The 56,278-nt window shown below is 35.0% G+C and overlaps 4 protein-coding genes across 4 annotated transcripts; 2 read left to right on the top strand and 2 right to left on the bottom strand.

The window, feature by feature from the left end:
* The first annotated feature begins 495 nt into the window (after positions 1-495).
* Positions 496-2,608, top strand: LOC144449623 (centromere protein V-like). The gene is made up of 5 exons (XM_078140195.1): positions 496-548; positions 1,104-1,217; positions 1,398-1,467; positions 1,804-1,918; positions 2,207-2,608. The coding sequence occupies exons 1-5, from the start codon at positions 502-504 to the stop codon at positions 2,329-2,331; spliced, it is 471 nt and encodes a 156-aa protein (XP_077996321.1). The 5' UTR covers positions 496-501; the 3' UTR covers positions 2,332-2,608.
* A 407-nt stretch (positions 2,609-3,015) lies between these two features.
* LOC144449583 (N-acetylglucosaminyl-phosphatidylinositol de-N-acetylase-like) lies at positions 3,016-6,880 on the bottom strand. The gene is made up of 7 exons (XM_078140143.1): positions 6,683-6,880; positions 6,155-6,254; positions 5,843-5,933; positions 5,090-5,157; positions 4,719-4,750; positions 4,374-4,507; positions 3,016-3,351 (listed from the first exon to the last, which is right to left on the bottom strand). Exons 1-7 carry the CDS (start codon positions 6,870-6,872, stop codon positions 3,247-3,249), a joined length of 720 nt encoding a protein of 239 aa, XP_077996269.1. The 5' UTR covers positions 6,873-6,880; the 3' UTR covers positions 3,016-3,246.
* A 3,242-nt stretch (positions 6,881-10,122) lies between these two features.
* LOC144449634 (uncharacterized) lies at positions 10,123-19,263 on the bottom strand. The gene is made up of 10 exons (XM_078140208.1): positions 19,159-19,263; positions 18,489-18,539; positions 17,244-17,484; positions 16,078-16,310; positions 15,425-15,556; positions 14,564-14,733; positions 13,896-13,969; positions 13,470-13,627; positions 11,173-11,259; positions 10,123-10,549 (listed from the first exon to the last, which is right to left on the bottom strand). Exons 1-10 carry the CDS (start codon positions 19,261-19,263, stop codon positions 10,454-10,456), a joined length of 1,347 nt encoding a protein of 448 aa, XP_077996334.1. The 3' UTR covers positions 10,123-10,453.
* A 493-nt stretch (positions 19,264-19,756) lies between these two features.
* On the top strand, positions 19,757-55,430 carry LOC144449635 (palmitoyltransferase ZDHHC5-like). Its single transcript, XM_078140209.1, has 8 exons — positions 19,757-19,860; positions 47,656-47,777; positions 50,127-50,284; positions 50,957-51,129; positions 51,860-51,962; positions 52,293-52,384; positions 52,800-52,941; positions 54,885-55,430. Exons 1-8 carry the CDS (start codon positions 19,757-19,759, stop codon positions 55,428-55,430), a joined length of 1,440 nt encoding a protein of 479 aa, XP_077996335.1.
* The last annotated feature ends 848 nt before the right edge of the window (positions 55,431-56,278 follow it).

Consider the following 56,278-nt stretch of genomic DNA (forward strand, 5'->3'; position numbering starts at 1 on the left):
CCAACGTGAGCAAATAAAAGTGTCATTCATCCGATGTGTGCACTTTACTACACACCTTTCCAACCGTTAGATAATGTTATATGGTGGTTAAAACTATGATAAAGTTCACTTACTGCTCTGTAACAGACATGACAGGGGTTGTATATTTGGACGACTTTGACAAGGAGATCTATTCAAATTCACCGCCATTTTGTAAATACGCTCGTCCTAATACTTCCGGTTAACCCCGGGGTGTGTACTCTACGGTAGGCCCAGAGTAGGCTTTTATAAGATGTAACTCAATCATCCACTCAGTGCCTTTTATTTTTTTAATCATTGAATCTTGAGTAAACATTCTCATGTGGGATATGTATTACATATGTATATGACACATGTATTTCACCAAATGCTGAGAAAGAGTGTCGGAAAGAAAAGAGAAACTAAAGTAAAAACTCTTTGAAAATAATTAGGCGTATTACCCCTGAAAGGTCATGCCAGGGCAAAAAAAGTTCTCTGCTCTGCATGCAAGCACAGAAACTTGTCTGTATTCAAACACACCGCAATCATAGGTAGGTTTTGGAGGCAAATTGTTTCTTGAACTAATAATAGTTACATTGAGTCGTGATAGAATGTATAGCACACGAACGCAGATTTGTCTTTTTCGGAACAAACGTAACTTTCTACGATGGCTCGAGAACTGGGCCACGAACGTATTGCAATATGTGTATCTGCATATTGCAATCTTGATTTCGCAACCAAGTTATTATTTCCTAGTTGTTTAATGCATATACCTCTGCCAGGTGACCTCCGAGTCCACGACGGCAACTTCAATTTCGACATGGGCTATGTATAACAGCTGTGAACACTCAGTGTACAGGACATATCAAGTCACTATGTTCATTCATTGGGTGACACTGAAGATCTATTTTCACATGCATCTTACATGTAATCCTAGATGGATAAATGTACCAGTCTCATTCATAGCTTGTGTAGATATGCTTTCTGACTGTTGGTTCTTCATCACAGACACACAGATGTCTATATCTATGGGACTATTAGTATTATGTAGATCGAGGAATTGCAGAGATCAAATTGTAACTAGGAAAATGTACTTTCTCTTTCAGATTGAAGCAATATAAGATGAGTGGTGATTTAGTGAAACATACTGGTGGCTGTCACTGTGGTGCCGTCAGATTTGAAGTCTTAGCACCTGCATCTCTGGAAGTTGCTGACTGCAAGTAAGTCAATATACAAGTATGTTGTCTGACACTTACCTGTAACTATGGAAGTCTATACAAGTATATACATAATAGTGAACAAATCACAACAAACAACACGTATCATCTCCATTCTAACGGTAAATATCTGGTAACTATAAACAAATATTTATAACGCTATACTCTGTCTTTTTACAACAGTTGCAGTGTTTGTGTCAAGAAACAAAACAGACACTTTGTTGTTCCCGATTCTAAGTTTAAACTTTTACAGGTTAGTGTTATTTTACATGCATCAACATAAGTTTTGAGTCAGTTCAGTGATTTTGATGACAATAATGTTATCCTTGGATGTCCAGGGAAAGTTAAATCATAGTCAGTATGTACATTGCCATAGTAACACATATGTAAATTTGTTTACTAAATATGCAAGGACGTTATCTTCTTCCAAATCTTGATGCATGTAAGCAATGTATAGTGTGATCTACAGCCCTGAAAATACCAAGACTGCATCATTGTCTGCTGTGTTTATATTCATCATTTGTTTGTATTTGATGACAGTTGGCTTTCCTTATATGTAAATACTGTCTTTGAAATCTTTACACATCAGGGAGAAGAAAACTTGACGTGTTATACTTTCAACACTCATGTAGCTAAACACACTTTCTGTAAAACATGTGGAGTGCAGAGTTTCTATACACCAAGATCCAACCCAGATGGCAAAGGTAAATAGTGTATGTTTCATGTCAGTTAAGATGGGGGTTAGTAGAAATCTGTTTCTTGTATTCCAAACTCTAGACTGCAAGACTTGTAATTGTTAGTGCTCCTTATATGCACTATGGTTAATTTGATTGGTGGAAATTGACAATATATTGCCTAATATGGTAATTAATTATGATTATGTACACTGACAGATGGCTTGGTTTGACTGTCATAAATTTGAAGCTACAATTTCTCAGACCTATTTCACTACCCAACATATAGACTGACTGAAAGTTTTATTTATTGTGTAGGTATAGCTATCCATTGTTTGGATCCAGGAACTGTGACTGGGGTGTCAACACTTAATGTGGATGGTGAACATTGGGAGGAATGGATGGCAAAGAATGCAGCATTCAGCGACAAGTCTAAGGATTAAGATTATAGTGGGCTAGTGTGTCAACTGTTTATAAATGAGGTCATTTACAGTTGCCAAGGGTGTCAATAGCAATATAAATCAGGTCTTTTACAGTTGCCTAGGGTGTCAACTACATATAAATCAGGTCTTTTACAGTTGCCTAGGGTGTCAAGATTGTCAACTTCATATGCTGAAATTTGCCACATTCATGAACTGTGTATGATCCACATCTGGGCTTTCCTGGAGGCATACAAAAAATAGTGCCAATGGCACTGTAGCAGAACTGTATCCTATTATGTATTACATCTACCAAGAACACCCATAGTGTTTAATTTATGTTATTCAATCAATTAAGTATCAAAATGGATAACATTATGTCTTCTTCAGAACATCAGAGACTTGTACATTAAAAGTAAAATATACATTATTTTCATAAAAAGTAATACAAAATTATGTAAAAGTAATAGATATTATCAGAGTTGATGATAGAAATCTCAGTATATAATAAATGAACATTCATTATGAGTCAAAGTTGTTTAAGTTTTATTGTATTTTAATTTTCCTGTCCTCACAAAACTGTCCAAAGTACATTCAATTTGTCATTCTACTACCGTATGTCAAGATCAGATAGGTTGATCAAAGTACAATGTCACACTGCCCTCACAGTCTGGATCAGACTGATCCAAATTACAGTCATACTGCCCTCACAGTATCAATCGGTCCAAGTGCATTATGACACTGCCACCACAGTCTGAATCAGATCGGACCAAAGTAGTACATGGGTGTACTTCTCTCACAGTCAAGTTGGCATCATCTATCTTACATACTTAGTTATACTGCCCTCACAGTCCATATCACCGCTGCCCTACATTCACGAGATGCACGTAACTGTCCAATGCTGTGTTCCTATCACAGTGCAGACTATTTTAGAGTTTATCAGCTTGTGATTGGTGTGAGAGTGTTAACCACCATATATCGTGAAAATAAGATATACAGGATTCGAAACCATACAAACTGACTCCAGTGTGCATACATGGCTTTCTGTAACAAAACAACATTTTTTTTAAATAGAAGGGTAAACTAAATAAATTGGTGACAACATCACCATCACCCAACCCCCTCTCCCTCCGTGAGTGCTTAGATTAAAATCAACTGTTGAGTTTTCATTCATACACTCAGATGTACTCTATTATAAAAATGGTACTTTTCGTATCATTTCACTGCAAATGCCAGACATTGTATCACACTTATTACTGATGGTATAAATTTGAGGAACTCCTGCAGTTCTTTTACATCAATTTGTCGACAGATCCTTGTACTGTCATGTGTTTGCCATTCCAATTGAACCCATTCTCCCTTATCATGAGTGCCCTTGTCATAGTTTAATAGTGCCAAAAATAGTGGCTATCCACAAAACTGCATATAGCCTGTCTACTGGTAAGTTTGAGTAACTTTGCAGTGTCCTTGATCATAGACAACATTGTAGAGTCACTCTATCATGTCAGTAAATTGGCTACATGTACATAGGAACACAATGTATTACAACACTTTGGAACCTGAGTTGACATTTTTGTACTTTTGGGTCTCAATCCTGAGAATGGTACTTGGATAAATCATATACATGTATTCAACAACAATTTAGTTTTCGATATCTATTATTATATATGTAATATATGTATGTAACTTAAATGGATGCGCAAGCATATTATTGGTATTTGCAAAACCAAAACCTAAAACATTACTGCAAACTGTTTGAAAATGAGCACATCATTAGTCCATGACCATGTACATGCAGTTGCATTCACATGTAGTTATATTCTTATGAAATTTATGGTTTCAGAAAAATGTATGTAATAATACCAGAACCCCATGCCATGTGAGTATCACTATGGGTACTCTGTGTATTTGCACTCATGTTTTCAGTGTTTTCTGCTGCACTTTCACTCACTTCGTTCATGAAATAATGGCTCACAGAGAACACTGCAAAGACTCATGCAAATATCCCATGGTATGACTCACTAGCACTCACAAGTTACAAGTCATGGGAGTTCTGTCATACATACCTGTGCTTTCCATACTCCAGACCATGATGATACAAATAACAGATCCTGAGGTTCTACATAACTGATAGGTAGATCCAACAATAACAGATACTTTCTCCAAATTGGTATACTTTGTAAACTGTATGCTTCAACATCTAGGGAAACAGATAAAATTCAAATCATAATAAACATACTGTGAATGCAGTTATTTTGGAACTTAAATAATGTTGTGACACAAAGTGACATGTCTATGTTATCTTTTAGCCACAACACTTGGATTTGCATATTTACCTAACTGTGATTGCAAAAATAATCTCAGTACAGAGGCTCTACGGACATTCACAAAATATGAATGATATGACTTACTTGGTGGTAGTTGATTCTGACTTGATAACTTCCTACAACAGAGAAATGAAAATGTTACAGGTCTGTGGTAGAAGCATTGGGTATAGCCACATTAATTATTCAACACTCAGACACATTGCTAAGATTGAGGTGATTGGTGTGGGTTCCATTTGTAAGGTCTGATGTAATTGGTGAGGCTCAGTTTGTAAAGTCTGATGTGATTGGTGTGGCTCAGTTTGTAAGGTCTGATGTACTTTCTCTCAGAGTCTGCATATTAGTGAATTACCTAAGATATGACAACTACAATCAGTAAAACAAGTCTTTCACACTCTGTTATTACCAGTAAATGTAGAAGTACTAGTAGTTATCAAATAATGGTTGTCTTTACTCACTTGACTGCTTTGAATAGAGAAATGTGGTTTGAATGACCGCTCACACCATAATCATCAAAAGTTATCACCTAGGCAACAGAAAAAATACATCATTTTTAGGGAATATGATGAGTCACAATAAATACATGGCATTGTCCTTGAATTCAAATAACATACATGATGTAGTTGTATTCTCTGTTTTTGTTACACTAAAACAGTACCAACTAAGCTGTCACTTTATGGAGTCACTGCCACATGTTAAAAACATTCTATAATATTTAAAAACTATTCTCCTCCCTGGAAAGCCTCCAGTGTATGCAAATAGCATTGGGAGGGGAGCCTCAGGTCATTTGAAAACCAGCACATGTTGGCAACTCTGGCTACAAGCATTAAATCCTCAATTCACAATAAATCCATTTGTTTGTCTTCCCAAAATATTTTGAACACTTTTGAAGTCGGAAAAGTTTTTATTTGCTGAAATATGAACATTGTTTAAAGTATAATTCTATCATACCTGAATGTTGGGTCAGGTCAGATCAGGTTAGGTCAACCCCTAACCCTCCCTGTTCCACAAGAAATGTTGATACAGGGCACCCTAAGTATGACTTAACAATTAACATGGTAACAGAACACAATTTGTGGTTCTCCAGGTGGCATAACTGAACACATCCAATGTTTCACTGATACAATATTACTTAATAAACCTTCATCCAGTTTGTAAAATTGATTACTTTCATAACCTCATAAATTCAACAATAAGATAGAGAATCTTACCACTTGTATTTGATTTTTCTGTATCTTGTCAAGGATAAGGTTAGACAACAGATCTTCATCCCAAACTATGTTGGGATCGTCTTGTAAATTACTGCAAAGAAGAAAGGTCAAAGGTTTTTTTTTTTTTAAAGTTTCTTTGGACCACTCAATTTCCTCCTTCTTGAATGCATAACAGCCCTCATAGTAATATACATCTAATAGGGCCTCATAACAAGGCAATAAGTGTACAGTATTCAACTCATTACTGATTCTCTAGCCTTGGTATATTGGTAAATGCAAATGTCATTGTTTGGTGTTTTATTGTAGCCTTACCTGTTGTCAATTATTGATATGTTTTGTTGAGGTACTCCAAGTATACTACAACTTTTATACAGTTCTTTTCGTCTCACCTCTCCATGACCATAGTAGTTACCTGTGTGAAGTCAAAGTACACTTCAAATTTAGAAAGAAAAACTGACAGATAGAGAGATCACTATAATTCATTCACTTGAAAAAATCCTGATATTGCATCTCCTAATCTGTATGTCACGTTTTTCAATGGCAAGACTGTGGGAGAGTGAATAACACACTTGCTATATAATGTAAACCACAGACCTACAACACGAAATTTCGTGTAGGGTCTATGTTCAAGCTAACTAAGTACAGCAGATAAAGTAACAGTGTGATTGCTTTGTATTGGTTGAATTTTCAGTCAATATAAAGTTTTGAAACCCATGTTACTCCATCTCTTTAACATATTACCGATATATTACGTCAATATCATGAGGTGTCCATTGGTATCGTTAGGTTCTACTTCCATGGTTATTGTTAGTAATGTGTTGTTATGTTACCTGTCCTTACCTGAACTGAAACAGACGAGATGTTTCTCTTTGAAATGGAGAATTGTAGGCGCAAAGAACATACATTCGTCATCTGGATGTGCAGTTATTATCATTACATTCTTATCAGACAATCTGTTCTTAATTCGCTGTTTTCGATGAACTACAATAGCGTGCAATACAAATGTCAGTACGATAACAACGAACAACATTATGGGAGCTGCCATTTTGTTTGTAGTTCAACGGAGGTCAAGAAATGTCTCAATGGGGATGATAGAGGGCGCCCAACATGAAATTTTATTGGGGGGGGGGGGGGGCTGCGTGATTGTTGTTAGTTTGCCTTGTACCGAATCTATTTAAATCGTTACGGTCTTTCAGTTTTGAATAGATTTTTAATAGACAAGCAGATAAAAAATAGATGTGTGATTCCATACAGAAAATGAAAGTAAACTAATCTACTTTCTGCTGGGTTTAATATTGGCTTTTGGCAGTCAAGTTTTAGGAATGGATTGTGTGCTTAGTTTAAGACAGATATTGAAGACTTTGGTCAGTTAAAACTGGCTTTCAAAAATATCCAAACACAAGAGAATTCAGATTTATATATTTATACATTCATGATTGGACCAGTATTTACTAGTTATTGCAATTGCCTATGTACCAAGGCTACTGACATCTTTGATACATTTACATTTTTTCAATTATGTGTATAAATAAAAACATATGTACAACATATTAACATTTTGGTAATATTTATTGAATACAAGACATCACATTATATTCCATGTAATGACAGACTGACTGCAGCCCTTGTCAAGTGTTTCCACCCTAGTCACATAAACTACCAATCTGATTAAAATCTGATGTGGTGCATACAGCTTGTTTTCTTTATTTACCTCTATATCCTACGCTGATTGTCTGGGTTTTTTCATTTTGTTGTTCCGGGAGTGATTGCTGCCTTCGTGGGAAGGTGGTAATCACCCGGATCAACAAAAATTGAAAACAAATGACACTAAAGAGATGGAAGAAAAGGTAAATAAAGAAATTGAGTCATATTCACCACATCAGATTTTAATCAGACTGATAAACTACATATTAAATGCAACTCACATATCAATTATTACATTTTACAAACTGGTATGATATAATATACTATACTATACAAAGAAAAGGCTCCCTATACACTACACTATAAGCTATCGGTATATTCAGACATGTACATGTAATAAATTAAAGTGAATGTCTTCATATTTGCACCCCTCCAAAATTAAAGTACATTTTGGACTTGATTTGCATAGTACTTTGTTGTGTAAATACACAAGTATATTTTGTTAAAGGCATAACATAGTGTCCTGTGTTGTACTGTGATTGTAAGAATCACTATGTCTGGGTTTCATTGATCAACATTGTAATAAACCAGATATTGACATCACTACGTTATAATGTTAGTCAGTGTGTGCCCTCTAAGTCAATCTGATACACCATAGTATATTTGACACACATTAGTTGTGATGTGCCAAACTTTGGTGTTCCCCTATCCGTAACTATGTGATGACTTATCAGATATTTCAGATTATCAGTTTTCAGAAGCACTTTTCATCAAAGGACATACTGTTAGCTACCATTCTGAGACCTAAGTTACTTACAAATCTATACAAACCTAGCACAAATATCAACAAAGCAGAATATATATATATTCATTACATACATTTATATTGTTTAAGCATCGAACTGATATTTCTATTGATAAAGCAATAAACTCTATATACTATAATACATATATGTATGAAAAATACATTACAATATACTTTACAAGACATTAAATTTTATGTAATAGCCTTGCTAGAGAATAACTCTTTCTCCCTCACCCTCTGTTCTCTCTCCCTCTCTTGTTATCATTCTCTCTCCGTCTCATTCCCCCCCTCCCCCCCCCCCCCCCTCTCTTTTCCACAAAGCCAAAATATGTATACAGGACCAGAATGTAAAACAATACTTTTTTTTAAACGATTGAGTATAAGTTTAGTATTTATAAATTTGCAGTGTTCAAAAGACAACTCTTGGTTAGGATTCATCCCTATTCAATCTTGTCATCTGTAGTAACAAATTAACATAATTTAACATAAAACATGATACATAATACAGAGCTATTAAAGTAACAATGATATCTTTGGATTGACAGTGGTTTATTTACATCAAAATAGAATTATTAAAATAACAAAGTTAACATTTTGACACAATACAAATCTATTTACATATCTGGTTTCTGTTTATATTGGTATTAAGTTCTGATAATACTGGTAGTATTATATAAAGGTAAATGATATAAATAAATTTCACATTACCATATTTGTTCATTACAGAAATGTCTACCTGTTTATCACATGGTTGCCTGAAAGCAAAGCAGTATTCTTTGCAGTAAATTGGTTCCTTACATAAAATATACATGTTTTCCGACATTACAGTGAGATAACGAAATATGGTATATATTAACTTTAACTTAACCTGATGAGATGAATAATGACCTGATTCAAGTTTGTATGAGAAAAAAGTGTTAAATTGCACTGAACAAGAATTGCGACATGAGTTGTCAAATCTTAACTTCACTGACAGAAACATTGCATTCCGGGTATATTTTAAGTGTTTTTAATTTAAAGATTTAGCAAAAATTTGATTACAGTAATGAGGAAATCTGGTATCATTTACCTAGCTGCATGTAACACATGTAAGATGACTAGAGAACTAAGGTTCTATTGTGACAAAAAACACACTCTCCTTTAAAGTGAGGATCCTAGCTTACTGTACGCGTAAACTGCAAGAAGTTACTGATGCAGTCTTTCCTTTCTAAAGACTTATTAAAGTGGCCATATGGATGAGAATTTGATATTTAAATTTTGATTTTTAATTTATAGAACAATTTTATCATGGTGTTCTACTTGAAAAATAAATGTGAAACAACATATACCAAGTCTGTGTTTGTAACTCAACACATTGCAAAAAGCTAAAAAAGCGTAAAATGCTTGTTACTGTACATACAATAACAAACATTTTACACATTTATTAATGGTTTGTAATGTATTGAGTTACAAACACAGATTTGGTCAATGTTGTTTCACATTGATTTTTCAAGTAGGACGCCATGATACAATGCTCTTTTTATAAATTAAAAATCCAAAACAAACACCCAATCTTCATCCATATGGCCACTTTAATGTGAGGACATAACTCACTGTACAAGTAAACTGCAAAGAGTTACTACTGCAGTCTTTCCTTCCTAAAGACTTATGCATACAAATAATTCTACATATACAATCTAAATATGCCGATGCCAATTACCATTATTGCAAGAAAAGTTTTTGGTTCTATAAATAATAATAAGCTTTTACACATTTAGATATGTTGGTATCTCTGTTAATTTACTGGTATTTGAATTCATCAATGAAATAGTACACTATTACTATTTGGGTATTTGATCTAGCAAACTGAGACAAGTTTCCATAGTTACTCATCAAGCCTTTAGTTACTAATATTATGACAGTTGTGAAGTACTTTTAATGTGGCTATCATTACCATGACAACACATATACTTCACCAAGTACAGTCTCAGCCTATTGGAAGCTTGATTGGTTAGTAACATGTCTAAAGTTTGACATTTTCAAATCTGTGTAAACATTGCAAATCACTGATGTCATCATGGTATAAAAATAATGACCTCTTTGTGAAATTCTTTTCTTGGCAGTTATCAAGAGCACTTTAATGCTGATACTATACAACTGTAGTTTTCTTTCTCAAAAAGGTTTTAATCTGGGATTTGCTCAGCATGATTGACTTTGATTCCACCCATTTCCAGTATAAATTTGTCCGGATTTTCTTCCCACTTGCCAGGTAAGGGAACCTTCAAATAAACCAGAGCACAGAAACATGGGATAAACAATGGAGACGTACCTTCATTTCGAAATCTAAGATAAAATATTGGTTTGTGTGACTAAAAGATACTGTTTAAGTTCAAGTCCAATCTACAATTTGTGATTGAGCACATCCTCCTACCACCTGGCTTTAAACAAACAAAAAAACAAACAAAAAAACAAACAAACAACAAACAAACATTTCTTGATATTGCCAGAATCTGATTGGTAAGCTTAGAAAATATATGCTACAAAACAAGCAGACTAGAAGTGGGCTACTCATTCTTCAAGTTATTCATTGAATCACCAGGCACAGGTTTACAAACTCATATCATAGAAACTCCATAGTACAGTCTGAGTAGTGGGTGTCGGGGTGTTAAATGGCTGTATATTCATAAGTATACACATTATTGGGGATGTTTCAATGCTTTAAGTCATTGTAAATCATTGCAAATCATTAATATATTCATTTCAATCTGTACACATTTGTATTGAATCTTTATTTTCACATAGGATGAACCTGCTTAGCAAATATGTAATTAGATCAACTACTTAGGCTAGTGTTCTTGCCAAGTTAAGACTTGATACTTATTCAAGACTTTGATACACCTACCCGTCTCTGTTTATGGGCTTCTCTCAATTCCCATTGCTTCTGTTTAGCTTGAGATGATAGTGCACTAGAACTTCCACAAGCCAACACCTGACAATCATAATGATGAATTGATATATGTTAAACAGGTACTAGAAATGGAATAGTAGATGGATGGATGAATTTACACTGTCAGCTACAGGTGAAAGTTAGCATGCGTAAGTTTCTATCTGATCACTACAAAGAATCAGGGCATGCCTTTTGAGGCGAGCGATCGCTCCGCTCGCCTACCACTCGCGCAAACTAAAATCCACGAGAGCGATTTTCCACTCGCCTGGGCCCCAACGAACCTGTACAACAGCCTGATGTTATTTTATATCATTTTTCAATATGTGGTTACCATAAAAATCAACGTTTATTCGGTAAAATTACGTGGTAGGAGCGTGGAACACTTCCATGTTCATAATCGTCGATCTCCAGCTGAAGTCAGCGCTGTCATTCATGACCTATATATGTATCTGGAATTTGCATTGCACTACCCTTATATGGGGAAAATAGTGACGTATTCGAAGCGGGACATGCATGATGTCATGGCATATCATGAATATTGATCAGCTCAGTATGCGTGGAGATTTCAACTTTCGCATCATTGCAAATTGTGCAATTACGATTGATACGATGACTATTTGTAGTTCTCATTTTCAGCAATCCATCGATGAGTTTTTAGTTTTAAATTCCGATCGCCCTAGTTTTGTTAGAACGGGGTTTTTGGAGACCATCCGGCATCCGGCATCCTACTAGTCCTGCTTCCATGACGGTGCACGAGTCTGTATTACTGACTTGACTTGGAGGGGGAGGGACAATTGTCAGAATCGAGTCCCGAATTCCTCCGTATGCAAGCAGGACTAGCATCCTACGTGAATGTCTCCTCCGGAACATGAACAACAACTGCGATTTATAGTCGCTACACAAAGTACATGCCCAGAGTTCCGACAATAGCTTGGCGATGTTTTGGAGGGCATTGAAAAAATGACAAAAAAATAAGATCGATTATTTTACAAAATAAAAATAAAAATAAGCTGTCGATATTTTTCCCACCTTATCTTATTATTCTCGTGCAGTTTTCAGAGAAATTCCCGGGTTTTTATTTCATAATCTCCAACACGCAGTTTCATTGTTTTTGTCCGATGATCTATTCAACTGCCGACCACGTCTGTTTTACCTCCATGACTTTATCGACTGCTGTAACATATAAAATATTTGCTCGAATTTTCGCCTTGTTGTGATTTCTAAAACAAAGTAGGTCTGCTGCTTAGACGTGAACGGATCTAGCTACTTTAGTCGGCGACACCGGTCGTCGGATCCGTGTGCAGGTACTAGGTGGGGTTACGTGTTTTATTGTCTCGGATCGAGTGAATGATTACAAATTAGCAAGCAATTTAACGTCAACGTCAAAGCTCAACATCAGGAGGCATTTGTCATCTCTGGGGTACGTTAGTTTTTGTCAATTCATTGTAGTTTTGAACAATCTCAAGTTTGAATTAGCTGCATTAATTAAGCGAAATAGAAGTGGTGGTTTCTTCAATGCCCTCCAAAACATGTACTTTGTAGCGACTATAAATTGTTCCGGAGGAGATATTCAGGTAGGATGTTATTATAAAAACGTTCTAAGAAAACAAGACCAGTTAGAATTTGTAATTAAAAAAATATTTTTGTATTGTACTACTTGTAGTCACAACAAAAAACTTAATATTTTTTCAAGATTTTGATGTGCACAGACTTAACAAAATTGTTGCAATAATAATTGTTGTACAAATAACCAAACGAACTGTTACTTATAAATATATTTTTGCATACATTTTTTAAATGTGTGTGTTTTTTTATTCTATTTTATTTATTTGGAGCCGACTGGCCAAAATACAAATAGAAATGAAAATGAATTTTTTTTCTTCACTCGCCTGACTATTTTCAGGAGAGGTAATTAAATCACTCGCCTACCACTCGCCTGGATGGTTTCAGGAGAGTGATTTTTAGCTCTCCTGCCATTTTCAAAAGACATGCCCTGAAGAATGGTTCCTTATTTGGTCATTTGAACGAACAATTTCATGTAAGGGTATGTACATATTAAAAGACTTTGCAATCAAAAAGCTAGCCTAGTGATGTTTGAGAAAAGCAATAAGCAGAAAGAATAATGGATGTCATTGGTAGGACCTTTCCTTTATAATACACCATGCCACAGTGATTTATATATGAAAGTGAACAAAAACCCAGACTGTATTTGGAGATAATTTGGGTCAGTTTACACCCTTTCCACTTCTTACCTCTAGCGCTACGAGGTCATTCTGCATACCATATGTATGTTTGACTGTAGACAAGCCACCATCTATAGACAATGCGAGACTTTTACTGTTCCTACCAATGGTAATACCTCTAGGTAGACTTCGTGATTTATCATTTAAAAACATCATATCTGGACCCTCTGGAACAAAGAAAACAACGACTTTAAACTTTGACATTTTTAAAAGAGTAGTCATTGCATGTTACAAGTAATGCATAGATTTCGTATTAAATTAATAGATGTGGGAACTATTTCATTTCAAGTGATGAAACTCAAAATTGAATTTTTGATCTGATATCATCAATCAAGGTGTTGGTTGTGTGACGTCTATACTCAACATTGACAAAATTAACTATTTCAAAATATACAATTTTGATAGAGTGATATATATACAAGAAAGCCTCCTTACCCTCAATGAGTTTAAATGTAGGTGATAATTGGAAGATAGAACAACCAGCACCTCCCCAATGTTTTAGACTTTCTCTAAAATTGAAACGATCAAAAAAATCATTATTGAGAATCCTTTTGTAGTTTGAAAGTGGGATTGGGAATATAAGTTTTACGAAAAAAATGATAAATTTATACAACAGACTGACCACAGAAATGTGTTTGATCTTTTTGAAGTATGTACAATACTGAGATTTGGTGTACCAGTAATTAATCATGGACAGTGCAGACTACTGTTTGTTTTCAGAATACTTGCTCTGATAGTAAAAGAGACATTGAGACAAGAATGTAGAACAGTGGACAGCCTGTACAATATCCAGTCAAGCTAGAGGGTTCGAGTTAGGCTAGGGATAGGATTAGAGTTAGACCCCCTAGCATAACCCCAATTTGTATCTTCTGCAATGAATGAACTCCATTCCAGAGAGATACATCAACGCTGAATAATTAATCATTGTGTGATCAAGGTCTATAGTAGACGGACTGAAATGTCGTATTCATTCCCAATTTATCATTCCAAAGTAACTATATTGTACTGTCCTATTGATTCATGGAGCCATGAGCAATATATTCTCCATAAAATACTGTATTTTTTTGGAAAATGTACACGAAATCTAAACCATTTGTACTCACCTCCATTCTTGATCTACAGCCACAATAAAAAGATAACCAGCACTACATGTAACTACCATGATAGTTGGGCCTTTATAACTAAATATGTGATGTTGAAATCTGTTCATACTAAGACCCTTAGAGTTGCTATCATACAAAGTCACCCAATGATCCCACTGAAAGTGTTGACTCTGAAATACAAAAAACAATCATTTATTTATTAAAGTGTTCACTTGAGGCAACAATGGTGCAAACTACAATGTGCTTACAGTCTTGTGAATTTACAGAGTTTAATGTGTTGATAAGATATCAGGATGGTATCTCTTACTAAATGGTCCATGTAGAAATTACGATAACAAGGAGCACTCAGTCTGGTAGTTGACATTGATTTCAATATTCAATCCTATTTCTTCACATTACAAAATATCAGATAATTACGTATATATACATGTAGATGATTTTGATGTTTATGTTGTAACAACATACACAAGATTCAAACACAAGTTCTCTTCTTCCACTTTAGATTGAGAAACAGACATGTTTTGCAAGAAGAAATAGTGGGTGCAGAAACTGACATCAACTTAAAAAGACATTATAAAACTATTCTTCCAATCTGTAATGGCTGTACATCTGATAGGAAGAACGAAAAAAACACAGAGACCATTTGGAAAACAATGGAAAACCTGAACTAGACACTCACACATGAAAAAAAATATATAATAAAATAAAATAAAAAATCTACCTACCCCACCTATTTTAAATTGAATGTAATTGATCCACACAATTTTTTTTTTTTACACCTTATCTGAATTGAAATATAGTACATTTTATACTAGGATGACAAAACACCACTTACAAATAGAATGAAGTACTTGTACTCACACTACTATCCATAGAAGACTTTAGGGTAGATTCTACTGTATACGTGGCTGGTACACAACATGATATCAACCATGCTAAGGGGTAACTTAACATAGAACCAATCAGTCTGGAATCCAATATTTCTTGTAAAGTCTGAAAATAAGGATTACAAATTAGATACAGTCTGTGAGGTACATCGTGATGGGGCGCCCTCACACATTAGTCAACAATTGGGAGAGAGGAGACTGGTGAGGGTGGAAAGACATGGTGTATCTTACAGTCTGCAATCAACATAGGTTCATGAATTCAATTTGATAAATGATGAAAGTTACCTGTTAAAATAATAACATTATCTTTACATCAAAGGATAGTTATTACCAAAGACATGATGTTTGACTTTTAATATAGAGGTGACTTTCAGCGTCATCATAGACCTACTCATGTTGAAAAGTCTTGTACCCATTCATTAGTAAGACCAAACAGTGTTGGAAAGAGAGTCATTTTTGTAATCAGTGAATAATTTCATTGTTTATCATTTCCTTCATTTGTGGTACACTCAATTGCAGAAAATGTGAAACTTTGTCTGTTACATGTACTTTTACAACAATTCTCTCATCTGTTTTATTTCACATAACAGATAATGCAGGGCAGCTTGCATTTGAGAGGTAACTTACATCTGGGTTTGCCTCCCCATTGAGTAATGACAGTACCCAACTGTGCATGCCTGTAAGTAGTTCAGGACAGTTACTTTGTATACAGTGACTGATTGCATTCATGTCTCTACAGGTGGATAGCTTGGTTGCAAACTTTGCCAGGATATCAGCATGACTGTCTTCAGTGACTTCACACCTGTACCCACATGATGCCATGTACATCACGAAAGCTGCCTCTACCAGTTGTCTACTCTCTGAAAAATATAATTGAAAATAAATTTTTTCTTACATATATCTGCTGAAAAATAGTAGGATTTATACATAAATGTAAAAAAAATTCTTTGAATTAAACAATTTATCATGACAATGAGATTGTAGTCAATTTGATGTCATCACTAAAAAAAATTCCCATAAACCCTTGCGGGGAAACCCCAAAATGCCGAACACATGTCAAGTGCAGTAGGGCTTCTTTACAAGATTTTAAACTTGAAAAAGTTACTTAGGTGTTATTTTCTATTTAGCCTAGAATCCAGTTGTCTAGTTCCTATACAGTATCGTTACCATTAACATCTCTACTTGTACTTACATTTAGTTAGAAACCACATTGGCATCCAGACTAAGAATCCAGGCGATTGGGGATTTTGGATTTCCCCATCTAAATAACAAAATAAGGAATTCAAAACCCCCATGCATGGATTCCTGTCTATTTTTTCACCGAAACTCATGTCAGTTGATAGCAATAATCAATATGAGTGTACTAAAGGCAGAAATAAGTCTAACTGGACTTTTCCTTGAAGTTGATGGCAGTAATCAATACAAGTGTACTAAAGGCAGAAATAAGTCTGACTGGACTTTTCCTTGAAGTTGATGGCAGTAATCAATACAAGTGTAATAAAAGCAGATTTGTCTGACTGGACTTTTCCTTTAAAGTTCAGAGAACGAAGATTGAAATAAGGGATGATGAGAATGCGTCACCACTTGAGAAAAACCTGAGATGCCATTTTACTATGAATGTTTAATGACATCAACATGGATTGATAGCTTATGTCCACATGTTGAAATAACAACTTTAATTTGTGCCTATCCAGGATGCCTACCCTAGTTTCTATAATGATATCGAAAGTTGCGTCTACAGTACATTGACATACATTGTGTTTTCCATTGTAGTAAGAGATAACATACGATACCTGCTTCACTTAGCTTATCTCCACCACCAGAATATACGGAGCAGTAAAATTTGATCTGTCCAGATTTACTGTTACTGAGAGAAAGTAACTCCTTAGCTGTGTTAAGAAAGTCTCTTTTTGTCACCAGCACACCATCAGTTTCTGTTGTAGCACCACTGGCTGGGTCTCCAGGATGATTCTGTCGATTCACATGGGTATACAACCGTTGACCAAAACCTTCAACTGGATTTGAAAAATAGATCTGCAGGTAAGCAAGAGAACTCGATAGTCAATAATCGGTAAGATTTTCCTAAGAACTGGGTAGTCAGCAAATGACAAGCATGCACTAAACTTGTATAAATTCTTGTACAACTTGTAGTTACGCAAGGTAATAAATTTTCCAAAAATCACATAATCTCCAACATTAGATTGTGTATCACTGTTTGATAAACAAACCCCAAGGTGCACATCTGCACATAATCAAACATGGGTAGTATGGTAATAGTTAAAACTGAACACCAGGTGGCAGTATATAATCAGCTGATTACAGATGTTTGATAGTTTGATGTTCCATCTCTGTTGGTAATTTCAACACAATAAATGTAGTCAACACTGCCTTCTTTTCTAATAAAACTCATTATTTTCTAGAAACATTTAAGGGGCAGCTGTGCAAACAAAACAATAGAAACCTCATGTTTTAACATTTGTACTTAATATGTTCATTTTTCAGTACGTTAGTAACCTTTTCATTAAATAACAGGTCAACACAAAGAGTTGAGTAAATTGTATAAATTATAAATTTTCGTAATTTTATTTGAAAGGTCTAAGGACATATAATCTAATGTTCATTATTTGAAGATTGAGAGAGTGAGAGACTTGGATAAAAAAAAATTACAACTGCCGACATCAGACTGTGGGTGAACAGAACCTGTTACAAACAGGGAAAGTAAACAACTGGATTATTAACACTTGGCACATCATGTTGGAAGTACAAAGACTTGTATTACATTCCATCATTTGATAACTTTGTAAGAACAGTTTTATGGCCCCTTTACATAATAGTTCATGTTTACAAACAATTTCCAGTTCCCCTACACATAAAGAAGCCATAAAACTGTTCTATCAAACCATGGTGTGTAATACACGCACTAGTCTCTGATGTTCCAACATTCTGTGCCAAGTGTTATTAACCCAATTTATTTGTTTACTTTCCCAGGTTTCGTTTTTTCCAGTCTGATGTTTGCAGTTGTAAAAGAGTAGTATTACCTGGAAAGCTTCTCTGTCTACACTCTGTGATGTTGTACCTGAAAACCTCCTCTGAAAGAAAGATAAAACAAAGTGTCTTATTCCGTAACTCCCTACTGTGCCCCCCCCCCCCCCCCACCGAACAAAAGTTGTAGAGTAATTCAAAGTAATTCGAATGCATAAGATTTTTATTCATCAAAGAGACACAGTTACAACTGTAACTAGACATGACTGGAACCATTTCTATTCATCTCCTGTTTATGTGGCACTTAACTCTATTTTTAGACATAATTTTCTGAAGATTTAATTAATTAATCACATTTGGAGAAGTAAGCACTGGCTTGTTTTGTCTGACGTTTACACCCTAAACATTTGCACTATTATAGCCATTAGGTCATAATCCACTGGGCAGTGGTCACTATAATTTCAATAAATTCCATCTTCTTCACATGTCAGTACGTACTCAATATGAATAACACGGCTGTATATCAATATTATCATATATAGACACTGTACACATGTTAATTATTTACTTTTCACCATGACAGGGTGTCTTATAAAAAAACCGGGTATGCACACTAAGTTTTGCATGATGCTAGATGTGAATTATTACAGTACGGTGTATTTTCTTCGAGGTGAATGGGAATGTGGATGTAATTATTTCTATTCTTTCATCTAGCCGACAACCTACCTGCAGGAGTTTGACCACCTGCGGTGGAGCTTGCGCCTCCAGCGACTGATGATGATCATGATCATGATCACTACGTCGTCGATCGCTCGTTTGTGACTGTCCCATGATTAGCAGTCTTCGATCGTGCAAAGCCTGGCACAGGCTTAATTGATATGGCTTCCGACTTGAATATTGGGGGGTAAAGTAAATTGTGAAACTTCTTAGACCAAATAATGACTGGACGTCACCCGGCGATGTTGAGGTTTCTGCTACTGGGCAGCCATTTTGAAAATTACCCATCATTCTTCACCTGTTTGGCCGATTTACAAAGTAACGATCAAAATCTTAATGCGCGAAGCTTAATTTTATCAGTGTAGAATTAAAAATAACAAAACTAATTTAAATAATGACGTGACTGTTATTCATAAAGTAATATTTAAAAGTGAATAAATCAAGGTTTTATTCAATATATACAAATATATTAATATTTTGTAGGTTTCTTTAGTTAGCGCCATGAGATGGTTAGGTGTTGTTAGGCACTGTCCAATTTCCAGAGAGGAAGACCACCTAAACTGATTTCTCTATAATATCCACATAAATTTTGTGATTTGTCGCAGATATGGCCTGTTGCAAGAAAAAATGTAAACCATCAACACAGTACATTCCAGTGACCTTTGCATATTCGTTGCTACTTGGATGTACAACTCTGTTCTTCGCTTTTCCGTAAGTATTATAATACTCGATACATTGTCATCGTAGTATAGCCCATTATACGCACGGCTCGACTCGAGGTTCCAAGCCTTGCCGTTAGTTTTTTTTTAGACTGGTCAAAAACATGCTTGTAGGCTTACATGTACGTCACGCCCCTACTGTTTGTAGAGATGTCCCGTCGTGTCCAGCAGTTCGACCTTTATTTTAACGGATGCTCCCAGTTAGCAGTTTGTTTTTCTCAACACGTAGTAAATAATTTCATAATCATAATATCAAATCAAAGGCTACACAAGTTATGTAGTACAGCCAAAGTACATATCCGAGCATCATTGATGCCTGTGACTTTAAGTAACTTGACTGGTTGTCTCCTGGTTCTGTATATCATGATCAGTTTTTTCTCAGCTGCTCAACTTGAACCCCTCCCACACACACACAATTAAAAACGACTAAAACTATCTAATGACTACAGCAAGTACTGTTTGTACATGCTGGTAATGTCAGTTTTATTTCATAACAACACCAGTGTCAATGGTATTTGTAATTTCCACAACAACAATTTGGAAACCTTCCAGTTTTATGTTACAGGCCAATGACCCTATAACCCACAAATCAATATTAAAACAACTGCAGCCTTCAGTTATGAAAGAAAACAAGCTATGCTGAGAATCACTGCTGGAGTTCAATCAAAACATTTCACTGAGATCACGTTTAATCACCGGATAAGAATTGTTCAGTTTGTGTGCCATTAAGTGATGATGGAAACTTATAGTATTATTCACATTATGCCCAGCATAATGACCCTAAACATTTTGAAAATAATTGAGGTCAAAGTGACTGTGAAGAGCGTTGATAGTACATGTAACTTCTAAGTCTGTGATAACCCCAGACTAACCTTGCAGAAAAGGATATCATATCTGTATCATTGATGTACAAACACCTAATAGTGTATAAATCCATTTACTGGCTTAACTAAAATTTGGGTGTGGCCGTATGCAGGAGGTAAATTTGTGAGCATACTTCTTTATTTGATAGCTCTTAAACTCAGACCTTCACTATCAAATTGTTTGAAATTGAATTGTGTATCAACCTGATGCTTCGGTTCATTTGAATACAACTTCCTGATTAGAGTGGCCTGACTTGACTGTGTTCGACCAATCACAGACCAATTGTGCAATACTTCCCTAGCTACCATAAATCCAGTACATGTCCTGTATCTAAGTTGATTCTAATTTGTTGAATATAAGTATCATTTTCAAAATCATAACAACATTCTTATAATATGTTATGAAAGTTAAAATATAACATTACCTCCTAATAGGTTTGTGTATGATACATCGTATATGATTTATATTAATTTGTGGGTGAAATTTAGATGCCTGGTTTAAGTCAGTTATAGAGATTGAGATATAAATGTAAAGGAAAGTTAATATAACAAGAATCCGTTAATTATTTACTCTGAAAGTGAAAACATATTCATGTATGTGACAAATGACCTGCAGGGCAGCCGGGGCTCAAAAGTGTAATGTTGCTGGAGATTTGAATTTGATTATCCAATTGAGTCAGACTAGTATTACACTCTGATATAGTATAGTAGAATTCAAAGATATTTGACACTTCTTTACCTAGAGGTTGAACAAGAAACTGTACTAATATGTAGTTTGTTGCAGCATATCACAGTGTGTTTGGAAAAAAATCATTTATCATAAATTTTCTTCTCCTTAAAATTCAATAAATATGCATATTTTTCTAATGTGAAGACATTTGTACAGTTGAGTTCAAAAGGTAACTTAGGTTCATTGTAGTAGTTATCTAAAGGTGTTTCTAGCAGTGCTCATTTCTTGAGATATATTCACATACATTTACACTAATGGCGTTTTTGAAGAGAAGCATGTGACCCAGTTATTTGTAAGACTTTTGACGACCCAATTGTAACTGTTCATACATCACAGCTAATTTAGTTTTCTAGTACAATGTACCACATGTACCATATTCACCCTTTTTATACGTTTTCACTGTTGACATTTTGCAGACATTATTATTATCATCTTTTCTGCCTTTTCACGGTTCGATCAGAACTACATACTTTGTCACCACTGAAGAATCTAACTGTACAATTTTTACTTGTGTGCCTTCCCCTGCTACCCTTGTGTATGTTGTTGTTGTTTTTTAGCACAACTGAACTGAGGTTCAGTAGTGCTATAGGGATCGCCTGGCGTCTGTCTGTCTGTGTGTGTGTGTGTGTGGATGTGTGTGTGTGTGTAAACAACTTAAAGTCAAAAACCGCTGAACCGATTGCCACGATATTGGGTGGGTCCATTACCTTGGGTGTCTAGTTGGGAAATTGTTCAAATCAAAATGATCGCATCACAGGTGTGTGATTTGGGTCAAAAAATGTGATTTTTGGTCAAAAAACTTAAACTCAGAAACTACTGGGCAGATTGGTGCGAAATTTGGTGGGAACATTCTTAAGGGGGTGTAAAGTAAGATTTGTTCATGACGGGATGATTCCATCAGTGATATGCAAATTAGGGCTAAAAATGTGTCTTTTTGGTTAAAAATCTATAATTCCAAAACTATTGAGCAGATTGGGCTGAAATTTAATGGGAATGTATCTAGGGATGTATGGACAAAGATATATTAAGCATGCCATGATTCCATGAGTGATATGCAAATTAGGTGTAAAAATGTTCATTTTTGGTCAAAAACTTATATCTCAAAAAGTACTTGGTCACCGAGTCTGAAACTTGGTGAGATGTTACTGAGTGTTATTTTTCAAAACATTTTGACAAAATTGGCCCTAGCGACCATGACCACGCCCTTAGCAACAACCAAATGGCAGTATATTTTGGTCAAATAACAACATCATATGGTAGGCAAATGAGTAAACATTCAAAAAATGTATGCAAATACCGTAGCAACCATGACCACGCCCATAGCAACAGCCAAACGGTCGTGTATTTCACAAAGATAACAACAGGGATTAATAGACAATTGAATAAACGTTCAAAAAATGTATGTAAATTTGCCTAGCAACAAGACCACGCCCATAGCAACAGCCAAATAATCATGTATATTGCAAAGATAACAACAGGAATAGAAAGACAAATGAATAAACATTCAAAAAATGTATGCAAATGTGCCTAGCAACAAGACCACGCCCATAGCAACAGCCAAATGATCACATATATTGCAAAGATAACAAAGGGGATTATTAGACAATTAAATAAACATTCAAAAAATGTATGCAAGTGTGCCTAGCAACAAGACCACGCCCATAGCAACAGCCAAATGATCACATATATTGTGAAGATAACAATGGGGATTAATAGACAATTGAATAAACATTCAAAAAATGTATGTAAATATGCCTAGCAACAAGACCACATCCATAGCAAAAGCCAAATGATAGCATATATCGTAAAGATAGCAACATGGTTGGATAGGCAACTGGATAGTCATTCACCAAATGAACACTTATTGTTAGCATGTTAGCATTTTTAAAAACTGTACAGTTGTGCTACAACGCCATTGGCGGTATTTTTATAGTTGGAATATGAATAAATGTTTCCTTAAAAGATGATTTAAATAAACATGTATCATATTGTCTTGCAGTCTTATTTAAAACCAAGTAAAGATCATAGTGATTTGTGAATTGATTAATCTTTGTTCATGGAGAGTAATTAAATGTGTACCATTAATTAATTAGGAAACTAATTAAACTTAACAACATTACTGTAATTAACAAATGTTATCACTGGGATGTCTTTCAAGCTCAAAATGTTTATGTATCATATTATGTAAGTCAGAGAGGTTGTTGTTTTTAAAATCCTCTTAGACTTCAGGTCAAGTGTGCTAGCAACAAACATGGACCTTACAGGATTCTAAATGGTGTTAGTGGACAACTGAGTCTGTTAGTATTTTATTATGCACCAGATTTAAACTGAATGCCTCCCGTAAGGGAATCACTAATTGTGCAAATAACTCATTAAACTAAAAAAACTATAGTAACAGGCTTTTTTTGGACAGGTGTGCTTTCTTAGGTTAATGTATGTGCCAAATTATACGGAATTTGAAGAGTGCATGATACTGCTTAATCACTGAATATTGTTCATTATTCAAAATATTCATTAAAGGTAAAAGTTGCAGCAACAAACTTCATAGGACAGGTGCATATTATATGAATTTTAAGCTTGCATTCTTAAGATACAGCCTAGTTACCTAAAATAATTGATTATGCAAATTTTTCATTAAAACTGTAAGCTATATCAACACATGTTATAGGACATATCCACTTTGTTATGGTTAATGTATGTACTAAATTATATTGAAATTCAAGTATGCATTCTTATGATATATCTTAATTACCAAAAATCATTAATCATGCAGATTAGTTAATATCAAAACTGTAAGGTACATCAACAACTTCATAGGGCGTATAAAGTTTGTTATGTTTAATGTATGAAGTAATTATATTGAAATTGAAGTATGCAGTCGTAAGATATAGCCTAATTACCAAGAATCATTAATTATGCAAATTATTCATTAACACTGAAAGGTACATCAACAAATTTTATAGGAAAAATGTATGTTGTTATGTTTAACGAATATCTAAATTATATTGAAATTGAAGTATGCAGTCTTAAGATATTGCTTAATTAGTTGATTTCATTGATATGCAAATTTCCCTAATTAACATGAACAGATCTAGCTCAAAAACTAATCAGGTCTAGCCATTACACCAAACATTATATGTACTAAATTTCATTATAATTGAGCTAGTCGTTTTTAAGAAAATGGTGATACAGACAGACACACACACACACACACACACACACACACACACACACACACACACACACACACACACACACTGAGAGAGACGGATGTATGACAGACACACAGACAGACATCCCCCTTTTAATAGATAATACCTCCTGTACCCTTGCGGGAGGTAAAAAGAAATGACATTCAATCATAATGTTATCTTATAACAGAGTGACATTGACTAATAGGTGACATCTAACATGTGTTAGTAATCTATAGACTATTAATCTATCCCAGGGGCACTGTTTACAGGTTATAGTAAAACCAATTGATGTTGTTAGTGGTTTTCTAAACTACCCATTTATGATCTCTTATAAAGGGGAGATGTTATTAAAGAAATCAATGTCTGTCTGTCTGTTTGTTTGTCTGTCCCATCATTATCTCAAACTTCAAAGACCACTGACTCATATGAAATGAAATTTGTTATTTATAGTTCTTACAGAAAGCAATGTCTGTCTGGCTGTCTGTCAGCCTGCATGTCTGTCTGTCAGTCAGTCCTATCAGTATCTCAAACTAAGGTATTTCAAAGACCACTGACTCATATGAAATAAAAAAGTGTAATTTATACAAATGTAGTCCTTGCAGGAATTGCTACAGCTGATTTTGTAACCTAACCTAAGGGGGCTTTGTCACTACTCATCCATCAACTCGTAGTGACAAAACTCATACATGTAGATCACAAGTATTTTTGGGCTGAATGAACGAAAATATTGGAGAATAATTATACTAGCGCCAGTAATATCAAAGAAATATTGGTAGAAGTAATGGCAGTTTTGAATGTTTTGAATCATATTTTGAACACAGCAGAACCAATGACGTAGACAGGCGCTGTTGCAATGTAGAACGACCATGGTATAAATTCCATGTTTTGGCTTATGAATGGTATAATGATATTGAGAACAATTTCTATTTTCAATATTTCTTAGGTTTAACTTTCAGAACAAAAACAAAGGATTTGTGTTATTCATGAATTTGATATAGGCTAACCCTAGAAGTCCGTAGATTCTACAAAGTGTATATAAATTACAATTATAAGCTGACAGGCTGAGATAGGATGTCAGGCATTATAGGGTAAAGGAATAATTTAGATAGAAAACCCTGGGAGAAATACCTATGGGACCTCAGGTAGCTGTACATGTACTTGCAGCCCTTAGGAAAAAACGCTAATAGAGTCTCCAATTTACATCGTGTACGTGAGTCATTCTCTACCCTTTCAACTAAGCAGTTAGCTAGACTGAAAGAGCCAGGCGTTCCTTCCGCTTATATAATGTGTTCTCTGGGTAGTAGGGGATTACATAAGCGGACCAATAGCTGGACCTTTCAGACTAACAGTTTGCATGATGAAAGAAATGTTTTAAATTTATTACTGTCATCAAAAAAATGACATATCCACCCTCTCCCCTCACATGCTCAAAGCCACAGTAGCTGTAACTGGAATTTCTTGTTCATGACATTTTATATTTTTGTTTTGCTGATTCATGTATGATCACTTCATTGATCAAACACGAACGTTCTACATATTGACCATTTGTTAACAAACTAATCTGGTCCTTATGGGTGACTACAAATCAGGTGTAATTTCACCAAACAAACAAGGATTACCACATAGGGATTACCAGGTACTAAGTTTTAAAGGCCAAAGTTTCAATCCCAGGTTCTCACATTAGTGTTATAATCATAATCTTATAAGTTGAGGATAAGATTATTAATTTCTTGTAGGACAATTTTTTTCTCTGTAGTTTTGCCAGGTAACTGTTTCTCACACCTAAATTTTATTTCTTATCAGAATTGGATTTTAAACTTGTAAGGGAAAAAGTTGGATCAGAGAGATAGATATATGCATGTTACTGTTTTGTACATATGTGATAGTAGTATACATTCTGTACATGTTACATGTCTGTTATAGTTAGTATAGGACATCAATCCATTTTATGAAAGAAACCTAATAGCTGAGATTTATGTATGCTTTATTTCATCTCATCTCATCTACAATCGATGATTGAGATTGTGTTGCCATGGTAATAAGCTTGCATTTAAGAAGCTTCAGCAAGATCTCAGAAAATCATTATTGTCTCATTTCCCAGTTAATCTTCGCATGATAAGTAAAGTATTTCCAATCTCATGAGATGCCATTATCATTACATTGAGTCCCACTATTTCATAGAGTATTTGGTTCAAGGTTGATTTGCAAGGCAAGCTCACGTTATCTATCTCTAGATCACTATGTGTGATGCATACTTTGAAATTTTCAAGTGCATGTAATGGGTGTTCATGCCTCTAGAAGCAACAGATTGCTTTCATATTAAACTTAAGCATGTTCATTTATGATTATTTAGGGTCTGTATTTTCTTACTAATTGAATGCAGGGTTTTCTTACATTTTCTTTACACAACGTATATTTCTTTTGACAGTAAGAATGAAAATGCAGAAGTCATTTTGTTTGATTAAATAAATTATGGATAATTATAATTTTTTTCTTGTAAATATAGGATTTTTTTTAGTACAAGTACAGTCATGCATTACATGTAAATGTCTTCTTTAATAAAGAATGAAAATGCAGATTAATCATTTTGTGTAACAAGTGAAATACTGATTTTTTTTTCACAGTTTTATCAATTTTCTTCTAAATGTAGGCAAATAAAGAATGAAAAAGAATGATAATTTTGTTTATCAAGTAAAAATATCAGTTATTTTCGCAGTTTTAAAAAAAATTCTTCTAAATGTGGGTTTTCTTAGCTACAAGGAATGAATTATGTCTTTCAATAATTTGAACAAAGAGTGAAAAGACAGAATGAGCATTTTGTATGTCAAGTAAAAACATGGAGAAAAAGTTATCAATATGCTAGATATTGCATTATTGGGGAAGTATTGCTTGTTGTTTTTATCATATTTTTTTTATAACCATACTGTTTCCATCCATATTGTAAAAACTGTCGATATAAAAATAAACTGGAAAGGATTTCTCTTTGTAGCATTTTATGTGCATAAGAGATTGCACCATACATACAGTCTGACTTGCCATAATCGGATTAAAATTTAATGTCGAAATACAGCTAGATGTATTACTCGCAGAGAGACAAAATAAAAAACAAATAACAATATACAAAGGAAATAGAGGTAAAGAAAGGAAACATGACTGTTTTCCTGCTTCTATACTTCTCAGTGAATACAAGGACACATTCATTTTGCATTATGGTTATTAGCATTACGTAACAAGATATTGTCCAAGGAGAAATGTGTACACAAATATCTAAAAAAAAAAATTACTAAAAAATTACATAGCAATGGAGAATTTATTCCAGAGATGTGATTATTTGACACAGTATACTGCTCTAGTGAATGAGTCTCTTTAGAAAGGAGAGTATAAGTATTTCTTTCAAGTTGTTAGTCTTAATTCAACTGTTATAAGAAGACATGTGTAATAAATAGTATTAATTCTATTCTTAAATTGTTGAGGAAATTCACAGAACTTTTGAGTTTTTTTAAATACAAATTTCCACAACTCTTTTTCTAGAAAAATTGAGAGAAAGTGTAAATTGTGATATCCTTTGATATATATTAAAAATAATCAGTATGCTCTAACTCCAGCAAGTTGTTGAGGAAATTCACGTAAATGAATTTTTTCACGCAAATTTCCATGATTCATGTCGTAATTTTCTTAGGAAAAAAATGATCATTCTTGTAATGAGAGAAAATCGGTAAAATTTAAAATTGTCATAAAAACTTTGATATGTAGCTGATGGTAGTGACATCTGATGACGTCAATACTAGTCTGATAAGCTTTAAAGGTTGAATATAGTTGACGTACTGAACTTGGAAGACAAACTTACATGTACATATAAATATCATAATATCGATAATGTTGCCATGCATTGTTGACATTATTGTATTCCAGTAGAGCAAAAATTCATCTCTGGATTTTGTGAATATTTTATTCTTTTAATTATTTATTTATATATTTAGTTGTTGTTTTTTTATACCTGTATTTCTTTTCCCTGTTGTCTCTTTTTCTGATGAAATAAACATTTAATGTATGACTGCTTGAAATTGACACATTTTTTTTTTTTGCATTTTTGCATATTGAGCCTATGAAACAAAACAACATCACAAGTCATGTCCTTCAAAAATACAACATTCCTCAGTGTTTTTGCAATGTCTATCATATCTGTCTAATTGAAAATATTATACGAAGGTTAAATATATACATTTATGTCACAAAAACAGCTCAGTTCACAATTCAGAAATATTTAGTTTCGAGGTCAGAAATACAGGAATATTACAAATCATTTGTTGTTTATAGTATCAAGTCCCAATGACATAGACATACCATACTGGTCAATGAAATGTGAGATTTCCTTATTATGTATAGCTACCCAAGACAACTCACTGACACTTTGATGTAAACAGATTGTTATTTCGTATACATGTATGTTGAATTATGGCTGCGTGTAGTGGAGAACACATATGGTAATTGGTATACAAATGTAACATATATATCAGGATTACATTGAATCTAGCCATTTTGGGAGTGCACTCACCACTGCCAGTTTTAAGTGATTAATTATATTGTACATGCTTATTCAGAAAGAATCAAGAAAGAATCACAGAACTATTAAATTTAAACAAAAACTAGCATGTTTAAGAAATGCTCAATCAAAATTAATGAGGTGCAGCCCACCACAATGGATTTAGAATAACCTCCAAACCTCCACCCCACCCACACACGCCCACATACACATTTATAATTACATGTATATATGCCATACATATATACATATACACATGCTTACGTATACACTGTACATACATACATACATACATACATACATACATACATACATATTATACACATACATACATACTGCATACATTGTACACACCATACATATATACACACCATACATACCCACACACACCATACACACACACACACACACACACACACACACACACACACACACACACACATAAACACCTTTCTTATGAATGATATAGTTGGGACTATCGTGATTAAGTTTTCAAAGATGTAACCAAATTGGAAAGTGATACAAACAATGTTTTACCTTTTACATTTATATTTTATATTTGTACATAAGCAGGTCATCAGTATATGTGTATATATTATACATAAGAGAATATTTAATAATATCAAATGTTTTATGTGACACAATATTACATGAAAAGACACATACATGTAATAGTATAAGTGAAAACAAAAAATGCATAATAACAGATGAACACTAAACATGGTCCTTAATAAATATAACAAGAGCATAACAAATACATAATGCAATTACACATGTATACAGTATATCATTCATAACTGGTCATGGGTGTGTAGCATTTTATGTAAGTTACTGGGTACATGTATGTGTGTGAGCAGAATACATTTATATTTGAGTCACAATATAAAGATAAAGATGTAGATTAACTATACGGTCTCCATTTACCGTAGTCATGGGAAAGTCATACAGCTACATGTACAGTATACCCAAGCCGGAATAATGTGCTGACCTGTTATATCCCTCATAGTATATTTTAGGTCTCTATTTCATATGGTTTAGAGACCACTTTGGCTTCCAGACTACTTATGAGTTATATTTGTAAAAAATGAATGTTTCATTTGAATATTACTGAATAGACTCAGAGTATAGCATAGGTAAGTACGAGAGTATTGATTTAGGGCAACAATTCATGTTAGGGGAGGGGAAGGGATGTCAGGTTAGGGGGAGGGGAAGAAAAGGGGTGTCAGGTAAGGGGGGGTAGGGAGGGGGAGGAGTTGTAGGGTGATAAGGATGTAACAACATGTATATTTAGGTCATATGACAAATACTGAAGAAACAAAATATACATAATGTGTACATTGATAATATCACAAAAACATACTTTCTAACCCAAATATTTTGTTTTTTCTTACCCAAATATTTGGACAAAACTCTTTATTTACAAATGTACATGTATAGACAGAATCTCAGTGTAAAGGTGTATACAATGACACAAACATTAATAATCACCTATGCTTGGCAACTAAGTATGTACAAGGGGTAAGTTCTTGCTATGTTTTACAATGAGTTCTGTAGAATTGCATGTATTGTAGAATAAATAAAAATACTGAACTCAATACAATACCAAATCACTAGAAACAGTTTTTAGTCAGTGAACATCCACAGTGTGTGATTAATTTTGTCTACTTGTGTTGTGGCTCTCAGATTTTAACCTAATTTATAAGAAAATAAATACATGTACCGTCTTAATCAGTAGAATTACACGTACACATGTTATAATGAACAGTACAAAGCTGAACGCCATGCAATGCCTAAGAGACTGTTTTAGTCAGTAAATGTCATGTGTACTGATGACATCCACTAAACTGTAATTGGTTTTTGTCTATTTTTGTTGTGTCTCTCAGATTTAATCTAATCTATTTAAAATGTAACAGTGCATGTAATTTGGTTTGTCATCGTGTATTCCTATTTTCCTGTTCATTTCCTCATTGATATTGCAGACAGGTATGGTGACAAGACAATTGTGACCCCTGACCTTGCAAATAATGAACCCCCCACATGCATGCATGTCAGCTAACAATCTGGGTCTGCTCTGTGGGATGACCTGATATGAAATCAGAGTGATACTAGTACATGTCTATCTATGTAGACACACTTCTGCTTTTCACTGCCAGGAAACTATATGCATGTATATATGTATGTACTGTAAGTTGTACATATATACACTGTAATATTGGAAATGGCTAAAAATTTGTACATTGTCCACACTATCAATACATTATGTTTGCTTTGAATATTACGGTATTTGTTTACAATGTATAAATAAAAGTTATTAATTTATGAAATACATGTGTGCATTCATATAAAGAATACATGTACAGTTGAATTTATATATTACACAAGACAGTATAATAGGATGTACAAATGTGCTGTGTAAGTTATTATCGTCTAGCCAGTCCCTATTAATATTATAGTTTAGTGCTATCCCTCATTGAATCTGTCAGAATAGAGACCACATTTGCATCCATGATCCGCACTAGTCCCCACATGGAAATGTCAATCAGTTCAAAATCAATTTTAAGTCAGTTCTCCTGTCCCGAATTGATTTAGGGACGACATCGAAATCAAAAGCATCGTAATTACGCGTCGCTACGAGTAAAGACTAGTAACTACTAGTAGTTACGATGTACTACGGTGAATATTCATAAGTCTCAACGCATATTCATATTCAACGCATGTTCATGGTTGTAGACAATAAAAAGTAAACACCTATTGTCCGTTATTCATGAGCCCAAACTACGACCATTTACGCGTAGTCTTCATCGTGAAAAAAATAACGAAACAAAAAGATTTTCTTTCCTGTGCGCAAATCAGTTTCACGCTTACTTTTTTCAATGTTATCCATTCGATGCCTTCTAAGTTCTATGGCATTCGTACAGTCGGCTAGTAAGTCAACTAAGTGTTTCAGATATATTTAGATGTTTACCTAATATGTCTTGCCTAAAAATACCTTGAAGAAGAATTTTTATTCGAAACGTCGGATTTTACATTTATTTATTCGGACTGCCTCACAAGTTCCTTATGCACTTCTCGGCTGGTCAACAAACATGTCGACCATTTTCGTCTGGCTGCTGAACGGTGCATTGATCGTGTTAGATTCTAGTCGCAGGATTCGTCAGTCGAAATCAAACATTGCCCACAAAAACAAATTAAAAACTAAAGCTTGTCTCGCATTAATATATCGTTTGATTTGATTGATTTAGAAGTCACCTAAAAACGTTTTGTTTCTTCAAAATTTTGAGGAAAAACGTCATTTATATAACGAAATTTCGGGCTACGAATAACTGAATACGTTCATGACTTGCGTCTCTATGTTTATATATCTACCGACATCATGCATCACGCCACGTGTTGCCGAACATTGCGATTTCTCAACTCAACCCCATCATTTAGGAATGTTACTGTACTGAGAAACATAAAAAATTAGTTGTTGTTTTAGAATATATAAAACAAATCCCGTTATTCGATGATATAAAAGTCAAAACTGCACTTCCGCAACCCGGAAATTCAACAGCATTTCTTGGCCCTACCATGGCCGCCAAGCGTGAGCTTGTAAGTTGTACTGTTAGTTTGTACTGAATATTGAAACTTTGATTTCGTGCATATCTTATTGGTTTTTTTTAATGAATATCGCCCATGAACTTGCACTCATAAAAACATGTGCAGTACTAGTTTCATCAGCACATTACTGGCTGAGTACGTGGTTTTCTTTGACGATCGAAAATTATGTCAAACTACGATCAACTACGATAGAAGACGATGTCATCATTGGAAACATGGAAGGTGAGAATCACTATCTATTGTGTGTTGGCGATAAAAAATTACGTGTATCTACGCGTAAAGACAACATCGTTAAGGGAAACAAAGAAATGTAAACTTATTATCTATTGTCAGTTATTCATGAACCTGCACACCTCATTATCTCCCGTTTCTCGTAGTACATCGTAGCTACTAGTAGTTACTAGTCTTTACTCGTAGCGACGCGTAATTACGATGCTTTTGATTTCGATGACGCCCCTTAGTCAAAACCACCTCAGGGGGCAGGGTGGTTTCAAACTGAGTGATTTAAAATAACTTGAATTAAAACCGGTTTATTACTTTAATGTAAAAATGTAGCATTGACAAGAAAACTTGACTTCGGTCCAATTCAGACCAGATTTTCGTGTGGCTACACACTTGATTGCTAACGTTGAGGTCAGTTAGTGGCACCAAATTATCATCAATATCGTATTTATTTACCAAGTACTTTGTATGCTGATATCGTGTGTTTGATGAACAGCTGGACACTTTTTGTGTGGTTCATCCAAAATGAATCTAACAGTCACGTTGAATTCATCTTCGTCAATCGCAATTCACACTCTCTCCATCTTTGAGCAAGATCTTGAAACTGCAAAGCTTTGTTATCCCTCATCTGACTGAAATCTAAAATTTTCAACAACAGGGTTATGAAGTACTGCATTGCTAAATAGTCCATGGTGAATGAAGTGTCATCATATCATTGACTGACATCCCTTTGTGACTTATATTTAACATATCAAAGATAAAGCCGAATCAAAGTTGGCATGTGAGGATTGGATGGAAAAGTGAATTGATTCAAATCCATAGCTCAGTTTTCTTGCGGGGACAGAAGTCAGTTTAGATTTTATCGATTCAGTGTGAATCAGTTTTGAAGTGATTTGGGTCGGGACAGGCATATCACTTTGAAGACTGAGGATTGCGTTACACACTTTATAAAGATATTGCTGTTTACACAGACCTACTCAGAAGTTGACGTCAGGATTCTATCAAGTGCCTAAAAAGATGGCTGAAAGGTGTACCGGGACAAAAAGATGATTAGTCAAATATCTTGTTTCTTTGTACTCTAGATATAGTGTGACACTAAGCTTTACTGGGTAAAGTTAAGTCACCATTCAGTGTTTACAATTGACTTGTTGTGATGATGTCGTCTAAGTTACAATAACATTAACAGGACAGTATGGACAATGAATTGAATGGCCTTGGAGTGTAATGAACCATGTAATATTGGACTCTTGACCAGTCGCCCATGTCGTCATCTGTTATTCACAAATAAATTTGGTTTTATAATATGTTTGAAGAATGAAGAGTTATGTGTTAATAATACATTGTGCAATTCAGGAGGTTATGTAAATGAAATGAATTTTGATTTGGAAAAAATGCATGCTATTATTTAGAATTATTTTTAGCATTGTGAGTGATATTTGATAACAGCTTTGGCACAGAGGTAAATATTTCTGTTTTTCTTTTGGAAAACAATTATACCAGTGTTTGATGTAAATTTTGTTAAGCTCAGAGGTCCACTATATAAAGGAAATTGTTGGTAAAGTATGCATGCACGGGAAGTTCAAACTGCTGTAAGGAGCGCTAACATTGCGCTTATGTCTTCGTCTCATTTTGCACTGACAAAGTTTTACATGGCTCTCGTATTTCTTTTATATACTATTTGTAAATATATAGTGATTGCAACTGAGTAGAAATAACTGACGTTAACTAAGTTTGGTAGTCACTATCATGTATAGTAGGTTTACGATCGATCTCTGTGCATGCTGTTGAGGTGATCGTAACGCAAACTAACTAGACTACGATCATGTACATGTAGGCATTAGAAAATGTTTGTTTTATTCAAATTTGAAAGTTGAGAAATTATTTCAAAGTCTTTCCTAATTTCTCAAAAATCGTTTCCAAATTTTTTGACACTCTCTGACAATACTCCTCGTCAATCTGGACAAACATATGGAGACAGAGCGGGGACCAAACTAGACTCGGTACTCACCACCATGATGTATATATTCATTTTTGCGTTTGTTTTGAAATAGCTCGGATAGTACATGTAATTAGAGTGAGGTCGCATTTCCATCATGATGATGACACCTAATTGTGGATTCATCCTGTGAGCTGATGGCACGATTTAAATGTGTCTTATTATGTATTCAACCAATAACAATCTATACAGGAATACCGTTCTAGACCAGTGGAACACAGCTATCATCGTAGACGAGGAAGGATAGTAAAATTCAAAATCAAAATGTCAGTTAGGATAGCAAATAGAGCACTAGTCATTCGAGTCTAGTAAGTGTAGACTGAACCATGGATAGCACCAAGACTGAGAACTCATTTTCAGTGACTGGAAGGTTAAAAAAACTATACATGTATATTTGGATATTTGTGATTACTTTTCAAACATTGTTAGTTTTATTCTGTGATCTTGTATTACCATATGGCCTAGGTATAGTAGCTACATGTACAACCATAGCTGCTTTCCTTGTACAATTTTGAAATACATAAAGCCTTTAAGTAAAAGTTTGCAAGTAGGATAAAATGCTACTACATATTGCTGGCAGGCAACTAGAAATAGACTGTATCTCTCAGGTAACAGCTGGCACATGTAGATTCTGCTACAAAAAAAAATAGAGTCAAGTTGTTTGGTAGACAAAGATTTGTTGTTATGGACACTCCTAACATAGGCAGAGTTTCACACGTACTGTAGTGTTGTGAGCAATGAGTGAAGAGTTCCAGCAACATGAATTTCTTAGTAAAGCAATAGGGATGAAATGACATACTTCATACTAAAAGTGCTTACAAGTGAAGTGTAACATATCTGAATGGTTTTAAATGATGTAACAATATGTGCACTTTTATATACGGTATTATAAATGTTGATTAATTTTGTAGGTATACTTGCAATGTACATTATATACAGTGATAATTGTAGCATATGGCAGGCTTAGGATTTATAGTACATTATTACATTATTTAATATGACAGATGTGATTGTTAAAAAGGAAATAGAATATGATGAATGTCTTAAAGTGTCGTTTCCCAAAGATAGCTACTTTCAGACATGTACTTATGCACATACAATGTACATGTACATACAGTTATGTACACACACACACACACACACACACACACACACACACACACACACACACATACATACATACTCACACATACACACTCACATGTACGTACGTACGTACATACATACATACGTACGTACGTACGTACGTACGTACATACATACATGTCATACATACATACATACATACATACATACATACATACATACACACACACACACACACACACACACACACACACACACACATACATACATACATACATGCATGCATGCATACATACATACATACATACACAATGTATGAAGGAGTTCAAAAGTAACAAGTAAAACAGTCTTGATCAATAAGTTAAAGTACAAACCAGACGTTTCAAATTGATATTCTTTTACAAAGGCTAAGGCAAGATATGTGTGGGTTCAAAACCTGACAAATATCTCTGTACTGAAATAGAACGATAGACTGCAAGTTCAAATAAACAGTAAAATACGCATATGGAAAGATCTAAGAATCACGCACACCAAAAAGAACCCAAACATACCAACAGTAACCATACAAATACCTGAAATAGACGTACATACATTGTATGTGTACACACAAACACACATACACACACACACACACACACACATACATACAGATACATGTACAAAATGTATATACACACACAAGTGCATTCATACATGTACAATGGTGACTGAGCATTGTACTATGCGTTTCATATGTTATCTTTCATGTCAAAGCTATAAGTGATTGAAACGTGATAATAAGTACATAATAAAATCACATATTTAAGGCATCCTATACATGTAAGTATAATTATCTGCTTACATGTATATATATATAACTCATAAAACTTATAGACCGTGACTGTCTGTTCACTGTTATGTGTGTCACATTTGTAAAATTTCAATAACTCCATCATCCATATCCTGGTGTAAACAATCCTGCAGAGAAAGAGTGCACGATATATTTTACATCAAAATGAGGTCATAAAATGACTAAAAATTAATCTCAATTTCTTAAAATTTTCTAGATTTCAAGGTTGATATTATTTGGCCCTCATAGAGTGAAATATGTTATGATATTTGTATCTACAATGGAACATAATCTGTATATATACTGTAAAATATGTCATATTACTCTGCCCTCACCAGCCTCCTCTGTGGTGGAGGACTAATGTGTGAGGGTGCCCTGTTATGACGTACCTTATAGACTGTAAGATATGTCGTGTCGCTCCACCATCACCGGCCGATGTGTGATGGCGCCCCGTCATGGTGTACCTTACAGACTGTATAGATATGTCGTAACACTCTGCCCTCACCGGCCTCCTCTGTGGGAGGGGTTGAACCATGAGTGAGGGTGCACTGTCATGGCGTACATTGTACCTTACAAACATAAGTCTTATAAAGATATAACATTCATGCCACACGTGACACCTTCACTATAAACTACCACGTTAAGAAGCCTGAACCCGGGGCCTGAACAACATGTTGTGTCTTAACTCTACAATGGAACACTGCTAATTGCAATCATACATTATCAGTTCATTTTGAAAAGATAGAATAATGTCAGCCGGGAATTCTTTTTTTTCAAATTTCAACTCTTATACAGAGGTTTGATAATCATTGCCAAAACACAGATGGGGATGATAATCATTGCCAAAACACAGATGGGGATGATAATCATTGCCAAAACACAGATGGGGATGATAATCATTGCCAAAACACAGATGGGGATGATAATCATTGCCAAAACACAGATGGGGATGTTTGATTTTATTGGTCTTTTTTTTTTTGGCTTTAACAAACTTTGTCATGACACATGTCATTATGATTATGAAAAAGCTAAGCACAACGGCTAATTTGTGTTCAATTTATCAATGGAACTATCATTTACTTCATGTTTGAGGTCTGGGAGCGAGACAGAGACAGATAGTAAAATACAGACAGACAGACAGACAGACAAGGAGCAGACAGACAGACAAACAGACACAGGCAGACAGCAGACAGACAAGCAGGCGGAGAGAGACAGACAGACAGACAGACAGACAGACAGACAGACAGACAGAAAGAATACTATTTATGAAATGGAAATCATTCTAAACATGCAATATTCACAGAGTCAGAAAATCATCAGAAATAATCTCAAATTCATTGTTGCATGATGTTCTAAGCTATTTAATAGAAAGAGAACAGATTTAACCAGGTTAGAATGGGTGACATTTACAGTGTTTTGCTATATATATTGAGGGCATGTATCGAATAAAGTAGGTAAAATCTACGTTAGTTCTCAAGGTACATCATAATTTACTGGGTCCTCGATCAAATTGTGATACATGTATATGTACATGGTATTGACATTTATGAAAGTTTGACCAGATTTGATTATTTCCAACCATTCTTACTCGGGATCCCAACACTGAGCAAGCACACTATGCATATAGGGCTCAAGTACAGACTCGCACATTTGTATGCCTCACAAAACTAATACAGAGAAATACCAAGTGTTTGCCTTAAGGCAGGACTTGGTAAAAGTAAAAAGCTTGGAAAATTATTGAGTAGATTTCAAACACACATACATTTGTACTTGTGTTTTCATATGTAGTTAGTATGTAGGAAATAAATACCACATGAAGATGTATACTAGTACATTGTATGCTCGCTTTGCAGAAAAAAAAAACATTAGAACTGTGATAATTTCGATACATCCCAGTGGTACACTAAAGAAAGTAATAGAGTTTTACAGAAAACACTTTATTACATACATGTACAATGTAGGTGTACCTGGCATCATTAGGGGACACATCAATCTTTCAACACTAACTGTAAATTCAAGATTTATAAGAATTGCAGCAACATGCTTGGAGGCTTCAAAACCTGGTACAGTACATGTATAGTAGTGAGCTACACTAATTGTATAGAAGTGCTTTACAGTATGAGACAGGCTATCCATCATACTAGCTTTAATGGAGTACAGAAACTGTAACTGTAACAGGGAGTGTCCAAGTTGTTGCATAGTACTGCATTATGTAAGAAATCCTATGATAAAATGACATGTACAGCCCCCCCCCCCATCCTTTCACATGTACACAAACAGATTTGTCTGTGTCTGACCATCAATTTATCATAATGAATTCACATCATCATCTATCATCATCTGCTCTCTTTCTTTCTCTCCCTCCCCTCCCCTCCCCTCCCCTCCCCTCCCCTCCCCTCCCCCTCCTTTCCTCCTTCCCCCCTTCCGTCATATATATGTACATTTGATAGCAAGGCTATCAGCTTATTAATAATTTAATAGCCAATTTTCTAATTTCTGTTTTCTAAATGCTGTATTTTCAAGAGTCATGTAGTTATGTAGACCCATTTGTTCAGCAATAATATCAGCAATAATAGTCATACCTTAGTAACATGTAATTATTATCAAATATCTCCATAATACTAATCTTACCAATAAATACTTTTAATTAATGAACAATTTTATGATGAAGAAAGTACAAGTTAAATGAACAATTTTATGATGAAGTTTACATGAATTTGAGATGATTTTATCAACTACATTGTAGCTTGATTGCTATTCAGGATTTCAAAATGAGATTGGTTTGAAATTTCCTAGGCAGAGAATCTGATAACTTGCAGGATGTGTTTTGACCTTAGATCTTAGTAGTAGAGGGTGAAAAGATGTCATTACAAGTTAATATGAAGAGTGCATGACTTGATGTAAGGGGTAATCTGTCAACTGCTTTCAGCATTGTAAATGTGACGAATACAGACACAAGATCCTTCCATACATTAATCTTTGTTGCATCAGAAAAAAAAGCCCTGATTTTCAAGGATTTAGTGACACAAGTAGAATACGTACAGAATAGTAATTGCAATGTGGAGATTTTAACTGGGATACAAGTAGACAAATCTGGACCTAGACATGACTTGTAATAATATCTATGATGGTAAGCCATGTACATTTTTTGGAATTGTCATTTCATGTACTGGCAGCAAAATAAAACTGAGATTACATCTAGATTTCATAGTCTGGAATCTAAACGTATCGACTTCAGTACTTTCCTTCTTACGTGCTTTACAACCTGTTAATAGATTTCTCATGATTTCTCATTCCCCAAAGCATAGAAGACAGAAGGCATTGGAATAGACATGCTTAGATTTTATGCTATGATATCAAGCCAAGGTATGCCTATAAAGGTGCATATATTATTATTGTCAATAGTAGCCAACATTCTTTGATGAATTTCAAGGATCAAATTGACAGACCAGTTTAGCTTTGGATTCAAATTTAGGTGAGAAAAAATAGTTGTCTACGAGACCTTTAGAAAAACAAAAAAAGTTGGTCCTGAACAAATTCTTATGACTCCACTGCAGTGTGCCCTCTAATGATTGATAGCTAAATTTTGTTGTGAGTGTTGTGAGTCAAAATGAAAAGAACTGGGATTTCTTGTGAGTCAATACATAGTAAGAGATAGGGGAACACCAAATTTTGGTGTGTCACTAGAAATTGTGTGCATCAGTGGCACATCAAATTGGCTTAGAGGGCACACTGGTCACCACATAGTAAGAGATAGGGGAACACCAAATTTTGGTGCATCACTAGAAATTGTGTGCATCAGTGGCACATCAAATTGGCTTAGAGGGCACACTGGTCCACTGATAACACCAATGTGAGAACCTGGGATTGAATCATAGGCCTTTACATAGTATCTGTGATTAAGTATGATTACAAATGTGATGATGACCCGTGCAGTCACCTTTACATGCATGAAGTCACACACATTGAAACATTTATACATAAACATTGATACATAAATTGTGACAAGTTATTTATATCATACATGTAGATTACATGAATGTATACATTACGAAGGGATGGTCATGTAGGGTTAACTCAACTGTTTGAAATAGTACATGTGTACAGTTACCCAGTAAACATACACATGTGATTGTGTGTTTAATACAGGTCTGCTACAGTCCTAACAATTTGAAATGATGATCAGACTGAATAATGGGTTTAATTAGATATGTACCAAAGATTACTTACACCATACATGCACATACGTACTAGTGGTATTTGCACTGCAGTGCAATACTGAAAACATTATTGCTCACCTGCATGCAAATGAATGATATGCAAATGAGAATGCAATCATTCCTTCTACACAAAAGGATGTCATTTTTACAGAAATTTGTTGTTTTGGATAAACATATGTAAGAATAACAGAACCCCATGCCACATGAGTTTCAGTATGGGTACTCAGAGGTACAATGTATTTGCACTCACTCGCTACACTTGTGAAAGTACTGCTACAGAGAACACTGCATTTACTCGTGCAAATACCCTGAACACCACACCTATACTCGCACGTCATGGGGGTTCTGTCATGGTATGCACCAGTGCAAGTACTGTTAGTCTCAAGTACACATATATGAAACAGATACATGTATGTTAGAAATGAAAAGCTCATGTAATCATAGACGCTCTCACAGTCCTCGGATCATCATGCTAAAAGGGCTGTTTTGCATATACTGATATCTACATTTGTACCAGATAAATTTACTCAAATATCCTTGTACTGTGGGTCCTCATCGACTACATAGGTCTAATCATTTGTTGACATGTTACTGCGATTCCCTGTGTTATTGCGATGCCCAATACGGTAGATATCAATACATACAAAACAGTCCTTTTAGCGATACGCCCATGGACTGGTGAGAGACTCATGACCGTGTTTAGGGATAACAGCAAAGGCTTTACACATGTACATGTACTCGTTATTTGTTTGACTTCAGTACTCTGTGTAACACTGTTGCCTGTCAAATCATATATCTTAATATACTACAATACTTGACCTGAATCTGACCAAAAGTTTGACTCTATACAATTCCCACATGATATTTAACACAGAGCTACAATGTACAGACTGTTGTTATAACATATAGGTTGAAACTACTATATACAGTGTGGTAATAGAATTAGTATCATTATGATTTGTCAAATTACTAGGGTTCCAATAACTTCATTCAATTAAGTCTAACTAGCTGAATGTGTAATTCAATTGCTTGCATCTGACACAATTTCCGTACCTAATAAGGTTGTGGGTCTAACAATATTTTGTCAATTTATGTGATCAAATGCTTTGATCATATTATACCTCATTTGAACACATAATCTAAACACATGTAAATATATTTAATCAAGAAAATTGTTTGAATTATATACTTCTAACAGGTAGCCTACATGTATTTCAATGTAGTGTTCTTTAATATCTTTATTACACTTATACATGTATACCAAAATAGAAGTGTCAATTTTCAATTTGTAGTAATAAAGACTAGCTTAGCTTAGCTTGGCTTGGCTTGGCACTTATTTTAATATTCACTCATTACAAAGGTATTGATGCAAGTACATGTAGCATGAAAGGTCCAGGCATTCATTTCGCTTCTATAAGAGTGGTCGGCTTGGAATCTGCAGGTGGCAGGTTCAAGCCCCATTGTTGCTGTTTGTTTCTGAGTGGCTAAAGTCCTTGGGTAAGATTTGAACCACGACTGTGCTTCAGTCAACCCAGCTGTATAATTGGGTACCTGATAGGATAGAGGTTGCAATGTGAATGCTTTAATCCTATGCACTTATAAAGGCAGCAATGGATTGTATGCTCCCCAAGGAGTTGAGGAAGTATAAAGGGCTGCTGTGCCGATATAGATCCATGCCAGGGGTACTAATTGTAAAGCGCTACAGAGTGGGAAAGTGCTGTATAAAAACCAACATTATTATTATCATTATAAGCACTCTCTCACGTTAGCGAGTGGTTACATCAGCAGACCGAAGGCTGGACCTTTCAGACTTGTTTACACATAATACATCATCTGTAATATTATCTGTACACGTGGATTTGTGAAGTCATACACAATTTATTTGTACCGTAGCATAGACAAACTAAGGTCCACATATATGCCTGTACACATGTACCTGTACATGTATGTATGCATTTATACAATTTACATGTACATATATGTATGTGTATGCATATATTACAATTTACATTGTACATGTATTCATAAAGACTCACTGATTTTGTTTATTTTCCTGCAAAACAAAAGTATGTAGTGACTAAAATACCTTCTAGTACACAATATACCAGTCTGGTAATTGGTAAAAATTAATCTTTGTGAACTAGCTGAAGACTGCAAAAATGCAAATTAAAAAAAAATTATTGGCATAAATATCTATGTTTACAGTGTACACATAGACAATGATATACAATTGATAGCATGTGTATGTACAATTTACATGTACACTTGTATATTTACATATTGCATGTGTACATAAATGCAGTTTACATATATAGTACAGGTATATTTAGTGTAGCTGCCACACCTTAAGTCTGTAAGGTATGCCATGATGGGACACATCGGTGAGGGCAGAATGACATGAAGTATCTTAAAGTCTTTTAGACCCTCGGGTAATTCTGCTATCTTTAAAAGTAACAACAGGTTGCATAGCACTAAAGGCACTGTTGATGGCTTACCATGGCACTAGATGATATATGTGTGCATGTACATGTATACAGTTTACATGTACACGTGTGTGCATGTGTATGTGTGTGTGTGTGTGTGTGTGTGTGTGTGTGTGTGTGTGTGTGTGTGTGTGTGCACCCTAGGGGGGGGGGGGGTACCACTTGCCAGGTCTGGTATGGGTATGCAGCCAATGCTATCAACCCCAGACCCCATTTTAGACCCATTTTGACCAAAAACCAATACCCCATTTTAGACCATTCAATTTTTTAGAAGACCCCATTGTAGACCACAATACTTAATTACCAATATGAAAATGTCAACTAGTGAAGTAGCTGGTGGAAATTCCGAGGGAAATTCCCAGAAATTTTTAACTTGTCGAGGGTTTATTATGGGGTTCTTTCCAGGACTCCATTTTAGACCAAACAAAATAAAAAATTGTGTAAAGTGGATCAAATTTTAGACTCCTTATCTCTAAAAATACAGTACCCATATTAGACTAAAGGCCAAAAAAACCCACCCCAAAGGGCAAAAACCCCCACCCCAAAGGGCAAATACCCTACCCCAAAGGGTAGCACATACACCCAATAAACAGGAGTACCCCACGGTGTGACATGTGCAAACCTTTGTATGTGTATTGTCCAGGATACATTTGTCGTACATGTAATATGTGCATACATGTATGAAGGACTGTACACACACACACGTATAAATTAATGTATTAGAACTTAATACAAATGTACATATGATGGTAATACTACACATATTATTATTGGCATAACTGATGTAATGTAGCTACGTCTATGTGTTCCTAATGAATGCACATGTAATATGATGCATAGTACATAATACATAGCCACATCACAAAGCAATATATTCCCACTTGTCAAGTAGCAGTCAATCCTAGACATTAACGTAATGCCCAATCTGATTAAAATCCGATATTATGCATTTCGCGATTTCTTTTTACATGTAACTCTTACGTTTACTGTGGTTTGTTCTTTTGTGAGTGCTTGTTACATACATCTGACACAACTCCATAGGTTTACCTGAACCCAATCTCGTACTTACGTGTAGCCAATCAGAATCCATCTTACTGTATATACATTGTACTCAACGTTCGAAATTGAAAGAAAGAACCGCCAAACAGTAACGATAACATCGGTGTCTACACTCTTTGCTCGTGTTCTTTTCGAACAGAGTGCTCTGAAGTACTGTACCTGTATGTTTTGACGCATTACGCATTCTCATTCGTGAGTGAATCCACTCAGTGCCAAGATTTGATACGGGAACGCATGTGGTTGTGTCACATGTATGTAACAAGCGTTCACAAAAGAACAAACGACAGTGAACATAACAGCCAAAAAGAAATCGCGAAGTGTAAAATACATTGGATTTTAATCAGATTGTGTAAATGCCATAACTTTCAGGCAACCAAACCTGGTATGTACAATGTATGCACAAAAGTAGTACTACATACAATTATACTATGTACATGCTGTCATCAGTAAAATATTGAATATTATCATATTAAATAAAACACATATGGTACTGTACAAAAACAATCAATATTTGACCACGCTAGAAATATAAAAAAAATGACATTTGAAGTTGGAGGACTGTTTGTACTGGTGATGAGAAAATCAATACAACTTGTAGATTCCAGCCAGGTAGTTTGCCAATCTCATGTCAGTTGTGTGATATACAACCCAATATCTTTCACCTTGTTAGAATTAGTCATTGGGTTTAGCTTTCATTAAATTACAATGCATTCTTGTAAGTGCATACATGTGTACACGTACAAATGTATCTCCATAGTCAAGGATTGATGTATTTCTACAGCTGGCATGGCAGTCAAATCATCATTTGAATACTCATATCCCCGGAAACAGGTTGTAGTTGTATATAAAAAGGGAAAAAAAGAAGCCAGGGAACATATTTTTTTTAAAGTCCATTTCCATGTAATATCTGTCCATAATACAAAGCTGTGAACTGCACCTTTCAACTTTTTCTACGTTTGGTGTACTCACATAGAAGTACATGTAGAGTAGGGAATCATGACTCGCAAGTTATCAAAATTTGGCTATCATTAGAGGGCACACTGTACTGTACATGTACAGATAATAAAGGTTTGATATAACCTGTGTAGATACTACATGAATATATAACAACCTGAGAATTAGATTGCTTTCTGAAACGGCTGATAAATTCATGGTTTGAAGATGTCATTCTGACTGAAGTGACTATCAGTATACATCAAGTTTGACAGTACGTTTTCAGTCTATTGCACGCATACACAAACCTTAATGTAAGTCAGTCACTCACTCACAGAAAGTAGTATTATTGATTCCTACTAATGCTAGAATCAGCCACCTACATGCTAGTTCTCATATTGATTAGCGGCAAGCATTGCCACATAAAATGCGGATAAAACCGTCTGTGCCTGTGAGACAAACTATACTTACTTACAAAGGAATTATTAAGTCACATCTGCGATATCTCGGTGATCAATAATACTAGAAATATTTGTATGACTTGAGTTTCAATAACTTCATAAATAAATAATATCCTTCAGGAAATAATGACGAATTTGCATAACGATGAATACATGTTCATCAATTTCTATTATTTATTGTAAAATTATCCTGAATTGTGCTCAGGAGAATTTAGTAGACTTGTTCGATTGTGAAAGAGTCACCATTTTGAACTTGATTGATTCAGAAAACATTTGGCATGCATAGAGAAAGGTATCGCATCTCAAGGAGATTGAAACCACTTGATGATAATAACTAGAGAGAATCTATAAGTGAAACGTGACTGCCCAAAGGAAACTCTTGAGAGGAAGGAAGCATGAAGAAGATACAGACAGAGTAACTACATGTACAGTATGAGGGGGTGTGTAAGGTCAAGAAGAAATGATAGTATTTGTGATAGTCTTGTAATTTGTGTTGTCATGGTTATGTGATTTGAAGTGTTTGGTTTAAAAGGATAGCCGTGATAATGAATAAAGTGGATAGATTGAAGTAGTCTAGATGTTGTACAAACCAATACTACAGGAGATTTCATCATAACTTGCAAACGCTATTAAATAATGTATCACAAGATCAGTTAGCCTGTAAGATGCAAGTGTTGTTTCTACTTATATATATATATATATATGTAATACACTCAGTGAGACTGATCACAAGGTTTCATGTTGAGATAGACACAATAAAGATAACACACAATCATTCCTTACATAGTATCTGCTCTGTATTTTGTTAATCCTCATGGTATATGTAAGGGTACCTAAGACATTAAACTGAGACCAGAACTGAGAGTCATGATCAGAAGGCAAAAAATCGCCATTTGAGACCAGTCTCAGAAGGCAATATAGCTAATAGATGTAATGTCATATTTAATACATGAAGACATATTTCATGTAGGAGTGCGTAGTGAAAGGCATACAGATGAAGGAGTAACAGCTTTGATAGAGACCTACCTGATATTATAACAAATGACTACATGAGTTAGTTGAACAGTTTCAAGTGTCGTATGTAATCACTAATTTGGTGTCTGCTTACTCGCTAACTATTCTCATACAAGTTATGATATTTAAACATAATATTTATCATGTATACATGTATATCAATGTATCATACCTGTATTGGGGACGTGACCCTTCAAGTTGGGATGTTATGCAATGTATGCTATCCTCTTGCCAATGTCAGGTAGATAACCATTTGATTCTCAACACCGACAATTAGATGTTATTCCCCAATATATTTCTTCGGTCAGCCAAGGAAAATATGAGTGACCTAAGGCAGCTTTGTCACTACGAGTCGCTAGACGAGTCAAGTGTTTTTGACGAAAAATATTGGAGAATTATACCAGCACCAATAATATCAAAGAAAACTGTTTCAATCTATCTACTGTGGACATTGATCATTCAATTATTTAATTATTCAGCGTTATGTTTTTTGGAACCATGACTAACATATTCTCCATAGTTAATTGTTGTTTCTGTTTTTGTTTTTTTAACAGATGCCCAGAGCTGACTAGCAATTATAGTATAGCTATTCCCATCTATGAAGGCATTTTGTCACTCTTTGTACTAGCAAATTTCTTCCTTGCAACATGCATGGATCCTGGCATTTACCCAAAATGTAAGTCATGATTTATTTGTTACCTTTCTATCATTTTGTTAATCACAGATATCATCATAAATATACCAATATTAGCTGTTAGCTGTCATAAAATGTTGGCATCATATTTTTAATGTTATGTTTCCCAAATAAAGTGAATTTTTTTAATTCTGTGGAATTGAATTCATGACACAAACTATTTTAATCTCAACTGTCATCCTAATAATGCATCGATGTAGCATGTCAACTGACCGTAAAAAGGTGTCATTTCTAAGGCTAAGTAACCAAAGTGATAATATTGTAATTTAGTTTGAGACAATTACAGTTAAGACGTCTATTTCAGAAGTAATTTGGTTAATTGAAATTCTTGTCACTGGTCTATTACTGTAGAAGTCATCATTGTGTCATATCAGTACATAACCCTTTGATTCAAATGATGGAATTGAAGATAAAGTGAATTTCATCAGTGGCCGCTGCATAATTCAGTTACTCTATGTGGCCACTGCAAAATTCAGTGACTTTGTGGTCACTGCTCAGTTCAGTGACTCTCTGTGGCCACTGCTAAATTTTTTGTCAGATGTGGGAAGTAGCGATCACCTGGAACAAACAATGCAAAGCGTTACAAACAACGCAACGTAATTCAAGAAGAACATCAAGACAAATCTGTTTGCAAGAGCTTTCTCTATCTTTTTTACATTGATCTACTATTGTTCCTGTTCAGCGCCATAGAACATCGTATTGGATTTTGGCGCTATGCAAATTCTTTTGATTGATTGATTGATTGATTGATTGATTGATTGATTGATTGATTGATTGATTGAAAGCATTGAAAACATTGAAGGGTCGGTTTCTTTCCAGTGAGGCCCTCATACATCAAATCAACAATCACGCAAAAGTCCACCTATAAAATTCTAAAATACATTAAAATATAAAAATACACACATTGTGACATTATACCTCCAGATGTATAAAGTAAAAGTTAGGCAGAAAAATTGTCTCTGTCAAAGTTTCAGCATGCTTGCCACATCAGCCTTTCAGGTTCATACATATACGGTAGTTCTCCAGGGTTCCATAAATTAATCATCATCATCATATTTGATGTCCAGTGAGGCAAATGGAACCATTAGGGGAAAGGTATTTGTGACCCAAATTGAAGAAATTATGTTTGCCATGCATGGTTTGAAAATCAATGGAGCCTTAGTGTCCGTAGTGCAGTTTCAAACTCATGTATGGTTTCGAAAATCAATGGAGCCTAAGTGTCCGTAGTGCAGTTTCAAACTCATGTATGGTTTCGAAAATCAATGGAGCCTTAGTGTCCGTAGTGCAGTTTCAAACTCATGTATGGTTTCAAAAATCAATGGAGCCTAAGTGTCCGTAGTGCAGTTTCAAACTCATGCCTGGTTTTGAAAATCAATGGAGCCTAAGTGTCCGTAGTGCAGTTTCAAACTCATGCCTGGTTTTGAAAATCAATGGAGCCTAAGTGTCCGTAGTGCAGTTTCAAACCTGATGGGATTTGCTAAGGATTGATGTATTACCACTAGTCACCCAAATAGTGTAATCTATCATCACATGTAATATCAGTTTTTATGTAGTATTGAATACAAACAATTCATTTTAAACTCGTGGTCGTATATCATCATTCTAATTTGGATATCTGACGTCTCATAATGTAGAGTTTATTTGAAACAAATGACTGATTTTGAGCAATATACATGTCATAGTATACAACATACATCAATATTAATGAAACGTTATTGCATATTATATGATTGATGATAATGCCAATTTGTTGTACATATGTGGAGTAATATTATACTTTTCAATATAGTACTAGTAGATTTGTTTATTACTGCTGCGTGTACTCGGGGTAGAGCATATATTTGTTTCAATTTTGTCTAAATTTATATTGCATGTTAATTTATCATTGCTGGTAATCAAAGACATAGTTGAGTGAACTGTAGTTGAACACAAAGTTCATGGGTCAAATATAACACAAACTGTACCAGTCATATTCAAAGGTGCTACATTTTGTGTATAGCGCCCTCAGTGGTTAAAAAAGGACTTGTCAGTTGAACGTGATTCCTTGCTACACTGCAAATACTACAAGGGGTAGACTACAAGAAGTATTTGCTTAATAATGTATGTTGAGAACAGACATTTTTGCATGCACATTATAAAACCAAAATGGATATTTTTTTAGCATTTGATGAAAATAGCATCCTCAAACTTAGCAGATGGCAGAAGGGATGTTGTCCATACAAGTAACTATGTGTGTCCTTTATGACAAAGTGTCATGGCAGTGTTGTGTGAGGCATACAAATGATGGCATTAATGACATACTATTGTCCAATGTTTGTTTTTTTTGTGCAGCACCTGGAGATGAAGATAAAGACGATGATTTCAAAGCTCCTCTTTATAAAACAGTAGAAATTCAGGGTATCCAAGTGCGGATGAAATGGTGCACAACATGTAATTTTTACAGACCGCCGAGATGTTCACATTGTAGTGTTTGTAATAATTGTATAGAGGTAAGGATAAAAGACAAGTTGTCTGTACTCAGTGTCGATGTCCACAACATTATTCTGTTGTAAGGGGCCACATCAAAATATCAATGTAAGAGAAAAAATGAATTCTTTTAGTTTTTCCTCAGACCCCTTCTATAGTGTGCCCTCTAATGATAGCCAAATTTCGTTGTTGTGGGTCAGTATGATAAAAACTGGCATTTCTTGTGAGTCACCACATAGTAAGAGATAGGGGAACACCAAACTTTGGTGCGTCACTAGAATAGAAATTGTGTGTGTCAGTGGCACGTCAAATTGGCTTGGAGGGCACACTGCCCTTTCACTCCTTTCAAACTTACACATAACTTACAAAATGTTCTATACGTGAAAGAAAAATGTATTCCCCATTCACTGTTCAATATACCGTAGGTGCATGCCATGGGCACATATTGCATCATGGGAGTCAGTAGACATGCGCACGATAATAGCAAAACATAAATTATCCTTGGTTGTTTTATATGTAGGTAATAAGTGCTTTAGGAGTCAGGACAATTTATATTCAGAATTTGCATATACAGATATGAAAATACACAGTTTCTTGACATTACAGGTTTAGGTAATGATTTGGTGATTTCATTCATCGACTTATAAAAAGTGAAAACTTTTTATTGATGATATGTTTGTGTTTGTGTTTTGCAGAGATTTGATCACCATTGTCCATGGGTTAATAATTGTGTTGGAAAGAGGAACTACAGATATTTCTTCCAGTTTCTATTGTCTCTGACAATACACATCTTTTCAGTATTTGCATTTACCCTAGTCTATGTACTAGATAACACAGACAATTTAGCAACACCACATAATATCATATGGTATCCTTTTCACTATTTTTACTAACCATCTAACAGGGCTCAAAATTAACAGTAGTCCAGTGTCCACAGACTACCAATTCTTGTCATGGGGCTACCATATTTTGCAGCTGGTAGCCCACTCAGGCTACCACTGATTATGCGATGATTTAAAAGATCGAAGATTAACAGACATAAAGTATTTTTTATAAGACACTTATTTCCAATAGAGGAACTCTGTTTTTAGTTCAGGAATATGGGACTATTGGTCACCATCCTTGGAACTACCGTGTTCAGCCTGCTAGGACTACCAAAGAAAAAAAGTTAATTTCAAGCTCTGATGGGTTCTTCTACAGTGTATCTGTGTGTTCGTCCACAGCTGTTGCTCTCTGCCATGCCTCGGTTTAGTGTTAGTCCTCCCCAGATGGGAACCTGCCAGATGCAAGCCCCAGCTCGGACTGTTAGAATGATTCTAGCCATCCATCTGCAATTGTTTCTCTGTCGTTCCTCGGCCAAGTGTTTGCAAATATTGCATAAAAAGTGATGTCCCATTTCATGTTTGTATATTGATATAATGTCAATTTTAGTATGTTGAACTTAGCTGAATGGTGACCAGTTTTGTGCAAACATTCACTATTTGTGCAATATTTTGGAAATTATAATGCATAGTGACTTGAAATTTTAATAATATGAATCATATTTTTTGTGATAAAAAATAAGAGGGGTACATTCCTTAACTTAAGTTACTCTTCAGTATAATAAACATGGTGATCATAGGGTTATGTGCAGTACCAGTGGTAGGCTTAGCAAGTTTTCACCTTGTGCTGGTGTCTAGAGGAAGAACAACAAATGAACAGGTATGTACAGTATCTTCTAGTATTTTATCACCTGCAAAAAGCTATATAAAAAATGTGTAAAAATTGTCATTATACTTTAACAAACATTGTCCACATTTGATTAATATTTTGCAGTGTATTCAGTTTCAAACACAGACTTGGTCAAAGTTGTTTCACATTGATTTTTCAAGTAGGAGGCCATGATAAAATTGTTTTATAAATTAAAAATCCAAAATATATACCAAATCGTCATCCATATGGCCACTCTAATACATTAGAGTGTTTTTTAGACCATCAACTTTTCCATGTTGACTACAGGTACCAATAACATATACTATGCTACTTTGACAGGTGACTGGTAAATTTCATAGTGGTCACAATCCATTTACTAAAGGGTGCAGGAATAACTTTTCAAGTGCATTGTGTAGTCCACAGTATCCAAGGTAGGACTTGTTACTTTCAGTCATCAGATGCTAACTATTTTTAGGGTGATTGGTTGTGATATGGTGATTCAATGGAGTGATGGGTGATAACATATAATGTATGAAGTGACTTTGTACAAGCCAAGATTATTATACAGAATATTTTTTTATCACAACTAAACAGTAGTACTATGTAGACATGACAGATTTTTTTTGGTACAATTTTCACTATAACTATGTTGTAGTTTGTCTTGTCACCATGGTAATTGATTTAAAAGATGCAGCTGAGGACAAAATATCATTTGTTTGCCAAAAAAAAGTGTACTGTTTATCCATTGAACTAGTAGAGCACTTCTGTAACTATTTGGTTTAAATGTTGGAGCATACCATAAGTACATTTTTTTTGCTTCACTTCCTGTTTGTTCTTGTGTTACAGTTACATGAAACATGTAAAGAGGAAGAACAAGACATTGTCTGTGAGGGCAGAATACAGACCTACACCAGTATCAGATAGTCAAGTTAACCTTAGGATAGAAGGCAATGGATTGCCACCTAAACCTAGAAATGATATATATAAGGTATGTATACTCAAACTAAGACGGCTCTCATGTGAGAATGAATATTTTTTTAGACTCTGGCTTCATAGTTACAAAATGAAAATTTCTACTGGATCAAACATTTCTTGAAAGCAAATCTCTAGTTTTTGCAGACATTTCATCAGTCAAGGGGAGTTCGACAACAAACAATTCCAATGTTGTGTTTGGAACCAAAAGTTTACTTTTATAGAATAGTTAGTTCCTACTTCAATCTTACCCAATTAATCAACTGTACATCAGATTTCAATATCTTAAAATTATTTTCGTGTATGTTTTTCATGTTCTCTTCTTCATGATGTGATATTATTCTAGGGTGGTTTCATTTTTTAGTCCAGAGAAACACCAACATGACTAACAAACAAGCTTGTGATTCATCACTGATAAGTTATGATAGAGCACTTTTCAAAGTTATGATCTGAGAGGCCTGCGTAGAGTTATTAATTCAATCAATGGATTGAACTAATTTACCGTTACTCCATAATTAGACATTTGTCTCGTTACTTTTGGGGGGGGGGGGGGGCATTGAAGTTATTGATATATTTCAGCTGAATAATGAAAACTGAGGAATGATAAATTCCCTTTACAGTGTGGAGGTTGAATTAATGAAATCTGTTTCTTTTTTTTTGATACATTTGACTCAAGTGAAAATACTTGCATCGTATGTACATACATACGTACGTACGTACGTACGTATGTACGTACGTACGTACGTACATACGTATGTACGTACATACATACATACATACATACATACATACATACATACATACATACATACATACATACATACATACATACATACATACATACATACATACATACATACATACATACATACACACATGTACATACATACATACATACATACATACATACATACATACATACTTACATACACAAACACACAGTATCAAGCAAGATACACAGGAGCCATTACACAGTGTTACACGCTGTTGCGATAGCCAGTTAGTCGTCTGAAACAGCATGAAACACTGTGTTAACGGCTCCTGTGCATCTTGTTATTTACACTGCTCTACATACATACATATGTATTGAGTACTGTTTACTCCAGCATAGATATTTTGTATATACTGAGTTTACACACACACACACACACACACACACACACACACACACACACACACACACACACACACATATATATATATATATAATTACACACATTGTAAATAAAAATAGTAAACTATTACAAAGGTAGCTACACAATCACCAGAAACAGTCATGTTATGGGAATTATCAGAGTATCAAAGCTTCTCTGGTTAAACGTTTCTTCTTTAGTGTAATGATGTGCTCACTTTGCAAACTTAAACCTCTCAATAAATGGTAACCACAATGTGATGTGATCTGCAGCTGCCTGGAAATGGGAGGTAGTGTGATAAATAATCTGACTTTAATATCAGTAGTGCTTGTTGTATAAATGACAGTGCTTACCGGACTGGAAACAAATGCTAACGGAAACCCTTAGAATGTTACTCCTGTGTATGTAGCAAGCAAGTTTGAAATTAAAATACTGCTGGTATGTTGCATGTATCGTAATGGACATAGAAACACAGAATAAATTTGCATATGCTAATCACAGCATGAGCTTATTTGCATGCCACTCTCATCTCTCACCAGACACCCTTTTTTTCCTATCTAACTTCTTCTTGCAGCCTGAGACCAACCATGCGGGCTCCTCAATTAATAGATACTCTGATAGTAGTAACAGTACATGTAGTGCAGAACATCAAGCACTGGATTGTGAAGCTACACCACCGCCAATGCCTAAAACTTCACCAAGAGCTTTTAACGAGATTCAAGAAATGGCTCGCTCCAAGTCTGACAGTGCCCAGCTCGCTATGTCTGTTTCACCAGCTAAGAATAATATTCACCAAGGCTATTCAAGTGCCTCTGATATTTTACAGAGTCCCAGTTCTCACCGAAATCGAGACAGAGTGATGTCTCCTAGAGAACAGTCCTCCGAGTTCAGCAGGAGCAGTGACTCGGTAGCTAACAGGCCTAATACTGTGATTGTGAAAAAACATTCCACAACATCATCAGAACAATTAAGTACGCCGAGGTCACCAAACAGTCCTATGAGTGGGAGCGGCTTTCTATCACCAACATCGCCAACCGCTCATTCTGATTTCCCTAGACAGCCTTCGCAAACAAGCGTGGCGTCTTCAAGCTCACGGACTTCGGGTTACGATCCGGCCAGGATGCGAAGGCCGATCTCTTTCATTACAGCTCTAGAAATGAGTGAGGAAGCTGACCACATGAAAACTAAGCAGGTTAGAAGTAGTAATGCCAGCGGTGTTGGTCGCGGTGGTGCTAGCACAAGTGGAGGTGGAAGATACGGAACTAGTAACAGTAGTAGCAGATATACAACAAACACACCTATGCGTAACCAAGTTACATCGCCCAACGAAAACAACAAACACTTTGATGGTCCTTATGAAATATCTGTATAAAAAAATGGGATTTATTTACAGTACTTAAAGTCTTACACAAAAAACAGCATTCTGCAGGGAGATCTGTCAACAGATTTTCTTGACTATTTCTATCAGCCATTATGTCAACCATGTATTGTATATATTATTGTATTGCTACTCTTAAAAACCGTAGAGGTAATGAAAACATTGTTGTGTAAAAAATAAGACATTTAACATGCATGTCACTTGCGAAAGCAGTTACTGTGATTTCGTGGGCGATTTGTAACAACAACTCCAATGTATGTTTACCTTATTATGTTTTAAAGAAACATAGTGTGCAATCTAAGTTTGATTATTGATGCTACATCTCTGCCACTAGAGGGCGCTCATTAATTTCCAATTTATGCTATACCTTGTCTACTGACCTGTGTACCATGTTTTAAATAATAACTATTATATCTGCCCATATCAATAATTCTTGTTGACATTTAAAGTAAATATGACATTTAACATCCCAGATGTTTGATATTAATAACATGATGTTTGACAGTAAGTGATATGGGACTTTCAACTTCATATATTTATGCTAATATGCAGAGACCATGGATGTGAATGTCTCCTAACACTAAAGTCATGGAATACAAGAAGCAGTTGGCTGTGTATTTTTTTTTTCACATATCTCTTTGAATTCCTCGGCAAACTTATATGATAAATCAATTATTACCTAGTATCACCTCTTCGTTCGCTCGTTTGTTTGTTTGTATCACTATTGATACCACTTCTGCATCTTCTGCCTTGAGTCACTATGCAGAATTGGCACGCAGGGGGGTGATACAAACTAAGCTGTGATATCACAATTTTGGTATTTTAACAGACAGCCCAACAAT

The sequence above is a fragment of the Glandiceps talaboti genome, chromosome 18 (assembly GCF_964340395.1).
Source record: "Glandiceps talaboti chromosome 18, keGlaTala1.1, whole genome shotgun sequence".
Taxonomy (NCBI): Eukaryota; Metazoa; Hemichordata; class Enteropneusta; family Spengelidae; genus Glandiceps; species Glandiceps talaboti.

Bases quoted from the DNA above. Each gene is read 5' to 3' on its own strand.
- LOC144449634 (XM_078140208.1), bottom strand. From the start codon at position 19,263: ATGGGACAGTCACAAACGAGCGATCGACGACGTAGTGATCATGATCAT. The intron at 15,557-16,077 runs GTAAGTTACCTC...CCTTATTTTCAG, and splicing joins ATGGGGAGGCAAACCCAGAT to ACTTTACAAGAAATATTGGA. The intron at 14,734-15,424 runs GTGAGTACAAGT...TTTGTATTTCAG, and splicing joins AGTCTTCTATGGATAGTAGT to AGTCAACACTTTCAGTGGGA.
- LOC144449635 (XM_078140209.1), top strand. From the start codon at position 19,757: ATGGCCTGTTGCAAGAAAAAATGTAAACCATCAACACAGTACATTCCA. The intron at 47,778-50,126 runs GTAAGTCATGAT...TTTTTTGTGCAG, and splicing joins TCCTGGCATTTACCCAAAAT to CACCTGGAGATGAAGATAAA. The intron at 51,130-51,859 runs GTATCCTTTTCA...GTTACTCTTCAG, and splicing joins ACACCACATAATATCATATG to TATAATAAACATGGTGATCA.
- LOC144449623 (XM_078140195.1), top strand. From the start codon at position 502: ATGCAAGCACAGAAACTTGTCTGTATTCAAACACACCGCAATCATAG. The intron at 1,468-1,803 runs GTTAGTGTTATT...TTTACACATCAG, and splicing joins CTAAGTTTAAACTTTTACAG to GGAGAAGAAAACTTGACGTG. The intron at 1,919-2,206 runs GTAAATAGTGTA...TTTATTGTGTAG, and splicing joins ATCCAACCCAGATGGCAAAG to GTATAGCTATCCATTGTTTG.
- LOC144449583 (XM_078140143.1), bottom strand. From the start codon at position 6,872: ATGTTGTTCGTTGTTATCGTACTGACATTTGTATTGCACGCTATTGTA. The intron at 5,158-5,842 runs GTAAGATTCTCT...TCTGTTGCCTAG, and splicing joins AGAAAAATCAAATACAAGTG to GTGATAACTTTTGATGATTA. The intron at 3,352-4,373 runs GTATGTATGACA...GTTTTGTTACAG, and splicing joins CTGGAGTATGGAAAGCACAG to AAAGCCATGTATGCACACTG.